Genomic DNA, 71,920 nt, shown 5'->3' on the forward strand with positions numbered 1-71,920 from the left:
TTCCATTGAATTGAAGAGGAATTAAGTTACTGATTTTGGAAGCTGGAAATTGTAGAAAATTGTTTTAAAAAAATGTATGTTTTTTTTTGGTTTTGGCTCCCGTATCCCTCAACAATTTTGTTAGTACAAAATACAGAAGTTAGTTTTGCTACTAACCCTTTTTGTCATGATAAATCAAGGGCTAAATATTTATTCAACCAAGTTGGTGAAAATTTTTTTCTGAAAATTCAGTTTTTTTTTCTGGAAATTTTTCGAACAATGAAATTAGTCTTTCTGACTCAATCGCTTCCTTCTCAATCGTTTCCTACTCAATAGTCTTTTTGATGGAATAAGCTCATGCCCAGATTAAGATTTTGATCGAAGAAAGTTTTGTTTTCGATCTATCCCAATTTCTATAAATTACGTCGTTTTTGCAGAAACAGTTCCACATTTTTTGGAGGTTCTTGACCAGAATTGTTTTTTTTTGGCGCGCTTCCCCCTCTAAATGATTTTATATTGGCACGGAAAGCAGCTACAGAATAATTTAAGGGTTGTTCGACGAGTCCAAAAATTCATAGCGAGAAAAAGTAACCTTTTGATTTTTCTGGTGAACGAAGAACAGTGTGTGAGAAAAGTCGAAAACTGAAAAACCGAAACAAAATTCACAAGCTTTTGAGGCGCTGTGTTAAGTTTGATTTACCAGTGTTTTGATTTTAATTATTTTATGACATTTAATTCAGCTTTTAAATACCGAAATTTATGTCAGTTTGATATTCTTTGTTGACTTGTAATTTCCGATAATTACGGTAAATTTGCATATGAAATGAAACGTTGTAAATCAACCAGCTACCCGAAACCGATCTTACCTCCAAACCGAAACGAGGCAGAAATAGATAGTCGCAAAATAGTACCTAAATCGTTATCCTTTGGGTCAAGGTGTTGAATTGCGAAAAAAAATGTCCGCCCCTGCTCTCCATAAAAAAAAACGATACTGGAAAATCCGGCTAGACTTTTTAGTTTTAATTTAAAAAAACAAAAAGCAAAATTCTTTTTCACAGTTGCTTGTTTCACTCAAAAAGGGTAACTTATTAAAATTGCGAGCAATTTCTTAGTTAAGAGTGGCAATATGAAACATCTTTGTGATGCTGAAATTGAAATTAGGGTCGATGAGTCAGTCAAATAAGTTACACCGTCATTCGTTCAGTTGTGCAGTGCTGATGATTCATTTCGTGTTTTGGATGTCCTCGAAATTTTGTATTCGGAAACAGTGTGTGTATTGTTTAAAGTTTTCACAAAATGTCGGGATCCATTGCTCGAGGTCATACTTGTATTGTGTTCTTTCGTTGGTCAAAATTTGGAGTCGCTGCAAAGTTTTCGAAGTCCAAGTCTGTTTGGCTGTATCTAAACTGTTCAAATCTGTCATTCATCTTGATTGGAGCCGGGCTAAAAATACTTTTTGCTGTCATAAAAGTTTGTGCCACTTTTCTGAATATTAAAATAGATAATACTAAAACGAAAACAATTGCGACAATGATATAACAGCTGGCCAAAATGGCATAAGCCACGAAGTAAACAATCAAGTCGCATCCTTCAATAAAAAGAGAAGGTAGAATTGTGAAATCATTTGTCTTATGTTTGAAAATTACTATTACGTTCCCGTATACAAACCAAGTGGCAAAAAATAGAATAATAATTTTATATATGCAGCTGGCGGCGCTCGGATAATCTTTTTGGAAATCAATTTTAAAGGAATCCAAAACTGTGAAAATGAAAGATAAAATCAGGAAAAATATCCCACCGACAAGAAGAAACTTGGGGACGGAATTTTCCAAAGGACACCTATGGTAAAATATAAGCCCCATAAAAATCATGAAGACACTAAGAAGAATAGCTAAGAAGCAGGTTATATGTTTCGACCATGAAGATTTAGTAAAGCACAATAATAGAACGTCAAAATTGTTCTCTGAGGATTTTTCTTGTATTTCGTCAAATTTGGTTTCTTTTTTGATTTCATTTTCAAGGGCTAAGCGAACAGCGCTTGGGTCTATCTGAAAGTTTTCATACATTACTTTGTTTTTCTGAAAATTAAGGGCATTTTGTGGGAAATTTTCAACATCAGAGAGCGATGAACTTGAATTGGGGCAATTCAGATTTTCAGTTTCGAAGCCCGAATTCTGAATTTTTTGAACCTCGAAAAAATCTTGAGGGTAAAGCGTAGGTGGGCCACTTTTTGATAGACTATAAGAATTTATAGCGTTGGTATCAGGCGTGCTGGGTGAATGATAGCTCATAACGGCAAAAGTAATCAGTTATTTTTCATTTTTCAAAAGTCTTCTAACAAATCTTTGAGGCGGACAGCAATTTAAAAAAAAAGAATTTTCAAAAAAAAAATAGTTTGAAGTAACAAATTGAAGCCCTGAGTGAAAATTCGGATTGCGTTCTTTCTCCTTTCTTGTAAACATTGACAGCTGAAGCGATGTTTTAGCTGCAGTGAACAAGCAAAAGAGTCAACAAAATTAATATTTAGTAAGTGTTTGAGAAAATTATCGACTTTTTGAATGGTTATTCATTTTGAGCGAGCAAGAGCTATTGCATAAAAACAAATAGTTTTTGAATTAATGACAAAAATGCAATGAATTTACTAGAAACACGGTAATTTTAAAGGCGCTTTTCAGAGCTTGTTTGCAAATTTAAGTAAAACGGAATGAAGATAGTTGCTGATCAAAAAATAAATTGATGAAAAAAAATCATGTGAAATCGACGGAACCTAAAAGAGTGTAACTTCGTGCTTTCTAGTAATGAACTCATTGCTATGGCACAATTCTGGTTTCCGAGATCCAGACAATTTTAACTGACATTTGGGTTTAAAATGCAATCAACCGGTTAATGAGTATGTTTCCGGTCTAGGCTAAGGCTATTTTGAGGCCTTCTGGATCAACAGCAAGCCTTACAAAACACATAACTCAAGCAGCGACAACTGTTATGTACGCGCATATTTGACATGGTATTTTGCTTCAACATTTAATTAAGCAACCATGACTTTGAGATAAGTAACTGTCTGCATCCAACTTAAAATAGGGATTTTAGCACTCCAATTTTCACCAATTAAGCTTCAACTTACCAAAAAAATCTGTTTAGAGAAAAATTGACTTCGAATTTTTGCGAGAGGAAATGATCTATTTCTGCTTTGCTAATCTTTTACACTAACTTCTGGGCAAATCAGATGACATTGAATTATCAAGTGAGGTCTAGGTCAACCTTAAATATTTAACCTCCGGTCTAGGTCCCGGGGCTGGCTGACTAAAAAAAAGTTATAACCGTAATTCGGCATTTATTCAAATTAGACCAAAAACTGTTATGTTCGGTCTAATATGAACACTTAAGACTACCCAAAATGCCATTTTTTGATCCCCAACCAGCTTCGTTGAATCATCCAGAGTTTAGAAACAAACTGCCAAACAGGTCCCCTTTTGGAACTTATTTTGAGATATCCATTTTTGGCTGACGGACCTTAAAACTTTTTTAAAGGCACCTTAGGCGCCGATCTATACTGTTTGAGGAAGGAGCGCGCGTCGAAAAAACGCAATTTTTTGGTCAAAATTTTCCAAAAATTGTCTAAAAACGCTTTTTTGGCCTGTTTTCTCAAAATTTTGCCTGCGGCGCAGAAACTTTGGTCAAAACAGGGACTTTTTAGTGTTGTGGGAGAGCTCGGAAAATCCATTTGGTCAGCCTAAAAAAAAACGTTTGCAAGGAAAGTAACTGTTGTGGCAACATCAGGCATCATTATCACGAAAGCGCTAAAAAGATGGAGTGAAAAATTTCTACTTGAAAAAAGATTACTGCCCTATTATAGCCAATTCGCTTGCTTAATTTGCTCGAAGATAGACTAAAAGGTGAAATTAAATTGAACTCATAGGCGTTCATTTAATGCATTAATATGTTTGAATGAGCTTCTGTTAAATTTTAGAGCATTTTGGAAATTTTCCTGAAAAAAACTCAAAAAAATCATCTCGACTTTATTACGTTCATCGACACTTAAAAAATCCTCACAGCAATATTAGTTTTTTTGAATGTAATCCGAAGTAAGTGTGCAAGTATGTTGCAAAGTAGCTCATATTTGAAAAAGGATTGCTCTAAATATAGTTCAAAAAATGCAAACATTTGATATGCGTCGAGTAGTGGACAGTTTAAAATTGCAGGAGGCTACTGGTGCATTGTTTTCAGTTTCAGATCCAGGCTTTTATGGGTATACTCTCCTAAATGAATGAAAAAAATGAAAAATTGAATAATGAACAAAGTTGGACTGGTTTTAATAAGAAATGCTAGACTTATATCCCGAGGTTTGAGTTAACAAAAAATATACACAAGATGCGCATTAAGCGTTAATTAAAAACGACTTCGGGTTCATTTTTTTGAAAAAAATTTTATGGAAAAACGGCAAAAACCTTAAGTTAAAAGCCAGTTGATGCCTAATTAAGTGAACTGCACTGAGTGTTTTGTACTGCTTAATTGGGCGAACTAATCAGCCAGCCGTATATTGCTATTCTGCAAATTTTGTATATATAGATCCAATTTTATTGTAAATTTTTATTACTATTTTAAATTTTTTTTGGTTAAAATTTCAAGCTACGTTGTATGTATTATCTACCGACCAATAGAGGAACTTAAATTATAGTGCATAAATCTCGTGCCAATGTAGCCAAAACTGAGCATAGAAGTTACACTGTGATTTTGTGTGCATTAAGTCATATTATCATACAGTCCCCAAAGCAATAAGTTGAATCGACTGACAGAAGTTTTAACTTCTGGGCTAACAAACATAATTTTTTTTATTATACCAACTAAAAACTGGAGAAAGAAAGTAACTCAAACGAAGATTCTTCAGGATTTTTTAAGTTTATCTAATGAAATTTTTAAAACAACAAGTTTGATCATATTTGAAACTACTCGGCCACATAAAAGTTAAAATAAATTAAATGAAAATTTTCTCGATGAAAACTTCAGATGGGAGAAATGTGGCTTTTCAACCAGCTTCTAACAATAAATCCGTAAAATGCTTAATTGGATTTTGATAATAGGGTTGTCTAGGGTCAGTTTTGAGCGTAGAAACTTCAAAAAAACTTACAAAAGTGAAGCATTATCGTCGAATCAAATGTTTTCAAAAGTAAAAACGTTTTAGATTTTATATCACCTTTTTGGACTATGAAACTTTTAAATGGGATGGATATTTGTATCAGTTAAAGCTTAAAAAAAGCTACCACTGGAAAAAAAAAGAAAAAAATTGTTTTGTGAAGTCCACTAGTTGCGTTACTTTTTTAAATCTCCAGTATATCCAAATTAATTATCGATTCAGTTTTTTCGATGTTCAAATAAGAATGGAGGACTTGGAAGTTCAGCGAGCGAGTCTGGAATTGCGTTATGAATACATGTCCAGGATGAGACTTGGGTCTCTGGAGGAACTGCAGGGGTTACGGAGGTCCGAATACGACCGGGGACCCCTGCCGGAGGGATGGTCTGAATCTGTGGACTATAAAGGGCGGACGGGATGAATTATCCCATCTCAATTTAATGGACAAAAGGACTTATTGTTAAGTTTGGATACAATGAAAAAAAATCAGGAAGCGCCCCCTCTAAAGTTTAGGCCACAAAGTCCATTTATAATGAAAAATGGCACACCGCACAATGAGGTTATATACTGGAGAAAAAAAAGTTTTTTTTTGCTCGGCTTAGAAAAATTAGCAAAAACTGCTATCAACTTTTCAATTAAAGCTTGGGAAAATGAGCTTATTTTAGTTGTTCTTTAAATTTCTCAATTTTTTTCTCACTTTATTTGATAAAAACTAGGTATATCACTATCTAGGGGCAAAATTTAACATAGTATTTACTAGTTTTTTTGTCTCTTCAAAAGTTTCCTCTCATTTTTTGTTTTTAATTTCTCTAGTTGCGTTTTTTTCTCCAGTATACTAAAATGTTTAGCCTTCATATCTAATCTTATAAAGTACTCGTTACGCCATGAAAGTTGTGATGATTCTGTGGGTGGGCGATGGACGCAAAATTAGTCCCGAGGTGATGTTAGTTTAGTTTTCAACTGTTAGTTCTTAAAAATTTAGCACCGTTAGCACCGTTCATTTTCAGTCCCTACCAAGTAATACCTTAGTAATTTAAAACCGCTACAATTTACGGACATAAGGTCATTTATTTGACTTTCAACAAAAATTAAAAAAAAAAGACTTCAAAGAGGACATTGGTAACCATCAAAGATTAAAGCGATAAAAATGTTTCCATCTAAAGCCAGACATATTTGCGCTGCTCAATGTGTTTAAATGATGAACAGAGATTACTGTGTCAATAATTCTAGAAATTAAAATGGTTCGAACCCAAAACGAGCCACTTTTCAATGAATTTCAACATCTTCCCGAGTAATAAAGTGTTCTCCAACTAAAATATTGACAAAACCGCCATTTTTTAAACGTCAAAAATTAAAAGAACAAAACTTATATAAAAATAATGTTGTCGAAAAGCTGAAAAGTTGAGTAAATTAGTGTCATGCTCGTATTTAAACCAATCTCTTTTTTCAGCGTTTCTGAATGTTTGTAGAGAAAAACAAAACTCAAAAGGTTCAGCACTATTGACATGGAAATGATATGGCAGTATTGCGTTTGGTACAATTTTTGTGAAGATACGCGCATTCTGCAAGAGGACGTTTTTTTTTCAAAAAATCTGGCAAAAACTGGAGCAAGAGTAATTTTTTTTTTTAAAAGAGAAGTGAAGTATACAAGATAGATCTAGACAACATATATACTGGTTTAGCACAAATTATTTAACGCTCTGAAAATCTTAGATCAGTTTGGTGGTTTTTGAGTAAAAGTGAACAATTTTGAAACGCATAATTTTTTCTTTTTTTCGTGATTTTTTGATATATAAAAGAGCCGAAGTAGAGACACAGCTTGTCCTTTTATAGTTTTTTTTTGTTCCAAGCATTTACTGTTGCATATTTTTGAGTTCTTTGAATGATCACATCATAGGATTTCGAATATTTTCTTCTTTCACAAAATCTACAAAAGGCAGATGTTAAAAGTATTTTTTTAGGTTAATTTATGGCCAGTTTTTTAAAATTAAATGTGTGAAAGGTGGAAAAATAAACCTGATGAATGTGCCCGGAGGTTTTTTTTCTGAAAGTTTGAATGTTCGGCCCAACGGATGTCCTCCTGTTTTTGTCGGCCTACCTTCCATGGCATGAGTTTTTCTCCAAATTATTATTTTTTCCGATAAAAGCAATTTTTATCACAATTGATAGTTGCTCTGTAATTTAAAGTTTACTAGCTCTGATTTTGTCTAATCACTTCATTGTTTTTGCTTAAATGGGTTCGGTGTATGCTCTATCGACTTATTTACCTCAATTTACGGAGCTTTTTCTTAAAAAATATTGTAATGCTTTTGTTTAATTCAAGAGGATTGGGAAGTAGAAACTTCTGAATGTCAAAGTTTTTTAACAGCATTTTTTATGAAAGTTGCTTGCAATGTTTTCCTGAAATTAAGCATAATTTGAAACAAATGAGTGAATTTTTTGTAGGCATAGTTTATTCAAGTTTTTTCAATTTTTTCAAACTCTGTGGCTTCGGTCTCAATATTTATCCACTAGCTCACAATGCTATGGTTGTGTTGCATCTCAAGTACTCCGAAACTCTGCTTTGCCCCTGTGTGTAAAATTGAATTGAAGAAATGATTTTTATTAAAAGTAGTTAATTTTTTGTCGATGTAAAACAAGACGTAACAATTGGATTGAGATGAGATTGATCCGATCATAGACAGGCCGTTCTTCGTAAATCACATGGATCATACCACCAGTTGGGAAGACCCAAGGATGTCGGGGGGCAAACCGCTCCCCCCTGGTTGGAGACTCAGAGTGTGTTCAATAGGGGCATACTTTGCCCATGAGAAGTCACAGGTCACGACCTTCTATGACCCCAGAACCGGAATATCTACAGGCAAAATTATATATAATTCAAGCTAACAAATTAGATATAATTGATACAATGATTAAGCTGCACTTACGCGTGGTAGGACCGTCTTGGGGTGCATAACTGTTCTATATCTATGCAGTAGCAGTGGGGTGCGGTAGTAAAATGATAGGTTAAAATTTTCACCTCTCAGTCGGAAGGTCGGTGGTTCGAGGCTCAGCTTGATTTTTATCGCGCTAAGTGTTAGAATAGTGTATGTCAGCTTGAATACTTTCAATCTTACCATTTGGCCATTGCAGTGACTGGCGACAAAGAGATGCCTCACTTGCGACATCTGAAGAACTTCAGCTGGAAACTGTACGAGTTCCAGTGCATGTGCTACCAGGTGAACTCATTGCCAGTTATATCAAAAGCAATCTACCTCAAAAAAGTTTTTATAAAGTATAGCTACTCGTTACAGCCTATCATATAAAAACAAAAGGATCTCTTTTACTAGTTCCCTCTTTTTGGGTAAGTGGGGGGGGGGTTGAGGATTGTTTAGGAATGGAGTCTATATTTAGTCTAATTGAGACTATAATGGCAAAGGGCACATTAAAAACTTCCATTTTTTTTGTCATGCATAAAGAGTTTTTTTTATGCCAGATGGGCTTAATTCAGTATCCGAAATTTTGGACTGTTTTGGACTGTTTAAACAGTTTTGGTTGGTCGAAAATTCTTCCCGTTCTTGAAACTGCCTTTTCTTCAGTGATTCAACATTCTCGCTACTCCTTTGGTAATACTTTACGACATATCTATTCTTTGCTGACCGACCCTATAAATGTTAAAAAGCTACAATATATATATACTAATTTTGAGTTGGGACCGCGCGATTAAAAACGAGATTTTTGGTCAAAGTGTTCCAAAAAGTGAACAACAAAGCGTTTTTTTGACTGTTTTTATTTCAAGATTTTGCCTGTAGCGAAGATAATTATTGCTAAATAGATATATTATAGTGTTTTGAAAGAACTCAGAAAATCAATTTTGCTGAGTAAAAAATGGTCAACAAATTATTTGAAAGACCCCCACCCCCTCGAGAAAATCCTAGATTTGCCCTGAGAATAGCCTCCGTAGTGTATTACTAGAACTGCGCAGTTGGCAAATTGGAGTTGAAGTTGGGAAGACAGAGTGTGTTTGATGACTCATTCGACCAGCTGATGAAGAAGGAGAGAAGTGAGCTGAGGAAGGGGCTGAAGGTGTTTTTTGAGGACGAGGAGGCGAGTAGACTATTATGAGTCATCTATCAAACACTATTCAATCATACAATAATTATGAAGCTTTTTCTGATTTCTATTTTATTAATTTTTCGAGCTTGGTAATTAAAAAGATATTAATTTTGAATAGACTTGGGCTTTCAGCATAACATGATCTCAAAAACCATCTGTTTACCACATCGCTTAAACAAAATTTGAACTTTCTCTTGTTTTTCTTTTTTTATGTTTTAACTGGGGGGGGGGGGTTATTTTTTGTTCCAAATTAGTAGTTTGTATGGCAGTTTGTATGGTTAATGTAATGACGATGAGGCAAGAGACTACGGCGGACTGTCACGTGAGTGGTTCCTCCTTCTGTCACGTGACCTACTCAACCCCCTGTACTGTCTATTCGAGTATGCCAACACACAGACATACCTGCTCAGAATTAGCCCCCTGTCCTACATGAACCCACTTCATTTGAGGTGTTTTAAGTTCGTCGGGAGGGTCGTTGGCTTGGCCCTGTTCAACTACAAATTCATAGACTGCAGTTTCACGATGCCGTTCTACAAAAGGGGTCTTTTCGGTCCACAACTGAATTCTTTTATTGGTTGGTTGTTACTAAGTTCTCAGGTTCTATGATATACAATCATATCCACTCAACGGATAAATATGTCTGATTTTAATTGAGGAAATCAGCATCATCATTCGCTGAAAGCCCTCGAACTCTCAATAAAATATACTTCTCGTTCTAAAAAAAATTCCACAAAAAAGTTTCTCAAACCAAGATTCCTAATTTATTAAGCTGTTAACCAGAACAACATGAAGCAGAAAAAAAGTAACAAATTTGATTAAACCATAATTGCTGCGATAAACTTAGCTAATAGCGATATCAAGAAAAGCCAAAAAGATTCTAATAGGATTCTCAAGCGACCTTTGACCCTGCATGACCTCGAGTCAGTTGACCCCGAATTCTACAATTCAGTTCTTTTCATCAGTGAGATGGATTTGGACGAGCTGGAAGACATGCACTTGCACTTTGTTCACTCTTTCTCAGAGTTCGGTCAAGTTCATGAAGTGGAATTGAAGGACGGGGGAGCAGGGCTCTTTTCCAGCTAACCAGCCGCTGTTTTGAGCTTTACACCCCCCCCCCCCATTCCTCCTCCCGGCATTAACCAAACATCTATTTAAAGGCAAAACCACCACTATTTTTGCAATGTTTGCGTATGAAGACTAAATAAACGTTCCATTATATTTTTTCCCAGTCTATAATCAAAAAATTAAACAACCTCAAGAAAACTCTGATTTTTTTAAGGTTTTTTGGACTGAGAGCTTACTTAGAAAGGGGTAATGTAGTTTTTATTGACAAAAAACCGTGATTTTTATAAGCAAGTCATAACTACTGAGAAGAAAAATAGGACGCTTCAAAATTATTATTAAAGCTGTGATAAATTGCCGTTTTGTGAGGGGTCGGAAGCTGGAAACTAGCCTTCACTTAGTAGAAATCGAGGTCACCGAAATTAACAAGGATGAATACATTCAGCTGTTGGTTGAAGCTAGAGTTAACAGAGGCGTGACGGCTCAGGCTGCTGCTTTCCTAACAGGTCGTGAAAATTTGGATGATTTTCACCCAAAAGTAGCCAAAATTATTGTCATTTATATTGGGAGCTCTGGCATTTGACAGTAGAATCCGCCCTAGAAAAAATCACCAGCTTACGTTTTTGTGAACTTTGTGACGGAATCAGATTTATAAGTCGAACTGCTTAAACCGTTAAATGACAAACTTTTCCCGTTCAATAATCATTATGTAGGTCCCCCTTCAAATGGCTGGACCAGAAGACAAAATTTAGTGATCTCAAGTCTTGGTCAAATCTAGCAAATTCAAGTGATCCAAAAATTTCTTTGATGGTTGGTTGCTCCCTGTGTTTTTCAAAAATATTAAAAACTCTTCTAAAAACTCAGTTTTAAGATTCTTGTAAAAACTCTTGTGTAATTTCTTTAGGCTGTTTTTTTTTCAAAATCATGGGCCAATTCTGTAATTTTCTACGTTTATTTGCCCTCAAGCAAAAATTTATATTATGCGCTAGAATTGAAATTTATGTCCAGGATTGTAACTTCAGGCCACTCCACTCTTTTCATCTCAGATAACAAAAAATATTCACATTAAAGGGTAAACAGCGATAAACACGTATTTTTAAATAATGGCCGGCAGTGACAAAAATGGATAAAAATCGATTATATACAGAAAAATCTACAGATTAACGTAAGTAATGAATCGCTCATTTCTACATACGATTCGAGCATAATATTTAGAAAAGCGATAGTGTAAAATTTCGAGCATAAAAATACGCTCGAACCGTTTAAGCCTTGTTCCAAAAATCTAGAATGGAGTGTAATGATTTGCAGGATTCGAGGAGGTTATTTCGTTGGGATGGCTGAAGTATTTCGACGAGCGGGAACTGGAGGTGATGCTGTGTGGGGTGCAGGAAATAGACTTAGAGGACTGGAGAGAGAACACGGAGTACAGGACATACGAGCCCACAGGCAAAACCTCGCTCAATAGCCACCTACATAATCTCTCTTTTCACAATTGTTTGTTCATAACATTTTTCTTTTTTCCTTTTTTTCTTTTTGACTTTTGATGGTTTTCTCTTTTTTCCCCAGATTTTGCTAAAACCGATCATAGGTCGGGTCTTAGTAGAGTGAAAGTTTTTGTAAGAATTTTGTAAGAACTATCGTAAGTAATTGTACAGATTGTGTAAGAATCAAATAAGGTATAATATTTGGTGCGAAATCTTGTCATACAAATTTTCATGTATTGTATGACAAGCATTTTTTCCATAGTCGCCATATATGAAATTGTATGATAAGCATTTTTTTATGGACGTCAATTCGGGTACTTTGGTTCTAAAAAATTGAATGAAAAGAAAAAACATTTATAAATATTGTGAATGATTTTTTTTGCTGATAAAGGATTTCAAAAAAAACTTCACGATTTACCAAAACGCAAAATTTTTGCTGCGGAAAAATTGTCCAAAACTGAGTGTATCAGTTTTTTGCTGATTGGTTCTATAAAATTGCATTTAAAATATTGATCTTGAATTATTTTCCTTCTAAATTTTCATTTTTTGTTTTCACCGCCACGTGAATATGAGGATTGCAAAATCTTAGAGGGATGCCAGTTAAATTAATTGTATGCGGTAAAAAACTCTCCTTGATTGCCTATAGATCTCTGTAGAGCTGACGGAGACTCTTCGTGACACACAATTTTGGTCACAATGTTGCTTGTGGCCACATAAATTATTTTTGCAGCCCTCAGAACCGATCGAAATTAATTTCGGTGAGATTGGGATGAATTTTATCTCTAATAATCTGAAATTTTTTGTTCACAAAAATGCATGCTATGTTGATTTCAATCAATTTGAAGTTCACTTCAGTTCCTAATGTGTTCACGCCTATTCGATTTGGAAAGATAAACATTAATGTTATATTGGTTTAAATCAAATCAAAGTCATTTTGTCAATGCGGGTTACTTAGAAAAATCTCATATCAGAGACTGCTAAAAAAATATATAAGGATTGCAGTAGAATTTAAAGCTCTAGTTTACTTAACATTTTTCTGCTCAGATTTTAAATTGGGTGGATACGGCAAAAAGTTTGAAAAAAAATTCTATAAAAAAACACAGAGTTTTTTTTTCTACCACTGATCCTTACTGAATTAATCTCATCCTTACTGAATATCGATACAGACAAAAATTGCCAGTTCAGATAATAGAGCTCAAAACACACAAATTTTACAACCTCTGTAAATTTTCTACAAGGTTGAGAGAAAAACAAAACAGAATATTCTTACAAAAAAATTGAAAGATTTTGATTCCTTCTGAACTGCTCTACGGAATGTAAAATGTTTTAAAAATCTTACCAGATTCTCCCCAAACATTGCAATCCGAACCGCAGTACAGAGTAACTCGAAATGAGTTAAGCTGCCTGTAAGATTCATAAGAGTTTTTGTTTTTTTATATTTTCATTTCTTGATTGTCCGATGCAAGAGTTTTGTGAAATTTAGATTTCGTTCTTATAAGATATAATTCTTTTATAAAACTTTAAATTGCTCCATAACTTGGTTTCAAGAGTTTGAAGATGGTAATCATAGGTACTTGACATAATTTTCCGCTCAAATACGTTTGAAAAGATCTCGTGACCATGACTTAAGTTAATGTTCTAATACGTTCGAATGCGGTTTTTGCAAGATAAATAAATGTTGCAACCCAAATGCAAGCTAGAGTATAAATGCATATAGAACTAAACAAGGAAGGATAGCCAAGCGGACTTTTCTAAAAGTACCAAAACTAAGTTAATCATTCTAGCGTAGGTTCGAGTCCACCACGGGGCAAGGTATTAACCTACTAAAAAAAGAGCTCTAATCCTATTTGACCATTTTTTTAACTGTTTTTTGGTTCTAATTCGGGGCTTTTTTCCAGTCCCCTTTTTAAAAAATGAAAACTTTAAATTGGCGAATTAAGAGTACTGATGTCATCCTTTATTTCATCAAACAATTCTTTTTTGTCTGCTTTTTTGGTTTTTCGCCACATAAATTCACAGAGATATGAATCTTATAAAGTTCTTTTAGTTTCCCAGCGCTTTTTGTTTCCAAGTTTTGCTATGTTCCACATCCCTTCGACTCGGTTTGTCTAAGGACTTGTTGTTGGACCCACAAAATGTTCAAAGTGTTTCACAATTTGATGCTCAAAACCACTTTTTTCTATATCATTGTAGGATTTCCACTCATCCGCATTAAGTTTGCTGCCTGCAACAATCCTACTTTTTATGATAAGCATTAGCAAATCTTTTGTCCGATTCTCTACCGCATACAAGAAACAATCTCCAGTTTTCCTGCAGATACCTCCAAACACCCATTGTTCTCTAATCGCTCTGCCCCAGAGTACTTTCTTTTTACAAAACAACTCTCATCAATTTCGATGGTTTTGCCTTTCCACCAAATTTTTTTGGATTCTCAAGTAAAAACTTGGCACAAACTTCTGGAACAAAACAACAAAATATTCCAATATGGCCAATTCCGAAGTCCTTTTCTCAAAATTTGATCGAAGTATATTTTTCGGACCAGCAGTAAAAGAAAAGTTTAACCTGTTGATAGCTGAGATGGGTGCCTTCTAGCCAAGTTCCTTCTTTCAATTGTTTTTGTTTTGTGCAAATTATACAGCTCGATAAAAATTTTTCTTCAAATTTTTTCAGGCATTTTTGGTAATTTCGATATAATATTACGCGTTTCCGGTGTAGGGTTTGAATGAATTTTTTTGTTAGTTCGCCAATTATGTATTGTTGGAATTGTATCAATTTAAAACTTGGTGCAAAAATTAATGACAAAAAAATCAGCAACTTAAAGGGGTGAACTGGAAAAGAGTCTAATTCGGTTCAGCCTTGATTAAGGCTGACAGTCAAAAAGAGCAATTTGTCTCAAGGACAATCACCGGTTGTTTTGGCTAGTTTGCGCCAATTTATCATACAACAATTTATACCGAAACAAGTTGATATTGTGATCTCAATTTTTCAAACCATTTGAGATGCTCATCTATTCTTGTTGTGAGTGTTTACCAAAAAAAATACACATATTAGTTTGTTTTATAGAATTGAGCGCAATAGTTTTAAACAATTTTTTTATAGAATTTATTTTTTTCAGATTGAGTGCAAAATAAAAACATATCAGCCAGGAAACAAATTATGATTGTTATTACTGTAAAAAGTTATTTATTATTTCCAAATATTTAAATTCAAATGGGGTTACAGAGTTTGGAAAATTTTGATGTTGCTGCGATTTCCGGCTTTCCGATAGAATGTTATCCGGCTCAAAAACTTGCTCCAGGTTTTTGTCTTTCTGCTTTCTGATCATTTCATCAAATTCATAGGCTGCACGACACCAAAATTTTCTTCTCAATCCTTGGATCAATTTACAGGAACTCTTCTATAGGCCGAAAAGATAATTGGCAAAAAAAGTATATAGGCCGAAAAGATAATTGGCAAAAAAAGTATATAGGCCGAAAAGATAATTGGCAAAAAAATTGGTGGTAAAAGTAGTTTTTAAGATTTGCGCGTTTTCCATGAAAACTTGATTTTTTTAATAGGCCGGAGTGGTATCTATTAATGGGCAAAAAGCTGAAAATTGGGAAGTTTTCAGTCATTTCATTTTAAGTTTTCAGCGGCGTTTTATTCATCTTTTTGACGGGTTGTTGTCCGCTGATTCCAACTCATCAATTGTTAGATATTCGGGCCCAACCTTCACCCGGATAATCACTAATGTTGGTTTGTTTGTATTGAATAAAAAGGTAGTGAAAAGAGAGATGGAAATTAAGCGCAGACAAACAGATCATCTGGTTTTGGGACTTCGTCTATGAGATGAACAATGACGAGCGAATTCGTCTTCTCCAGTTTGTCACAGGTGTGGCACATTCAAGAGAAAATGAAATTGTTCAGATAATTTCGATGCTAACTGCATTTTGAGATTGATCCAAACATATTTTTTTGTCCATAATTTATCAAAAACTGGGTCTAAGAATGACATATATTCTCAATTATCTGCAATATAAGCACAACTTTTCTGCCATATAGCCAGATCTTATAATGGCGATGGCCGAAAAAATATTTAGACCTGGTTATACCTTCCCTTGATTGCAAAAAAGGAAATTTGATATCAGGTTGAATGAGTCTTTGTAAGTGCTTGACGGAAGGGTATTGGGGAGAATATTTGCCACACGATACCATATACGGGAAATACAGGGAACTTTAACAAGATTCAAAAAATTCTAAATTTTGGTATTTATGGTTTCAATTTAGACTGAGCACATCAATTTCATAAAACACTATTCCCCTTTTTTTTTGCATGGTAATATAATTTTTTCAGCTTGAACTTGGTTCACGTTTTGTGTCTAGGAACTTGTCGTATTCCACTCGGGGGATTCAAAGACTTAATGGGAAACACATTTCCTCACAAGTTCTGCATTGAGAGGATGGGGGATAACCAGAACAGTCTGCCCAAATCACACACATGTTTCAATAGGTGAAAAATTTGATTTTCCCCTCCATTAGTTTTTCTTTCACCAATTTCGAGGAAATGGAACCAGTGTGGTTGTTAATAAATTTCAACAGTAGCTCATAAAATGTACTAAGCATAACTAATAAATAAATAAGCAAAAGTTAATAAAAATTAGGTGAGAGGGAAAGGAGGCAGATAATTCTATATGGGGATAAAGCTATGGTAATTTAAACATTCTCCCTCCCCCCCCCCCCCCCCCTAAACGCGATATAATGAGACGGATTGCCCAATTCATCCAAAATTTCTTGCAAATGTGTTTAAACAGGTTTAATAGATATAAATTGCTTTTTAACAGACTAGATTTGCCAGCTTACGAGAGCTATGAACTGCTGAAGATGAAGCTTCTCTTTGCGGTCGAAGAAACGGAAGGATTCGGAATGGAATGAAATTCATATACGTGAACAAAATGACAACAAATCCAATTCATGCTTTTATTTTGTTTTTTTTTTCTGCAAAAAATTACATAATAAATTAAACAAGACTGCTCGTATCAGGACGAAGCCCTGAATGTTCCGACTGCCTTTTAAGGCTTTTTGGAGCAGTAATAACATCAAAAAATTAAATGTAGTGAAATAAAATGAAAAAGTTTTTTTCTAAAATTTGAAATTTTTTATGAAAATCATCCCGCCACAGGCCATACAAAGTACAAAAAGATAGATTTAGCTCCTTGTAACAAATCAATCATGGCAAATAAGCTTCTTTCAACCAATTTGGAACGATTTTAAGACGGATTAAATCTCCGCTTACGCGTTATAGCGCGAAATATATCAATGGCAATCTTTAAACCCCCACAGCTTTACGAAAAATGATCACAGGTGAAATATCTTTTCAAATTTGAGCTCAAGACAACAATAGCTTTCGAATGATATAAAAAAATTCCGTCAAAAATGGCTAGTCAAAAAGTCGAAATTTGTCTGAAGAAAAAAAAACCCACCCCGAGCACAAATATTCCGTTACTTTCGTATCGAAAGTCGGAACAATAATCACGAGTCTTTAACAGTTTAAAAGCCAAATGTCATCACCTGCTTTTTTTCTGATCTTTTTTTCTGAGCATTAATAGTATTTATGTAGAAATGGAGATAAGGACTATAAAGGTTGTCCAAAACACTTTTTGTTTTGGCTCTTTTTCCTTTGGGGTAAGGAAAAAGAACCTTTGTTTTGTTTAACTCACCTTGTAAGACTATACTCTTTACATCAGAAAAATGATGCTGAAAATAGGAAGTCGGGAAAAACCCGGTCATCGATTAGGACCTGCATCGTCGCAAATAACAGTAGAACAGGTAGTGATAAACAAAGGCTAGCCGGTTTTTGTGTTAGTACCTCCGAAAACTCCGACTGCAATAATAAAATTAACAGCTTAAAACATTTTTTGAATTTTTGGCCAAAAAGAGGATAAAAGAAGCTTTGAAAACTATTTTTATACTGGAGTAGAACTTAATTTTGCCATATTTCAAAGCTGCTCGCTCGCTTCATTTGCTCAAAAACAGACTGACATTAAAAAAACTTTGACACAAAAAAACTTTTTGGATTTTTAATGCTAGAATCACGACTAAAAGCTTATCAATACGTATCACTCTACTTAAACAGATGACTGTATGTGGTAAATGATTTTGTATGAAAGAAAACTAAAACAAACCCGAAGAGAAAACTCCTCCCCAATTAAGTGGTTGAACCACTGAGCTATTCAACGGGAGTTCTCAATTTTTAGACGAAAAGCTGCCCAACAGGTTAATTTCACTGCAACGAGAGCTGGAATTTACTTAACACGAAAAAATATATATTATAAAAAACGACATACTTTGCTAGTTTGTCTTTTTGTTGATGAAAGTGTGGTAAAAACGATGAAAAAATTAGAGCCGTACTAATTTATTCAGTTCCAGCCATGCAACGCACTCAGAGATAAAAACCAACAAATTTTGTTATATGTTTCAGTTATCATTTTCAGTTAGTATAAATGTTTCGTATTAGGACACCATTTTTAGGCATTTTTTGGAAGGTCCACTATTTACTATAAAAATAGTATTGTTAGCGCCAAATGCGTCCTTTGAAAAATTTTAACCAGTCAGCAGAAAAATGATGCTGCAAAAATAGTGCCAAATGGGGGACCTTTGGGTGGTCAGGGGGTCGAATTCAGGAGGATTCGTTGTCGAGTCCATTAAATTCACTGCTGCACTGAGAAAAAAAAATGTTTACTGTTTCAATGTGTAGTGGACAAGCAACAGCTATTACATCAAGAACATTGTGAATAAATCGAGACGCGCAATGATAAGATGTTTACAATGTTCGAGATGAAATGTAAGCTCTTGCTTAATTGGTAGGGAAACACATGTAAAAAAAAGCGAACAAAACACACTCATTTGAAATTTTTTTAAACATAACACGCAACTTTTTCTTCTTTATTACTCCGACTTTCAATACGAAAGTAACGGAATATTTGTGCTCGGGGTGGGGTTTTTTCTTTACTCAAGTTTCGACTTTTTAACTAGCCATTTTTGACGGAATTTTTTTTTGTAACATTCGAAACCTATTGTTGTCCTGAGCTCAAATTTCACAAGATATTTTACCTGTGATCTTTTTTCGTAAAGTTACGGGGGTTTAAAGATTGCCATTTCAGCCAATTTGGGACAACTAACGCGAGATATAATTCGCGCTATTAACGCGTAAGCGGCGGAGAGTTAATGCGTCTTGAGACATCGTTCCAAATTGGTTGAAAGTTTTTCAAATATGGCTCGGAAACATATAGAACACGTGTGTTTTGTGTTTAAAAGATGTAGAAGTATGCACATGCAACATCGTGTTAACTCCGTATATCAAAGTTGAAGATTAACTTATTAAATTCAACAAAACTGCTCGTATCAGGGTGAAGTCTTGAATGTTCCGACTGAATTTTGATGTCTATGGAGCAGTAATAACATGAAAAAACTAATTGTAATAAAAATTGATTTTTTTTTTAATTTTAGATTTTTTGGCGAAAAAAAGCAAACTTGAACCCACACAACTTTACAAAAGTGATCCCAGGTGAAATATCGTTTCAAATTTAAGCTCAGGACATCAAAACCTCTCGAATGATATGAAAAATTCCGTCAAAATGGCTAGTTTAAAAGTCAAAATTTGTCTAACGAAATAAAACCCACCCCGAGCGCAAATATTCCGTTGACTTCGTTACGAAAGTCGGAGCATTAAGTTTTCAGCAGCTTATGAATACATCTTTAAACGTAGCACACGGCCAATATTAAAATTGACGATCTTGATGTACGTGAGTACAAAACATAACAAGACTGCTCGTATCAGGGCGAAGCCCTGAATGTTTCGACTGACTTTCAAGGTTTATGGAGCAGTAGTATCATAAGAAAATTAATTGTAATAAAATAAAAATATTTTTTTTCCTAACATTTGAATTTTTTTGACGAAATATTCCCACCACACGCCATATAAAGTACAAAAGAGTAGATTTGGCAAGTTTGTATCGAAAGTGGGTACAACAAGACTGCTCGTATATCAGGGCAGCGCCACGAATGCTCAGACTGAACCTATTTTTGGCTCTTTTTCGTTTCCCCCCACCTCACATAAGCATCGGTTTTATGGTGTAACGCGTAGTTTTACAAGGTTTATTATGAAGACCAAAAATGTTTGTCATGTCCTAATCAGTCCGTATGCCAAGTTTTGTAACAATCCGACAATTTGAACAGAAAAATGACTAAAAATTTTGCAGGTGGGGGAAAAGGAAAAAGAGCCCTGAGTTTGTATCATATAGTTTTTGAGAAAAGAAAATATTGAAAACCTACTTTTTGGACAATATCAAAGTGTAAAATTTTGAGTCATGCGAAATTAATACGACCAATTAGCTAGCCTCAACTCACTTGGAACTATTTTGTTGAGCGGGATAATTCACCACGCATAAATAATTCGCATTAGACTCTTAACATTATGAAGAATATCTTCAAAGTGTGCATAATTTAGTACAGAAAATGACCAATTTGGCAATGTTTAAACCCCCAAAGCTTTACAAAAAAAATACTTTCTAAATTTGAACTCAGGAAGTTGATATCTTCAATGGTGTATAAAAATGTTTGCTGAAAACTGTTAGTTCGATCGGCGAAAATTGACTAAACAAAAAAAACACCGAGCATAAATATTCCGTTTTCTTCGAAAATCGGAACAATGATCGTAATATTAGTATACAGGTAATAACACCAATAGTCTTAACCACACTGGCTTTTCAACAATCCAATACTAAAACTTTAAAATAATTAAAGATTTGATCAATTCACTGCTCTATATCCTAGAGCTGTTAACACTGCCCACGGATTGCATTTTGTGGTCTTAGAAAAGACATTGATTGACTTAACGCTAAAATTTGATTGTGAGTTCTTGGCTTAACACTGAAGTCTTTCCCTCCTCAAATTAGATTATTCAAATCTTCAAGAATTTTTTTACTACACTGTCATGCTATTTGCTGATACTTCAACGTCAGAGTCAGTGGCGTCTGCCCAGGAGAATTGGCCAGTCACATCTTTATATATCAGGTCCGCATAACTTTCAATGTTCCCGAGGCTTCCCCTACCAGTGATGCGTCGCGTTGAAATAACTCAAAATCCCATAATTCAAAATCGGAGTATTTATTACGTTTTATAGGTCTCGGAAAATTTTTCTCTGTTTAACCACCTTTTCCTCCATTAGCGTCCCTATGGGGACCGTTCACAAAATACGGGTTTGTTTGAGATGCGGGTGTCGGCAGCTTGTTTTTTTAGGCATCAAAATTATCCTAAAATATTTGATTTTATCGGCTAGTTCATAGTTAAGTTGTTATCCCAGGAGGTCTCCGGTCTTTTAATTGTCAAGTATTGTGCGCTGATTGGCATATTCAAGGCGTTTGTACCAATTGACTTGTGCTCGGGGCCATCAATTGCGTTTGTTGTGGGGAAGACTACTCTTCAGGCCACAAAACGTTTAGTTTCTCAATAATGTCGTTCTGTATAACCTTCAAGCTATAGGCGACTCCCTTTTCCGAACTTGATGTTGACGGGACAATCTCCTCCGCCCTGGGTTTCACTTCCAGGAGTCGGTGCGATTAGAAAGCGCTGTAAGGTTGTAACAGCCGGCTGATTCGCCACTGGGTTTTTGATTGCCTGGATTTCATCTGATGAGCTGTCCAATTGAGTCGGGTTACCTAATTTTCCCGAGGATTTAAAATGTAGAACCGTTGGCGTCGCATTTTTTGCATCTTCTGCCTTTGATTGCAACGCTAGTTCCCTGCGTGAGTCTGTTTTGTAATTTGTTACTGTTTCGTGGAGTCTTCTTGCGTTCGTTTTCTGGGTTTTTCTGTTAATTTAACATTCGAACATGACCTTATCGGTTTTTATGATTTAAAATTTACTTCTCTTGCATCTAGCGTTACTGTATAATCCGATTCTCTAACCACATTTTTAGTACATTAAAATGAGATTTCGATTTTAATCTGGCTTTTTTCTACAAAAAATTGTTTAACCTTTGGCTTGCGCTCCGACCACTGGTGCCTTCTGGGCCCCTTGCTGAGTTTTCCATGACGAAGCTTCTAATTTTACCTGCTGTCGTGTTTCATTACCTGGGAGTATGTATTCCTGATGAAAATTCGCACGCAGAGAACATCTACTTGCAGAGCTGATATTGGCTTTCGATCAAAATAGGCTTCGGACAATGTTCAGCCCACAAACGAACCAACCGTAGTTCTTATGCTGAATAAAGTCTCATTGATAGCCGTAGTTAGGGTGGTTTTAGCTTACGAATCAGCACAGTGTTTAAGTTTCATGATTTCTTTGGAAAAATTATTTTTCACCTAACGCGGGAGTCTTTCAACTAGTTTGAAAAGATCTTTATCAAATTTTTGTTTTGTGGTAAGCCTTTGCGTTCAGAGAAAGCAAAAAGAACAAGACATCTCTTTTTGGAGGTTTGTTCTTGACAGAAAATTAATAACTCATAGGATATAATAAGTATATAACTTTTGTGTGGCAAATTTTTTTTAACAAAAAGAGTAAGATTATTATCGACTTGATGAGTTTTTCTATTTGATCTATAATCAATTACAGTGGATTAGAAGAAATTATAAGGAAAATATCAACATCATAATCGATTACAAACACTTTAAACATGTCATAACAATACATATAATCAATTATGATTTTCAAAAAAGTGACATAAGGTTTCATTATAATCGATTACTTAAGCCTAAATTGTGATGTGGCTGGTTTTTCTCTAGACAGATTTCGATTTCTAAATATTTTAAGCATATGATATAAAAATACTTTTTGTGTCATAGTTTTTAACAAAGTATGATTTTTTTTAAAAATCATACTCGATTATAATTGATTTAGTAAGTTTTTCTATATGAACTATAATTAATTGCAGTACAGTTGATTAGAAGAAGTTATGATCTACAGGAAAATATCACGTTGAAAATCGATTATATATTCTTTAAACACCTAATTTGGTCATTATAATTAATTTCAATTGTCAAAAAAATGACATAATAATCCACTATTATCGATTACTTGCCTAAACTTGGGTGCGGGTGTGTTTTTTTTCTCTAGACAAATTTCGATTTTTTAACTAGCAATTTTTGACAAAATGTTTTTTATATATCATTCGAAAGGTACTGTTAACTTGAGCTCATATTTTTTGAAAAAATTTCAAAAATTTCATAATTCGGGACAATTAACGCACGATATATTTCTTGCTATTAAAGTGTAAGCGAAGATAAAAAAATCCGTCTTAGAAGTTTTTCCAAATTAGATAGAGGCTTGTTTTTTGGTCTATTTTATTTTTGGACATATGCAAAACATATTCATTTATACATTACATAGGGGGATGACTTAAAAAAACAACAAAAAAATCGTTTTTTGAATTTTTTTGTTCATTTTTTTGAAAGTTTCATCAATTGTTTGAATTGAAACTACTTCATAGAACATAAAACGCATTCAGGACATTCAAGGCGCTGCTTGATACGAGCATTTTTGTACTAATTACTGCCCCTGAAATATGTTAGGTTAAAAAAGGATTTGACGGGGCCAGAAATTAAAATGAGCAATTTAAATGGTAATAATTAAAATTGCGTTCAGCCTTTCAAACTAGTGACCAAATAACATAGTACTTAATTTGATCAATTAATCTTATCTATTCACCTTTGAACTTTCATTTGATCTTAGAAATATGCAGTTTATCAGGATCTGGAGATAGCAAAGCTTAACGCAAACTGATTATTGTAACTCTGAATTATTTTCATTGATTTCAGAATATATCAAAACTTGACATTATTGTTTTTCAGATTGCAATTCTTATATTTTATTAGTCGCTCTTTTTATTATTATTATCAAAAAAATTTTCTGATGGCCAATCAAGAGAAGATAAGTGGTTTTGTTTAGGTGTCTTTTTAATCCAAAATACTTCCCACCCATTTGAGGCTTACTATAGATTTATAACAGTTTTTTTTATAAAACTCATTCAAGCAAATCAAGCTCATTTTAAGTTGACCAACCCCCCCCCCCCCTCCTTCCTAACCCCCCTTGCTTCTCTCTTTCAAACCCACCGACTTAATTTGGCCTTCCTCATTTACTTTTTGGTCTAAAAAATTACTTTAAGCTAAGTGTAGAAGTTTGATTGTTTGTGTTTGAATGGTTGAGTTTCATAGAGCCAAATTACACGCTCCACGATGAACCAGGAGAGGGCGGGGGAAAGGGGAGGGGAAGAGACGTGGATAAAGTTGAAATGCTCGTTTTTTTTTTGTTTTTTCTTCTACTCTCCTGAACTTGACGTTGAATTGGCGTTAAAACATTTTAAAAATTGCGGATATACTTAAGACAATCAGATTTGTTCACCCTTCGAAACTCAACTTTGCCAATTAGAGTCCTACTAAATGATGAAATTTAACTTATATTAGTTACACATATTTTGATTGGTGGCTAAATTATGTCCATTTAAAATTTAATAACAAAGAATATTTAAAATTTACACAAAGAATACAGAAAATTTAATAACTTAACAATTTTTTCAGGGGTTATTGTGAATAAAAAAAAACATAATATAAACCGACCGAAGACAACTTTTTTTGTTCAATCAACACTCATTTACAAGTGCCTATTGTAATAATATTCTCCTCCATAAATGTTGACTGAGGAGCTTCATCAGCCTGAGCCTGAAGATGCGGCTGTCAATCTGCAGAAGATTATGAGGAGTGACGTCATCAAACTGTTTTACGTGTCCAAAAGTGATTGGGAGGGGGCGAAACAGGTGGCGCTTCACTTCTCAGCTCTCGTCATTTCCGGTTATTCGGTTTTCCTTAACCCCCCTTTTTCAAAGGGGGGGGGGGAGTTTGCTTTTAGTTACAAAAGAAGCATATGCTTTAAAAATGACTAACTATAGTTTTTTCTGCAATTATTTATCTTTCTCATTTTCCTGGTCTGGTTTCTGTGTTTTTTATTTATATTCAGCGCTTTTTTTTGAAAGGATTTTTTACTGAATACCTAACAATTACTGATTACCTAACAATTACTGAGTACCCAACATGCGTACCCACGTTTCTATAGTTCTTGCCAAATTGTTGTTAATATCTTTTTTAGCCACTGATTTTGAACGAAGTTAATTGACTTAAAATTGCTCTCTTTGGCATCTGAAAACAATTTTAAGTTCATTTGAGCACATACAAACAGTGATTTTTAGCACCTAGAAAATCTTATTTGTATGGGAGCTCCGTTTTTATACCAATTCAGTTGCACAAGGTTACCGATAAAACCAAGAATATATGGCATTCACAAAGGCATCAAAAAGACACGCTTCAGGACAAAAGGATATTTGCATATATCAAAGTTTAAAGCAGACCAATAAGCGGGTCTTTATTCCATTTGAAACTATTTCCAAGTCTGATTAGAAGCCGCCATAATTGGCTAAATTGGGAAAAACCGCCATAATTTTACAAAAAAATTACAGGTAAAATATTTTTTTTTAGGATTGAGCTCAGAGCAACAGTACTTCTGGAAGGATATTGATTTTTTTTTCAAACATCGCTATATAAAAAGTCGAAATTTGTCTCGAGAAAAAAAATCCACCCGAGCACAAACATTTTGTCACTTTTTTCGAAAGTCGGAACAATAAAACAGAGATTATGATGCATGTTTTATGTTATATTAGTCCGCCTGAACCCTTATCTTAAAACTCACGACAACCTTATGTTTTGTTTCAGGAACGTCAATGAGGTGAGTGAAAAGAACTAAACATGACTTGTTTAAAACTAGTGTCAAAAGTTATACAACTGCTGTTTTATTTTCATCATAAAATTTACATGCTTTCATTGCAAGAATTCGCATCAAGTTTGAAAATCATTAAAAAAGTTTTGTTTTTGAAACCAATTTAGAATTTTTTGAGGAATAAAAAGCCTCAGACAAGAAAAGTTTAAGAAGTCAGACTGTCCATACAACATTCAATAATCTGGAAGCAATTTTGAAAGTAATAAGCTGTTCTGACAAAACAAACATCGCTGAACTTTTTTTCGTTTAAAATGCGATAAAACTGTTCGTATATCAGGGCGCAGCAATAAATGTTCTGACTGCACTTTAAGGTTTCAAACGAGAACTTTATAGGTTTTTTGGCTTGAAAAATTGACGAAATAGTTGAAAATAGAGTATTTTTTAGTTTTTTTTAAATTTATCGGTTTGAGAGCTATGAGAACAAAACTAACTTGGTGACCTAATTTTGCAAAACTTGCAACTTAAATTTAAAAAAATTGGGTCGTTTTTTTTGTTAATCAAAAATTACGCTAAAACTACAACGTTAATTGATATGAACATCATGTCAAAAAATCTTTTAAGCAGCGAAACAAAACTTCAGAAGGATAAAATCTTCAAAAATATGTATAAGAGAAAATAGTTTTGCTTGATATTTTTAGAAGTTCATATTTACTAATAAAAACTTTTTGCTTGAAAATAAACTTTAAAAGTTTTGTCCTTACATCTGGAGATTTTAAATACATATCAAATGCGGCTTGAACCACTGAATTCAACTAAATTATTGTTTAACTTAGTGTTTTTAGCGGAATTCTTGATTACTAAGATAAACCATAAATACCTATTTTTGTGATTAAAATTATGTTGTAAAATTTTTGTGGTAAAACCATAATTTTTGCGGTAAAATTTCAAAATGCACTTTATTAATTCTGGTGATTTATAAGCATATTTTCTCCTCCTCATTTTTGTCGAATCTAAACGTTATTTGATAATAACGCATTTGAATTTCTGTATTTTCTTGTTTTGTCCGGATAGTTGTGCTTGAGATTAGCAAGCATTATTTAATCGGAATATAGACTTTTTTGGGTAACAAATTTTTATCAGATTACTAGAATTAGTTCTATTTTAGTTCAAAATGAATTTAAATTTTAATCCGTGTACGGCACTTAGACTGGAGGCGAAGAATACGCCTGGAAGAATATTCATTTCCAAAAATCTCGGCCTATAGTTTGTCTAGTTATGTTTTGTCGGTTTAATGGCTACGTTGTAGAATTGGTTTTTTAACGCAAATTTGATTTTAATTGATTTAAGTGTGTTTTGATTAATTCTGCATTTTTTATTTTACTTGCTTTGACTTCGTATTTTTTACTGTTTTTGTTTTTGTTTCGCTTAAAAACTATATTCGGCTTGAATGATTTCTGCTGATATTTTATGAGCTTTTGACCTAACTCGGAGTCTTTTCAGGGGCGCATGAACTTATTTCAGTTTTTTCGGCTCAGTTACCGCTTTTTTATTAAGTGTAAATTTTCATTAATTGCCGTGGATTGGGATTGTGTTTTCGGACGTGTTATGCAAAAATGAGAACATGATGCCAGACAACAATTTGATTTTTTTTTAAGTTTTTTTTTGTTCAGTTTTTTCAGTTTGTTTTGAGCTTGGTGGTTTTTATGTTGTATCGCAAAAATGTCTATTAAAATCAGCACTGTATTGAGCATTATATATCCCAAATTGTTCAAATTAGCATTTTTCATACCCCCTTAATTTTACGAAAACTGATCAAAGGTGAAATATCTATTCGAAGTTGAGCTCAGAAAAACAATATCTTTGAAATGGTTTAAAAAAATTGTCCAAAATATTTTAATTACTAAGTCGAAAATTGAACTACAGAGAACCACCCAAAACATAAATATTCCAAACTTTCTTCTTGGAAAATTGGAACAATAAAGAAATCGATAAACGTTTTTTTCCAAACCCTGTCAAACAAGCTAAAGATATTCTATCCACAATATTAAAGTAGAGTAAAAATTATCATCGACCAATTTTTTCCTACCAAATAGTAGCAAATTTCTTGAAATTTTTTAGGTTTTGAAAAGATGAAATCATGTTTTTAAGTCAAATCAGGTTTATTTATGAGTAAAAGTATCATTGATTTTTTTGTAAAATGACGGATTTCTTTAGAATTATGGCCGCTCTCAGAACGCATTGTTCGGTGACTCGTAAAAAAAGTTGCTTGTTGAAGTTTCCTAGAAAACTATTACTAAACCAGTTGTTAACAAGCAAACCAGCCTCAATCATTTTGAGCCCAAAAACTGTTGTCAGAAATAAATTCCGAAAAAACCGCTACTAGAGTATTCTGTCAAGTACACCTTATGCATTTCTATGTCTAGTTGGAGTGGTACTTCATGTTAAAGTCTTGCTGCAGTTGCCTTGGACTTTCTGGATCAGTCTAAGAGTCCAGGGCTAGTTTTCAAATAGTTGGATCAGTCTAAGAGTCCAGGGCTAGTTTTCAAATAGTTTTGCCAGAAACCAGGACTGGACTTTTTTTAAGTTGAAATTTCAAATTTAGAAAGGTATTCAAATTTGCTCGAAACAAGAATGGGAGCCTAGCAGGTGTCCAGGGCTGGTTTTCAAATAGATTTGCCAGAAACCAGGCCTGGACTTTTTTTAAGTTGAAATTTCAAATTTGCTCGAAACAAGAATGGGAGCCTAGCAGGTGTCCAGGGCTGGTTTTCAAACCTCTTGTTATCTTAGACTTTATGGCAGTGTTCTTGGATGGCCCCTGTCAGGAAGTCCATGATTGCTGAACAAAGTTCTCTACAGAGAACCATTATTTTAAACTTTTTTAAATGATTTTTGTATTGTTTTTTAGCTGAAATTTTTTTGCCCTGCCCTCAATTACAGATCACATTACGACTGACATTTTAAAGAGAGATATAAGAGGTCTAACAAAGTATAAAAAAATTCTTTCTAATTCAGTTTTTTAGTTTTCAGGTTGGGTTTTGATGTAAATGGTAAAAGCCTTGTTGACTTAGGTCTCAAAACTGTTTGCATTATCAGGATACTGAACGAACACTCCATTCTATGGACTATGGCTCTCCTCATTCATGGCTTTCTACTGTCCTTCTTGTTCATGGGGTTGCACGAGAACGTACATGGCACTGCGTTCCGGAGTACACAACTTTCTAGAATGTTCCAGAACTTGTTTGGCTTTCTGAGCTTTCGACCTCCGACTCACTACTACTATTACCACTGGGCTCATCACAGACACACGGGCGACAAAAACAAGGAAAACATCACCCCTTTAAAGTCAAACAAGGAAAAGCCAATAAATAAACAACAAAAGTCCCCGTTGACCCCCCCCCCCCCCCTCCCCTCACACACAAACAGCCATATATTACCGCTTCCTCGTTTCTTGATCACTACTTGATTTTTTAAAATTTTATGATTCTTTGTAACCCAAACGTGAAATGTTCCACTTCCGAATCCCTACAATCGAATATACCCAGACAAAAGCCCCAACACTTCTCAAGTGTAAAGAGAATATATTAAATATTAAATATATTAAATCGAGCACCAAAATGTCAATATGATTAAGATCATTTATCCACGAGGGATAGGACCAACATACGAGCTGTACAGCTCATCACGGCGAACCGCTGTTGTGCCCCTGCTTAAGAACTACATGCAATTTTTTTGATTATTTTTCTGGGCTGGGTAATGTTGCCTCACCCTCAAGCAATGATGACTCTTAAGGGTGATGTTAATGAAAGGATCCGGAATTGTTCAATTCATTGATTGACATGGATATAAACAACTCTTTCAAGTACTTTGTCTACCTATCTGGAATTCCTTTTTGGATCGACCGATTTGCAACTCTTTTCCGCCATTTTTTCGGAGTTTACTACAACGAGCCCAATGATATAGAATACTATTTCAAAAGTGATCTAAGCCAAAGTCGTTGCACAATGGAAGCAAGAAAGTATGTTCTGATTTATTCCGCTCTTGTTTTGATTGGCTGTCTAAAACCTCCAATTGGATCGTTGCTCTTTTACTATTGGCTGCTTCCCTCGTTTGTAGGACAACCTCATCTAAGGTAAAAAATGCAACGTTTCAAGGTAACTTTGCTTATTTTTGACGAGTATTAAAACAAGAAAAACTTGTTGATACTTAGGGGAAAGTTGTTTGATAAAATTTGTCCAGCCAAAAACTATTCTTTACCGAGTAATCAGTTTTTTTTTCTGTTGTGCGGGGCTGGCAAAAACAAAACAAAAATATTGGATCATTTTAAATTCTTAATTATTCTATAAGATTAAGTCTGATTTCCGCCAACATCTTCACTGCAATATACTTTGGTCGAAAACGACTCTCATCCAAAAGGACATTGTTTCCGAAATTACACAATCAAGTTCAATTTTGTGGGTCTCAATCAAAACATTGTTCTCCTAAGCATAAACTCATTATAGTGTCAACTGACATTATAAAGTTTTTTTTGCTACTTGAGAGTTTTTTTCAATGTACTCTGAAAGGAGCGTAATAACGATGTTGGCAGTGAAAATCATGAACATCAACTGAATTGTGTTGGTTTTTTATTTCACGTCCTTTTATGGGTCATCCTTAGGTAGTTTTAGGTTCAACTTAAGATCCGCCACTCCCACTGGGGTTTCATCAGTTAATCATGTTTGATTCCCAACAAGCAGCTCTGAGTAGTTTTGACTGAAATTGAATCGCGGAGTGCGATGGATTTTTATTTGGTACATATGTGGGTTGGATGTTCACTTGGTTCAATTTTACAATTTAAGTTGCATTGTAACTCAGAAAACATTCATTTTTTGTCATCCATGAGTCATGCCTCCATTTGTAGATTCTACCTGCTGGCGGAGCATCAGGGCTGTGCCGCAGACAGCTCCCGCATCTTCGACAACACCCGAAACATGTCCACTCTATGGCTCTATGTCCGCCTGGCATGGTGCATGCCATACCACGCCACACATCACGCATGGCCAGGAGTACCCTTCCATAGACTAAAAGAGGCCACTTCCCTCTATTTAGTCTCTCAAGGGGATGAAAAGGGTATAAAGAGTAAATGTACTCCAAGCGGGGATGATGGGTATGTGTTGTTCAACTACAACTTCATCGACACGCTGAAAACTGAACGTGAAAACAAAAACAAATACTAAGAATTATTTTCTCGGATATTTGCATATATAAGCATCCGAACTGACAAAAATGGTTTCGGATTGATTTAAATTAATCGATTAACAATGTACATTTTACGAACATAAATGGATTTAAAATCGTTTTAAATAGATCTTTTTGAAAAATTTGGATCAATTTAACTGTCTTAAAAATCAATTATATCGATTCGGATGGATTTTCCGACTCACTAAAATTCATCCAAAACTCACTTAAATCTATCCGAATCGCACTTAAATCCTTTTTAAATTGATTTAAAATCGATCCAAATTGATTAACAATGTACATTTTACGAACTTAAATGGATTTTAAATCGATTAAAATCGAACTTTCTTGAAAATTTTGGATCAGTTTAACTGTCTGAAAAATCAATTTTGTGAATCAAGAAAAAAGTCAATATGGAACTCAAAATATGCAAAGAAATCATAGAAATTTATCGATATTTTGGTCTTTTTATTTGGTCTTTTTTGCTACAATACGCTATGAATCACAGAGGAGCTATCAGTAGGCCTTAGCAGTCATGTCAAGGATAGTCCATTTGTATTATCTCCACACATTCCAGACAGTGTTATTTTTGCAGAGCGAAGCTATTTTTTGCGACTCAAGGCCGTTTTTTTTTGCGTCTAGAACTTTTACGTGGTACCACTATTGCAGCCAAGTTTGGTCAGGTTGTGGTAGACCTGAAGCTGGAGGTCAAGTGAGAGCTTGTCCTCACACACTATCATTGCCATGGCATGGGATCGGATACACAATCGGACGATTTCAAAGTGAACGCCTTACCACTGTGCTTAGTGCCTCCTCAAATGATTTTTCACGTCCATGAAAATATTTTTTTCACACAAAAAGCCATTTACTCAATTGTTTTCTGCAAAAAAATTATTTATTTATCTTGTCGCACTTTTTCTGCAGGACTATGACAAATCTTGTATGTTTATTGAGTTTCGGATTTCGAATGCTTCTGATATCGCCAAAACAATAAAATTGTCCTGAGGGATTTCCTCCCAACTTTTTAACGACATGAGTTCGGCATATAACAAATTTGATTTTTTAGTCTTTTTTGACCGTTATGGTGATTGGGTTGATGAATTGTTTGTCTGAACATTTATCTAGCTTTTTGATATGTTTTTGGTCAATTAGTTTATTTAGTTTCACTTCCACTCGTTCTTTTAGATGACTCGGTATTCTTCGGCCTTTTTGGGGGATCGGATTGATATCCTGAAGAAATTGAGTTCGCATCACGTGGTTTTTTGATTTTCCGATTCTCACGCGAAGTTCCTGAAAGTTATTTTTAAAACAGTTTTTTAGTTCTTCTTCTGACGCTTCTTCTTTCTCATGAAATTTTAGTATCTGCTTGTGTTTTGGTTTGTCTTGTACGAGTTTGATACCAATTTTTGTTAGGATATTTTGCCCGATGTTATTTGCCTTCTGATCGTCTACGATGATAAACGGAGCCAATTGGATTATCCAACCTCCGGATTCCACCGCAAAATTTAGTCGCCCTTTTGGAACGATGTATTTCCCATTACAACAGGCGAGGTTTTAGGCGGCATCCGCCGGTGATATGAGTTTAAATATTGCGGAGTGATCCTTTTGGCAAAGACTTTCTGCCGTTTTTTCGTTTAGAAACAACATAGGGCTTTCTGAAGCCAGGGTGGAGAAAAAATTTTCTGATTTTGTCTTTAGTTTTACTATATGTCAATTTAAATCTTCTTCTGGTATGTTTTTTGAGTTTTGGATTTCGCGGGCTTCTGATATTGCCAAAACGGTAAGTTGTCCTGAGGGATTTCCTCCAAACCATTTGCCGACATGAATTCGTCGTATGCCACTGGATCATTATCAACCCCTGTGGTGATAGAAATGTCTTCTTCGTTATCTTGTTGATGATTGCCAGTTTCCTGCATGTAGTTAACATTTGTTGATCTACATAGTTTAGCGAAGTGGCCTCGTTTGGCGCACTTTGTGCAGATTCTGTCTTTTGCTGGGCATTTTGTGCTTCATTCTGTCTGCCAAATTTGCAGCAGGTCTTGTTTTGACCTGTCTGTTACTTTTGTTGCCCACGTGGGTTATATGTTCTCCAAAGAAAATTGTTCCGACCTCGCGAATTTCCCCGGCCACTCTGGTTATTTTGACACGCGTTAGTTTGGTTGCCACGTGGTTGAAAATAACCAATCGGTTTTTGTTACAATGGTGTGTTTGCGGTTGTTGGAGCTCCAAATGGATTTGTTTTCATCGCCTAATATGTTCCATGCCTATCTCTTTCCTGATTGCATATTCATAAGCGTCTCGTGGTGATCTGGTATCTGGCAACAGTTCTTATGCAATCTTTTCATGAGAAATGTGCGCCGCGAACATATCACGAACCCATTTGTCTTCTGGATCCCCAAAATCAGCGCGTGATGCCAGTTCTACCAAATCCGCATGGAATTGCTCCAACGTCTCGTTTTTTCGTTGCTTCCGACAAATGAAATTGTACCTCTCAAAAGCTATGATTCGTGTGACTACGAATATGTGTTCTAGTATTCGCATTAACTTTTTTGTAGTTTTTGTTTGTATACCGAGGCTTGGTCTTTTTTGTTTCAGTTGTCTCTGCCCTTCTGCTCCTAGACACAGGAATATGTAGGTTCTTACGTTTGCGTTTGCGTCGTCCCATAGTACATTATTACACAGTCCGCCCTTGTCTCTGCTTTTGATTAACTTATTTTACCAAGTGACTCGTTTTTCTTGATTTCTGAAGTCTCTATTACGTTTCTGTGCCTCCGTTTTTCCAGTGATTTCAACCTCGTAGGTTGGTTCATTTGGTACTAGCGCAGGAGGTTTTGGTCTTAAAAAAACTCTTACCTCTATCCCATCGCTGGCAAATACGGCCATTTCCATTAGTACCGCCCATTTTGACAATTCCAATGGGAGTTCTACAGATTCCATCTGCCAGAATGATGGGACACTCAGCCGTTTTTTGTATCCTGCTGACTGCGCCATGTCATACCGTAATGTATGATTTCTTTAAAGAAACCGAACGGATTGGCTAGATCTATCTAAGTAACTTTAGTTGAGAGAAGTCGCTGAACATAAATCTGAATTCACATCAACTGAACGTTATAGCTAGGCCATATGGTTTTGTTTATCATCAGTCAAGGCCACCAGTCTGGTCTGTGATAAGTTATGTTTACATTATAAATAGATGAAAATACTTAGTACTGGTTCATGCCAATCCGGCCGGATGACAGGCATCAAAACTGTTCATGTATACATCTTTCATTTATTGCATAAGACTGCTACTTTTCAAAATTTCTCCGCTATGACTTCGTTGCTCACTCATATAAAAGGCAATTTCAGATTTTCATTGTTGATTCTCAAATTTACAAGAAGTTAATAATGCATTGCAAACTTAGAAAAAAGTCATGTTAAATATTTCATATGCTTTAGTTTATTTATAACAGATGCAGGTCAATCAATTTAACATTACTGGTGTAATATTTACAGTTCAATATGCTCATTCGATCATTTCGTTTCGAGCAAATGGTTCAAAATTATATTTTCAGCCGACAGAAGCGTTTACTTAGGAAATCGTCACATTTTTCCAGACGTGAGGCGACAATTAGTAGGAGACCAAAAAGCGACGATTTGAAGCAGAGCAATTCTTGATTATATTAGTATTAAAAAGAATATTCCAAATATATAAGTAAGTCAAAATAAAATAAATTATCAATGCACAGCAACCTAACAGCCATGCTTTAGCGTGTGTGGTATTTAATATGAAAAGTTTCGTGGAACTACTAAGCAAGGAATATTGATTCGCTCGCAGTTTAATTGTCTGGCAAAGGATCTTGAATTTTCCCTGTTCTACTTGTGACCAATTGTCGCCTTCAAAGAATTGTCGCCATGCCAATTTTTTAATGCCGGTTATGAAAATACTCCGGTTTCTGGTTCTTTTTTGGCTTAAAAATCTGTCGCACTGGCATATTCTTGCAAAACACATACCAAATATGTCTCGAGTAAATTTAGTTTCTCCGTATTTATTTGAATGCGCGCGCCCCCATTTCTCGATTTCAAAATCATCATTTTTGGAGTCGAAGGCCAATTTAATGAAAACAAAAAATCCTTAGAAAACTGATAGCAATGATTAGTATACTTTTTCCTTAAAACCGCCTCTATGCGTCAGTATTTTTAAGAGTTAATCAATAGTTTGCATTCCCTTTATCTTCTCCTGCATTTCATCATTGACGTTGGCTCTGGCGAATCTTCGTCCAGTCTCGTTGCCAAATATAGGGTCGGCTATCATTCTTCCCGTGAGGCATAAGTCCCTTAGAAACTTGTTAACGACCGAGAAAAACTGTGCGGGGTCCGTGGCTCGATCCTGCGCGAAAAGCTTCATAAGTCTATCATAAGACTGTGTAAGCTCCTCTACTTTTGCATCTAGGGACGTTATCATGCAATGACATTCGACGCTCAACACAGCTTCAGTCTTTTCGATGAAACTTCGGCTTTTTTCGTCAGTTTTAGCGCATCCTTCTTTCATGCGTTTAATGCAACCACGAGCATCGTTGAACATAATCGTCATTTTTCGGACTTCGGCAGTCAAGCTAGCGAACAAATCTTTTGACTTTCGTGTCTGTTTTTCGCTTTGAGGCGCCAACACCTCAACACCCGACAACTGGAGTTCCGACAACTTATGCAGAAGATCTGGGTCCTGTCTCCGGATAATAGCTACTAAGCTATGTAACAAGGTATAATCCGGTTTGACTGTACTCTTGGTTTGAGATAAATTGGGAAGGGTTTCGACCAGGGAAAACGCCAGAACACGATCTTTATGATTTTTCTCGTTGATGAAATTGATCAATTTTAGACAATGTTTTAAAACTCTTTTGAACTCGTCGTTGTTTTCCAAATCAAAGCAAAGTTTGATAACTTTTGTCAAATTCGTTTCGACTAGTTGGCCTTGTTCTTCTATTTCATTGATGGTTTTCAGAACTTCTAACTTCTCTTTATAGTGGGTGTCTTTACATAGATTGGACATTTGTCGAAAAGTTATCGGCGTCGTTTCATCGAGATTGTTTCCGTGTAAATTGAATACGTCGATATCGAGCTGCGTCGGCTGCAGGAAATTCAGTTCCGAAATAAGAGTAGCTTGATTTGTTTTGTCTTTGATGTTGAAAAATTCCATAAAGACGTCGCTTGTTGGTGAAAACTTGTGCTGTCTAAACAAAAGGGTACAGAAATTTTATCAAAATGTTGCCTATCTTTATACTTTCCAGCTTTATTTCCATGTTATCAAAAAAAAAAAATTCAGACTAAAATTACACAATAATTAAGCCATCGTTTTGCTCAAAACTTTGAAAACCAGAAGTTGTTTATTGCCTTGTAAGTAGCAAAAAAATTTACGACCACAGTTTTTTTTTTTTCAATTGAAGGAGACCAATTTTTGTTTTCAGAATTGAGAATTAAAATTTGCAATTACCGTCTGATTGTTTATTTTACGTACTGGCCCAGCGGCGGATCTAGGATTTTCTCGAAGGGGGGGGGTCAGATTTTTCGAACATTCTGTTGACCTTTTTTTTAAGTCGACCAATTTGGTTTTCGGAGCTCTCCCGAAGCACTAAAAAGTCCTGTTTTGCCCAAAATTTCTGCGCCGTAGGCAAAAATTGAAAAAAAAAACAGGCCAAAATCGAAAACCTGCCCCCCCCCCAAACCGCCCCTGCACTAGTCCCTTGATCATTCAATCAACAATAGAATTAGCAAAAAAAACTAAACTTCTTTTGTTTTCGTTGAAAGACGGTTTTTTCGTTGAAAGACGGTTTCTCATGAGAAACTACAGCTGTAATACGTAGTTTTTCCCTGTGATTGGAATTAACAGCAAAAATGTTATCAGATCGCTTGAATGCTAAAAAAAATAGAGGCGGCAAGCATTTGTTATACTCACTTGAAGAACATTTCAAGACGTTGTGCTCGTGGTCCGCCAATTGAGTAACCGCCAAACTTGTTCTCAATCTGCCGAGCTCTCGACTGCTGACTGTTGTCGCTTCCGTCCACTGCAGCCGCTGCGGCGGGCAAGACCGGTGCCTCTTTTTTCTTTTGGTTGCTTTTCAATGCAAACAACGTGACTATCTCGTCTTTTTCTGATTCGTCAATATCTCCGCCAATCACGTTGTTGTTGCATTCGGTATCCCATATTGCATTTTTTAACGCGATCGAATCTTTATGTATTGGCCTAACTTGTATTGTCTTTAGTTGCGGGGGTTTACTTTTGAGTCTCCCCCAGAACCCCCCAGGAGAGGGAGGAGGTGGGGGTGCACTGATCGGTGGTGGAGGAGCAACCGGCTTTTTAACTCCAGATGTCCGATTTGGAGTGCCCCTTTGGACTTCTTGTTGAGGGCATTCAGATTTCACTAAGTTTTCGGATGAGTTGGTAACTTGATTCCGTTCTGGTTTTGGCATTACACTGTGTCGTTGGCTTAAATCTCTTTCCAACTTGTGTTTGAAAAATTGTTTTTTGGCTTCAACAGACGCGTAGTCTGGAAGTTCATGATCCAAATCACTACATTTTGGGTCTTCGGAACTGAAAGTTATTTCCGGTATTCCAGATGTCCCTTCATTGCTCGTGTTTACCGCCAAAGTCCCGCTTCCATCTTCATTTGTACAGTTTGCTTCGAGTGTCACGTCAGGTTTCGAACTCTCAAGGTCAGCAACTGAAAAAGAAATTTTCTACCTTTTTTCGAAAAAAAATGAACCAAGTGAAAACACTTACTTGGATTGTGTAGTTTTTGTGTTAATTTTTCTCCGGAAAACGTCTTAGAATATGATCACAATCAAGTTATACTTTTTTTCGCAGCGTGACTATTGATTGCTTTTAAAGTTTAATTTACTAATTTAATTTCTTTTACTAAATGGAGGGCAACTTACGCTCTCATAACAGAAGTTTTTTGGCTCAAAATTTTCAGTGATTTTTAGTTTCGGTTTTTTTAAGTTTTAGAGATTTTCTTGCGGAATAAAAGTTTACCTAGTGGCTCAGTTTTCTCTACTTGGGTTAGTTTTATGAAAAAAACCTCAGTTGCTAAAAATATTAATTTTTGAAAAGTTTTAGCGTGCTATATCCCCCTCCTAAATAAAAACAAAAATTAAAAACTGTTTCAAAAATCAAGTCACTCATGTTTTTTTTTTGCTTTTCTCGAGTTCATTACATTTCCTGTTAAGTATATGTTCAGGTGTCTCCTTATTTCAACGTGCTTGATTAGTGTTTTTTGTCGAAAAAAAAATCATGAATCAAAGAAAGTGGAAACATTATCAAAAGAAATGGCAAACTAGGCTCATGATGTTTACCTGATAGAACTTGCAGGACTTCAACTACTTCTTGTGGCTTTTTTTCCCAGACTTTAGAATCAACGTTTGGATTTTCAGTAACCGCATCATTCGACGCTCGTAGATCTGAAACAAAAACTACTTATTTTTTTAATCTTTCAATTTTTTTCCTACCTTTTTTTAGATTTTTCGACAAACTCTCATTAGTTTTCTTTTTTGCAAAAAAAAAATAAAGATGCGAGATGTCAAACTTAATTAGCCAAACTAAATTTAACTAGCCAAATTAAAAGCCAAAAGTTAGATGTAGGCTTGATGATCCTTACTTTTTACCGTATAGTGAAAGTTAAAGACTAGTATGTAACTTGGTATTCACTTATAAATACGATAAGTAGACGAGCAAACAAATGACCTATATCGAAACTGTTCGAGTCTTGAAAAACTTAGTTCCTCCGCTGGCGAAAATCATACGACGGTACCAATATGGCTGACCGCCCAAAAGGAAACTAAGGAAGCTGACTTTTTGAAACTCATAAGACAAAAACTAGAGATGACTCGACCCGGACTTGCAAAAATTCTGAACCCTCGAAATCCCTGCCTTAAGTTATAACGGTTCCCGGAAGTGCAAATAACCCTATTAGAGATCGGTAAATTGCGGTTGGAACGGTACTAAAATTTATTATGTTATGAGGGAAGCCTAATTTTGGAAACCCATACCTCCTAGACCCTTACTTCGGGCGTTATGCCGTAAGCAAGTAATCCCCACCCCGACTGCCGGCATGGTTCTCTGCTCCCGTTGAGCGCAAGAGCCAAAAATTTGGGATATGATAGACAGTGACGGTATGATGAGCCAAACCCGGCGGTTTGACCGGAAGTTATTAGCATTTGGGAAAAACAGCCCTTAAACCGGAAATAGGTAATTTACGCAAAACAATGAGCGAGGGCTTTTTAGTTTTAGGGCAGCAGTAGACATTATACACAAACCCCGAAAAATGTTTCCTTGTGAGAAAAACCCCTCAGGTGATTCTTTCAGGTGTTGAAAACCTTTCCCAAAAAAAGTGATTACGGACCTTGGAAATGGGACTTACGAAGTACTAATGGAATATGGATGAAACTGGGCAGGCAGGACTCTCTTGGTATTCTGAACCCAAATATGGAAGATTTACCTCTGGTGACTCCGGGTGATCTTTAATTGACCTTCAGGCGTTTATGACCGACAAGGCGTAGAAATCCCCGGGATTAACACCAGAAACTTAGTTAGAGATAACTATAAAGAACTTGGATTATAGAACTAGTGTCGACAGAGGAAAAATTCAGTTGAAAACTAGCGAAAAGAGGACCATAGTATATGTCAAGACTTGTACGGAAGATCATAACTGTAACTATAACTAAAACTCAAATATAGAAACATGGCGAAAAAATTACGGGTAGTTTTTGTCTAGACAGAAAAGAAATAGCTACTTGTGAGGCAGTTGTGTTCTCGTATTATGAGACTTAATTGATCCGGAAAAAGGAACCTTAAAAGAAAAATGATCCGTAGAGACACTATTAATTTAGCAGATCGAACTGAGTATTTGTGTGGAATTAATGAGTGTAATTCGTTAATTAGGGTTCTCCAGAAAGAGAGGGAGAGAGATAGAGAGAGAGAGAGAGAGAGAGAATCGTTTAATTGAGTTGGCTGGAAGTTAAGTTGTAAATAGGCAATTGTGTTGATTCATCGCTGACCCTTTCCTTCGATTAGGTTATTAGAGTATTTTCTGCCCACTTTGAGCCTTCTTTATTAGAATTTATGTTTTTGAATATAATCGCAACTGGAAATTTCTGCGATTGTGAGATCGGATGAGATACAATTAAAAGCAGTGCAAAAGGAGCAAGTAACATAATACAGTACATCACAATTGACTCCAACTTAAACTACTCGGGATTGAGTATAGTAGTGAGTCACGGTCGCCATCTGAAATCACTACCCATGGAACCACTTTGCGGTCTCGTTAAGAGGGAGTGAGAGAGAGAGAGAGAAAAAGAGAAAAGAAATCAAGAGGAACAATCCCCTGAATCTACACTGAAATTTGTAATTTTAGTTGCTCAAATGAAAAACTAAGTATTGTGGTTCTTTGCGAAGGGTGACTCTCCACTTTTAGTTCAGAAAACTAAATTATTGTAAAATTTCCCGGAACTTTTCTTTGCAGCTCTAATCACGACATAAAGGGTTCTTTTGACAACCATTAAAATGGTATAGTAAGCTCGTGAAAAAATTAGGTCAAGTCGGCGTACAAAAATGGTTACAACGCTGAAAAGCTTATAAAATTGTTCAACAACGATGCCCCGATATTTCGGACAAAGGTATTTCAGCCACTTTGAAATTGAGACATTTCGGCCGAATGATTTAAGCCAATTAACTTTTCCAGAAATAGCTCATAATTTGCCGAATACAAAGGGCATTGGCAAATAGTATACGATTGATTGTGGCTAATCTAGTGTTTTCAGATGTCTCAAATTGAAATTGGTAGAAATGTCTCATTTTTAGACCGGCTGAAAAATCTGTAATTTGGCTTAAAAAATCAATATGATTTTGTTTGAAGTGTCTCTGCCCAAAATGTCTCAACACATCAAAAAGATAGGTTTGAAATGATGAAATTAAGAAAATGAATATTTTGATTAGAAAGACAGATCGACTTTTTTTTAAAAATGATTGGCTGTTATCACGAGCATTGAGTCAAAATGGAAATATGCACAAAACATAAATGAAATGACAAATCAAACCGCATTTTGGCTCATTTTCTTGAAACTTTTGCGGCAAAAACGTTAAAATAGAAAAAAAAATTAAAACGGCAAGAAAGGAAAAGCTTACCAAATTAATAAAACTGCTTCGTTTTGACCTGTCGTATGTTACTGTCTGGCCTTTATGAGCAGTATCGATAAAAATTTTCCTTTTAAACTTTCATAATTTAGGGGGGGGGTATAACCGAAAAGACTCTGTCCTGCCACCACTTGGCGGATTTGGTCATCAGTTTTTAAAGCTCGGATCTCTAATGCAGTTAGAGAGTTCAGTTTATTGAATCTTTTGATACCGCAAAGAATAACGTAACCCATGTGGTAACCACCCCTATAAAGAACTGGATCAATAGTTCAGCATATGCTATTTCCCCCTTCTGCAATAGTGGGATAGTTGAAGGAGATCCAGTTTGTAACAGCTGTAATAAATCCAGCATTTCAAAAAGAGCAAACCAATCAATTTACTTAGATTATTAAGTTGGTCAAGCGGCGAAGCATGAACCGAATCTGCATTACAAAAATCAAAATTGAAATGCAAAACATCCTTCCCAAATTTTTGCGAAACTGTTTGCTGCGAATCCTCTCAAATCTTCAAAGATAGGATGATTATGAGTTTGACATCTCAAAAATTGTTCATATGGGCCTACAAACCATCTAATTTTTTTTCCGTTTGTGTGTGCTGTTCTGTTTCCTCGGGAGAATCAACGGTAACGACTGGTGGTGGAATACAATCTTGTTCTGAAATATAAAGTGACACAGTTTTAGTTTTTGCCTGTTGTTCCGACTTTCAAACTAAGTGACGGAATATTTGTGCTCTGGGTGAATTTTTCTCCAGACAGGTATCGACTTTTTAACTAACAGCTTTTGTTGAATTTTTTACGTCTTATTCAAAGGCATTGTTGTCCTGAGCTCAAAATTAAAAAGATTTTTATCTGTGATTTTTTCGTAAAACTACGGGGGTTTAAAGATTGAGACACTTAACGCGCAATATGTTTCTTGCTATTAACGCGAAGTAAGCGGAAATTTAATTCGTCTTAGATATCTTTCAAAATTGGTTAAGGCAGGCTGTGTTTCATGAATGATACTTTACTAGGAGTGAAAACTATCAGTTTGTTCTTTACATCGCGTGTGGGGGGATCGTTTTTAAATAACTTCAAATTTTAAGTTTTTTCTTTTTTATTAATAGGCCAAACTCATTGTTTTGTGAACTGTGAGCGGATTCCGCAACAAAGACGCTCTTTTTGTTCTTCTTTTGCACCGTCATTTTCTGTCATCAATTGTTTATAAAAACAAACACTGCTCCATAGGGAACATTCAGGAGTTCACCCTAATACGAGCAGTCTAGTTAAGTTTTGGTTCAGAGCGCAACAAGACTGCTCGTGTATCAGAGCAAAGCCCTGAATGTTCCGACTGTCTTCTAATTCATTTCTAATAGTTTTTGGGAAAATAAAAATTTGAAAACCTTTAAATTTTGGACAAAATTAAGGTGTAAAATTTTGAGCCGTAAAAAATTTACGCGACCGATTAGCTATCCTCTAATCAATTTGGAACGATTTTGCTGTGCGGGATAATTCGCCACACATAAATAATTCGCGTTACGGTCACAGCATCGGTAATAAACTCCTCAAAGCGCGCATAATTTACTACAGAACATTGCCAGTTTGGCAATTTTCAAACGCCCAGATCTTTACAAAAAAACGCTTAGAGGTGAAATAGCTTTTTATATTTAAACTCAAGAAGTCAATATCTTCAATGTGGATAAACAAGTTTTGTTGAAAATCCTTACTTCGATCGGCGAAAACTGACCGAACAAAAATAAATATTCGAGTATAAACTTTCCGTTTTTTTTTCGAAAGTCGGAACAATAAAAAAGCATTGACCTGATTGAAATGCACTGACAAAGCTGTTTTCAATTAAACAATTTTTCGAGCTCCTTTTTGTACTTGTCCAGACTGCTTTTGTACTTTTGCTAAAAACCACTGTTACTCACGGACTTGAGAAAAAAAACTGTTGAAACTTTTTCAATATAATATTTTTTTCAGGCCTGTCAAATTTGTTTTCCGAGCTCTTCAAAAAGACCGCAAGGATCATCTTAGCCACAAGTGTTTGAGCCACAGGCAATGATCTAGAAAAACAGCCGAGTGCTTTTCAGGCATTTTTTGGAAGGTTTTGATAGAAAAGTTTTGGAGCGCGCTCTCCCTGAGAATTTAATTTCTTTAAAAACACCGCAGTAATCATTTTTGCCAAAAAAAAATTTTCGCCACAGGCAAATTTTTAGAAAAAACACAAGTGCTTTTTTGTGCACGTTTTGAAAAAATTGATCAAAAAATGTCAAACAACTGACCAAAAATGCATTTTTTTTGGCGCGCGTTTCTTTTCAAAAGTGCCTTTAGAAAAAATTTAGGATCAACCGGCCGAAAACGGATGTCGTAAGATAGGACCAAAAGGGTACCCTATGTTAGGCAATGCTGGGATTCCCTTCTTTATAAGGTTATATTAGAAAAATATGTTTCTTCATTTCACAAATGATAACCAACCGGAGCTTTTTTCATTTTTTAGTGATCATACCGACAGTTTTGGTTAATTGAGAAAAAAATTTTTGATTGGTTTTTTGTTTTATTGAAATTGCATACCGCTATGTTCTTAAGGTATGAACTGCTAATTGTTGAATCCGTATGGATAGATAATGTCGAGCTTGAGAGAGAGAAGTTAAAACAACAAGTTAATGTTAACGTTTATTTACGTTCTGAACCATAGTTCTCTTGGAACGCCCGTCTCGTCCTTGCTATCAAGGTCAATCGACCAGTACACATTAACGTTATATAATTTCAAAACATAAATGATACATAAATACATAATAAATTTTATATGGAGTTTTATCTATCCATGTTGGATGACATTCCCCCTCCTCGGGAAAAAAGATAAAGTTTTTAATTGAGTTTTTAAGTCCCTGTGGAACTGTTTGGTCTGGTTATTCATTTCTCTCCTCTTGTTTCCGCGGTGTTGTTATCGATGTTGTCATCTATTGTTCCGTGCTCTTCTTCATTATTCGGTTGTTTGTCTGCTTGTTCTTGCTTTTTCTCTATGTCCTTCGTGTTTACGCAAAATATGTCGCCATTTTCCATCGTTTCCTCTTTTGCTTCCGCTGGTGAAGTTAGATCTATCTCATTGTTTGTGGTGCTTGGCTTGTGTTTTGGCTAATAGCCTGTATAAATTGCACACAAGTCTTTTATTGTGGAGTTTTTTTCCGAAAACTCCATTTCCTGAATCAGAAATTTGAGGCTTGCCCAGTCTTGTTTCGATTTTTCTGGTGGTGAATCAATTTCAAATTGTTTTTTATCCCGGTTGCACTCTTGATCTGTATTGTGCTGATTGGGATGGGGTTACCTCGTGCTGTCGCTAATGTCGCCTCTCGGTTTCTTGTCGACTTTCTTGTTGCTGTTGCAGGTGGTGTATTCTTCTGATTTTGTCGTTTTGGTGATGGTGAGGTGGTCTCCTCCGATGTTGACGACGAATCATCTTCTTTTTCTGAGTTATTGTTTGGTATCTGTTCAATCTCCGTTTGGAGACTCATCTCTGGTGGTGTTTGTATTTTTCTTACTGGTTTTCCTCCAGTCCGCTTTCCTGTCGCTTTTCTTTTTGTGGGACTGGCTTGTGCTCTGGCTCTGTGCTGACTTCTCTTGGATTGTTAGTTTAATTGGTAGCCCCATTGTGGTGTCCTCCTTGAACATGGGATGTTGTGGAGCTTGTGGATCTTTAATGTCTAAAAAACGTAAGCATGTCCCTGTTCTCCGTGTGTGTTTATAAGCAACATAGTCACTTAAACGAGAAGGTGTGCATTGTCCGTATATTACCGGGTGAGGAACAAATGCTGTTCCGCTATTTCTTAGTAACCTCGGTTGTTTGCCAATAAATTGTACCCAAGCAGTGCATGGTGTGTAGGTTAGATATTTTTCATCTATGGTCTTATATTTTTGTTCAAATGTTTTTGGGTTTTTAACTTACTTTGCTAACCGGATAGTTTTTAGGGCCACTTGTTCTATGCGTTATTCGATATTTTGTCGTTTGTTTGTTGCACTCCCTTATGTCTTATGTTAAGTTTTTTCTCAACTAGTTCTATAGGTTTTGAATATGCAACTGTTTCTGGCTGTATTGGTGATTGCCTGTTTGTGAGCGTCCTTGGTAGTGATTGATGTGTGACTTTAGGCGCTGATCCCTTCTTTCGGTTTTGCACTTCATCCTCCGACCATCACTCGAGGTCATGCATAACTTCTGCTGGGAGAGGTGGCTTTGTAAAATTCTTTCGATCTAAACAGGAATGTTTTGCGCTCTCCCAGTTTAGGTTGTTAGGTGAGCTATTTGTGGCTATGTTCGACAGTGGGGTATTTGGTTTTCTACCCAAATGTGCCTCAAAAGGGGAAAATTTTGTGACACCCTGTGGTGTGAATCTTAGTGTTTTTATTATTCTGCGACATCCGAAGCTAGCTTCTATGGTGTATTTGATTGTCTATTTTCATTACTGCTAAGCTACGTTTAATCGTTTGAATCGTTCTTTCAACAACCCACCCCTATGGCTCTGTGATCATCTACGGGTGCGAAAAGTAGTTTTATTTTGTTTGTCTGACAGAAAATTTGGAATTTTCCGCCCTAAATGTTTGAGCTTGATCGCACCTTAATCTTCTTGGTACCCCGTTGTTAGAGATATATCTTTGCATGAACTTGATTGCAATATCTGCTGTTGTATTTGATACAACTTTTGCTGTCGGGAACTTTGACCACTTATCTATCGCAAGTAAAATGTATGCATCCCTATTCAATTCGTCCGGTAGGGGCCCCGCGAATTCTAATTGAACTTCCTCATTAGGTTCGACTACCGATTCCATTTGGAATGAAAGCTTCTTTCCTAAGATGGGTTTTAAATTTTTACCTTGCTCTGTGCAATATTTGCAAATTTAAGCCATTTGCACAATTGAACGGTGGATGTGCGGGAACCAGACATGGTGACTCAAGTCCAACATGGCTGCCGATGGCGGGTAAGTTAGATGGAGACTGTCAAGTACTGTCTGTCGCAGTTGGGAGGGAATGACGATTCTTTCATCGATGAGTAGGCAGTCCTCTCGGACATGTAGCCGGTTCCGAATGTTGAACCAATATTGTCCGTATGAGACTTTGATGGCGTCCCAGTCCCGCTTTTGCACAAAGTTGATCAGTGGACGCAGGCTTCGGTCCTTCTTGGTAGCTGCGGCGATGAACGGAACTCCCAGTATTCGCTGGAGTTTTCGACGGAATAGCGGCGTGTCCTCTTCCGTTTCGGTGGCTTTCTCCACTGTAGCCACTACGTTATCCATTATTTCGTTGTGGCTGGCCTCTAGCTGTGATGAAGTTGTCATCGTCGAGGGCTCAACGTTGGGTGTTGCTTCCTCTTGCAAATATACGCTGTGGTCCACGCGGCTGATCCATATTTCCTTTTCCACTAGAGTATCGTCTCCCGTATTGTTGTTTGTTTGTGTAGCTGTAGTCGACTTGGTTGTTTCGTTTCCAAGTTCTGTGTTGATCGTTATTTGTGTGGCTATGGTTGATCGGGCTGTGTCCGTTTGTGGTTTACCTGTTTATGAACTTTTTCTTTCCACTACAGTTGATTTTGAAGTCGAGCTGTCTCCAAAAGCGATTTTGAAAAATTTGAATAATTCCGTTTTGTGATCAGTTCTCTTACCTCAGTCACTAGCGCGATTGAAATTTATTGTGGCGATAATTCAGTTTTCTTCATCTGTTTTTCTTAGGTTGGTGGTCGCTTGTGCCACATCGGGTCGGAAAGGGTTTCTTCCCGATCGAATGTATTTCTCCAGTCAACCGAAAGTGTACGACCGCGTGGTTTGCTTGTTTTCAACTCTGCCGGAATGAATCCGCCTGAGAAAATTCTCGTGTCTTTTCTGCTCATTGTTTCAAAGTTGATCGCGTTGATCAATGTCTTGCTGCAGTTGAAATTTTTTGAATGCGAGAGATTTGACTGGTTTTGAACAGAATTTGAGTTGGACTGAATTCTGTTTTTGGGTAGCAATTGATCGCTGACGGAATGCTTGGAATGTTTACTTGTTAATTGAGCGTTTATTCTAGCATCTAATAACCCTTTTTTTTCCGCGCGCTTTTTGATCAGATCATATGGTGCTTTGTTTTGATTGGCCAGTTTATTTAGAATGACATTGTCAATCAGTTCTAGATTGTTTATGAATGTATTAATTGCCGCAGCTACGAATTCCTCATCGTACTCACTATTTAATATCAAAATTTAATATCAAAATGAAATGGTACAAATCTATCAATCCAGCGGGTTAGTCCGGTTTGACTTGTCTTTGATTGTTCACTTGCGTTTAAAGCGCTAATTAAAGCTTTGTGGTCGGTGATGACGGTAAAATGTTTGCCGTATAGATAGTATTTGAAGTGCTCACTTGCCCATACGACCCCTAATAGTTCTAGTTCGTTGACTGAATATTTTTCCTCGAGGGAGTTTAAAAATCGTGAAGCGTATGCTATAGCCACCCAACCTTCTGCTGAGTGCCAGTCTAATGCCGCTCCTAAACTTGTGTTAGATGCATCACAGACTAAGCGAGAATCTAAATGATGGTCGAAGTGTTTATTTTGTGTTACTTTTGCTACCATCTGTAAAATGTTTTTGAAAACTAAGTTAAGTTCAGGTAACCAATTGATAGGTGTGTTCTTTTCACTGTTTTTTAATAGCGGCTGCAGAGCTGCCGCTGCTTGTGCTAATTTTGGTATGTATCTTGTAAGATGGTGCATTGAACCCATGAAGCTTTTAATTTGTTTGAACGTTTTGGTAGACGATAATTTTTCAATTGCTTCAGTTTTCCAGTTTTCTTTAAAAGTAGTTTGGTTCCCTCACTGTTGATAGTGAAACCTAACCACTCAACTTGCTTGCATGCGAACTTACACTTGTCTAAAGAAATTGCAAGATTCTTCTCGTCAAGTTTCCTTAGCACCGTTTGGAGTTTTTAGAGATGTGTTTCTATTGTTTTTTTTTTGTTACGATTAGAATATCGTCCAGACATGCGTAAGTATTTTTGCAACTTCGGAAATTGCAATAATACTTACGCATAGTTACGTGAGCGTTAAATCCACTGCTTTTTGAAACTCTGCCGGCATAAACGTAAGGCCGTAAAATCCCGTTTGGATATGGTATGTACCTGTAGCATTTCCGCCAATGAGGCTGAAGTTGCATTGTTCTATTGTTGTTTTATCCAACGGGATTTGTGAATACGCGTATCGTAAATCGAGTGTAGTGAATAATGTCTGGGTTTGACTTGTCTGATTTTACCACTTGTGCGATCTTATCCAGAAGGAGGTTTATGTTTGGCATTTGGTATTTGGTTTTGTATATGTATTTGTTAATTTTTTTGGAATCGAGGGCCAGTTTAATCGTTTGATCCTTTTAAACTGTGATAACTATTGGGCTGATAAACTGTTTGTCTGAGCACTTATCGAGTTTGATAATGTGTTTTTGATCAATCAACTTGTTTAATTCCACTTTGACTCTTCTTCATAGATGTATTGGTATACGTCTACCCTTTTGTTGTACAGGTTCAAAATCTTTACTGAATTGTGTTTTCATTACGTGGTGTTTTGACTTTCCTATGCGTACGCATAATTGCTGAAAATTATCCATGACCCATTGTTTAAATTCGTGGTTTGATTAGTCGCTTCGGTGCACCGTGAGTACCCTGTGGGTTTGTTTGTGCTGAATCAGTTTATTGCCGATGCGTGGTAATAGATTCCGTCCTATTACATTTGCTTTGTGGTTGTCCACTATAATGAACGAAGCTGTTTGTATTTTCCATCCTCACCCGACTCAATCGTAACTATTAGCCTTCCTCTAGGATGGTTTGATTCACCGTTGTAATATGCTAAATTTCTGGCTGTATCCTCCAGTGGGATATTTTTGAACATTGCTGTTTGATCATTTTGTTGTATTCGTTGAGCGGTTTTTTCGTTTAGGAAAGACATCGGACTGCCCGAGTCAGCAATAGCAAATAGTTCTGTTGTATTCGTCTCCAATTTAACAATATGTCCATTTAAGACGTCTTCCGATAGTGTTATTCTGTTTTTTTTTCAAATGATTCCGATATTGCCATTGCGGAAAATTCGTCTATTTGATAGTTCTCATAACCATTGTTTGTGGTGAACTCAGCATATGCGATCAGGTCGGAATCCGTCTCCGTGCTCTCTATTTCTGTCTTCTCTTGCTGTTCCTCATTTGTATTTCCTAGATAATTTACCTTTGTAGACTGGCAAACTTTTGCAAAGTGTCCGCGTTTCGCGCATTTTGTTTTTTGCCGGACATGATTGTAGATGATTTGGACCATATTGATCTCCACACTTAAAACACTGTTTGGATTTTGTGTTTCGTTGTTGTTGATATTGCTGACCCCTTGTGTTTTGTGATCCACGTGGATACGGTCGGCCGCGAAAACCGCCCCGACCTCGCGGATTGTTCTGGTTGTTCTATTGGTTTTGTCTGCCACGTATATTAACATAATGTATCGGTTCTTGTTTTGGGATCACTGTTTGACCTCTGATCGGATTTTTTTTCATTGTACGACTGTGTTCTGTTCCTTTTTCACGTCGAATTGCGTATTCGTATGCCTCCTGTGGGGTACGTGTTTGTGCTAGCAATTCCTCTACAGTTTTTTCGTTGTTCATGTGGGCGGTAAACATAGCCCTTACCCACTCACTTTCTCGGTCGCCGCAATCGGCCCGTGAATCTAGTTCCACTAGGTCAGCATGAAATTGTTCTAAACACTGTTTTCTTTTGTTTTCGACAAATAAAATTATACCCCTCAAAAGCTATTATACGTGTCATGGCGAATATATCCTCCAAAATGGTCATGCATTTTTGCGTAGATACCATGTGTAGATGTAAATTAGGTAGTTTTTGTTGTATTTAGCGTTGTTCTTCAGCGCCGAGACACAAGAAAAGATAGCTGCGTACTTTTGCGTCCGCTTCATTCCACCTGGTTGAGTTACACAGGACTCCTTTCTCCCGCGATTTTATCACGTGGTTTTTCAAGCCCACTCATGTCATACCGCTATGTCCTTAAGGTTTGAACTGCTAATCCTTGAATCCGTATGGATAAATAATGTCGAGCGTGAGAGAGAGAAGTTAAAACAACCAGTTAATGTTAACGTTTATTTACGTTCTAAACCATAGTTCTCTTTAGACGCCGTTCTCGTCCTTGCTATCACGGTCATTCGACCAGTACACATTAATGTTATATAATATCAAAACATAAATGATATATAAATACATAATAAGTTTTATATGGAGTTTTATCTATCCATGCCGGATGACAGAAATATGCGATGATGATTAAGCTGATTACGATTGTCCAAATGATTTTAGAATAAAGAATAGGTACGAACCTTCATTTTCGTTGACAGTCACTTCAGTTGAAGATTGCAATCTTTTGTCTCGATGACCTTCTTCCTCGTCATCCGATTCTTCATTTTCATCGTCACTCGTGATCTGTCGGCAACTTTGAGCTATTGTGCTTCTGAGCTCAAGTCGTTCCTTCAAACTTAACGTTGATTGGCCAAGGTCCGCAGTACTCTCATTCATTTGGTCATAAGTACTTTCATTCATTTGGTCATAAATCTCTTCTTCGGGTTCGGTTATTTCGGTTAACTCTTCATTAAAATTGGACGGTTCGCTCATCGATGCTCCACTGTCCGGCGAGTCTGTATTCAAAACAACTGTACTGGTTCGGTTTTCGATCTGAGATCTTTTCGACGCTCTGGACATCCGTTCGCTGTTTCGTCCAAACTCTTTATCGTCTCGATTGTCAAGTAACGGTCGAAGCAAATCTCGAAGTTCTTTAACTTTACAACTCCGTTGGGTTTCTGATTCAATGTCGGCCAATAGACGTTCAATTTGCCGAAATGTTTGCGAATCGATCACATTATTTCTACTGACTCCCGAAAGCCGAATCGATAATTTCTTATTACCGTCCTCTACGCAGTTTCTGAGCTCATTTATCCATTCTGTTGTCAATTTTGGATTTTTGTTCGGCTCTCGAAACAAATACGTTTTTCCGTCGGGCGACACAATTTTGAACTGGTTTTGGGACCCTGGTACTTTTTTAACGTCAATTCCGGAAGTTTGAATATCAATCAACCCTGAAAATGATCCCTTGTCACCTTTGTTTCTGTACAGCAGAAGGCCGCTTTCAAGCTTAATATCTTTTAGCCGCCAACCCAACACACTTTTTTTCTCCAAAACTCCCGAAAACTTGACCGAGTTTGCTTTGAGCTTTGGGACATTTTTGTTCACGGCTGAAATTAATTTAAGCTGACTTGCTTTGCTTTCCATGATTAGTTCGTAACAGGTTAAATTTTCCGTTTTCAGCAGAATTTGATTTTCACCCAAAGGAAGAATTGATATTAGATCATCCAGGGCAATTTCGAAGATAATTATCGATTCTTTCCCGTATAAGGCTATAACGTTGTCATTCCTATTTAGCTGTAGAAGCTCCTTACGATCACTAACTTGGCCGTCTGTTACGTAATAAACGGCAAATTCTTCAATTGGGGAATCTATCGATGTAGAGACTTGCAATGAGTTTCGTTTCAGAAGTTTTTCAGCTTCTGCTCTAGATTTTCCGGTATTTTTGAAGTACGCTATCCTCTCTTCGTGTGAAGGTCGGCGGGTTTTGTACTCGTAGCCATTCACAATGCTAACCGGGCGGTTGTCGGTGGGTAGTCGCGCTCGGGTAGGTCCCGCAACATCGTTCTCGGGTATGTTTTGCAAATTGATCTGGCTACTTGCGGTGGTAATTGGTGAACTGTGATTGGTCGGCGATTGAGGTGGTTTCGTGCCAGCGGTCATGTCATTTATTTCACGTTCAATGTTTTTAATTTCCAACTCTAATCTTTGTTTTTCCTCGTCGTCACTTACGGTTGATTTTTGCTTAAAAAGTTGAGCAACCCTGTGGTTTCGATCCACCAGCCACTCGTTTGTGGCAGGATGGGCACTATGAGCCATGGTTATACTCTACCAATGATCGGTAAATGTGGTTCACAAATAATTTTCGGGTAATTTTTCTGATAGCTCAAATTGCCATGAGCCGTCCCATGTGTAGTTAAAATCGCGTTTTTGCTTAATACCAGTTTAATTTTGTTTAAACGTCTAGCGAATATTTGCGAATGGTATGTTTTGAATATATTTTTGGACAGTAAATATACTTAGTATACTATAGTTTGGTTAGATCGCTTTGCATATAATGTTAATCATGTTGCAAGTCGAATGATTGAGAACAGCTCGATTCTGCTTTAGAATCTTGTGACAACGAGAAATGCTTTGATTCGCATTTTGTTGAAAGTTGTTATTTTTTTCAGCTATTCTGAATAACGGTTTGTTACCAGAGTAATTTTTTTCAACTTCGAGTTCTTCAATTCGAGAATAAAATTATTTTAAAACGTTTTTTCAATTCAAGTTACCTTCATTTTCATGAATCGATTTTGCATTTACAAGAAACAAAAATTTTGGCGACCTAGGACTTTCCGAGCACTCCCAGAACACTATAGAGACCTTTTTTTTGACAAAATGATCTCCCTTTTTTGGAATTTTTTGACCAAATGTAGTATATGTTTGCGCCAAAAGTGCCTTTAGAAAAAATTTGGGGGGTCGCCAAAATGGGATGTCATAAAATAATACCAAGGGGGTCCCTTTTATTGGCGAGGGTTCGAAGTCCTGAGGGGCGAGGGGTACATGGAGCATCCGCCCTCGCACCAAGCCCAAACCCGCCACTGAATTTTCTGATTGTTTTTAGGCGCAACACATTGTTTTTTGAGTTAACTTAAACACCACGAAGACCTTGTTTATCCATATTATTTATTCCCGAGAGCACATTCTACATGAAAAACGCCAAAGTTGTTGTTTTTGGGCAGTTTGTGAACGTTGGTTTGAGAATCAAACTGTATGCCAAACATAAATTTTTTCCCACCATCGATTTGCTTAGATGTTTCTAAATCCTCTAAAAAGACAGGTTCCAGAAAAAGAATTAAACGCCTGTGTTGACTACAATATAGCAAAAATACTAGTCATACAGTTCCCATACTATAAAAACTGTATGAGTAGCATTTTTTTCAAAACAAAATAAATCAGCCCATAAACAAAGAGCAATGAAGCTCATAAAACTGGTAATTGGTCAAAAGGGTAATCTGTAAATCTGTAAACTTTCTAAACTGAACAAAAAATTGAAAAAAAAAAAAAACAAACTGACTAGCATTTCTAAAACCAAAAATCAACATGTATTGAACAACAAAAAGGTGTTAAATTAGTTATGAAGCTAATAAAACTAGTCAGTGGTCAAGAGGTAATCTCCAAACTTAATGAAATAGACAAAAAAATCAAAAAATGACTTTTTTATGAAAAAATGCCTGTCATGCTGTCAAACCAAAAAATTTTTCACCGTGAACTACAGAAAATTGTTAAATTAGTAATAAAAATTATGAAAAATTGATTAACAGTCAAATGGCAATCTCTAAACATTGTTGGAGTGGACAAAAAGTTTTCCAAAAAATTCATCTTTTTTTGAAGACAGGTTAGACATACTTTTCCTATTTACAATCATGCAATTCCATAGAATAGAAAAAATGCTAGTCAATAAAATTTTCATATTTTTTTAAGCGTGCGAAATGTAGGGGAAATTTTATGGGTTTTGTATGACCAGCATTTTTTGTCAACCAGTGCGTTTTACCATGAAGAAAAAAAACTGAGCATTCGTCATGAAACATTACAGAAAGTTTTCCATGAAAACTCTTTTTCAGTGGCAAGAAAAAACAAAGTACAATTTTTCCTTTGCTCCCTGTTCCAAATATAAAGTCAGTCATGAAAGAAGGTACTCAGTTTTCCTTTAAAAGTCAACAACAAAAATTTAAAAATCAAGCCATTCAAAACAAAATTTAGGAAAAATCTTCGGCAATGATAACGAGAAATAAATCCACTAAAAGAAACAGGTGAACGGTCACATTGCGTGTTTTTTTTCATAGTAACATTGATCTCTATGTCACACCTAACTGAAGTAGTCGGATTTTTTTGACAGTGCTGTTGTTAGAAAGTAACCTTACAAAAAGAAAAAGATTTGAAATGAGATAAAACGTTAAATATGTAATTTTCATTTTAGAAATGGAATAAGTTTTTCTGAGGCACCGCTGAGATGTTGTTTTTATCTTTTACCCAATTTCTCCTAATTCAATTGCAATGAAGCACGAGCAGTCAGATTAGATCCTTTCTCTTTGTTGGTCGTCTTGCTTGGGAAAAGGCTTTGCAGATCTGCTGGAATAGATTCGTCGTTGGTTATTTTGTTTTAATTAGGATCACGAAAAAAATTAACGGGAAAACTTTGCTCAGAATTTATTTTTACAGAATTGAAAAGAAAACGAAGAAAATAAATTAAAAAGGGAAAAAAATCAAAAAAAAAATGCTTTTTGAAAGATGTGACGCATTTGCAATTTTAATCAGCTATTTCTTCAACTACCTTATTTAGCATTGTCAAAAATTGTTTTTAATTGGATGATCAGCAAATTAATTTCTTGAGAAAAATTTGGTTAAACTTAATAGTCTCAAATTTTAGTTTTTTTGGTTTTTTTTTAAATAAATGTTTTCATTTAAAAAGATAAATATTGAAACCTGACCGTTCTAATGAAATGGAAGCAATGAGGAGTTTTTGAGCAAACTAACGTATCTTATAAGGTAGCCTTTAGAAAAATAATTTAGGTTTTAAAATTTTCCAAATCAAAATCTCAGATTACATAGGCCTCCTTTGGATGTACCTATAATCGATTTGTTTTCACTTTTCTTAAATGCGGGTAGTTCTTCTTCTCAACGAAGCATAAGTGAAAACCAACAATCCCTTGAAATTTTTCTAACAAAAACTTGGTGTTTTTCACACTCGTATAAATAAGACCCGTGATTAAATAACTAGAGTCACCAACATTTGATTATCAAATCTCAGAAACTGCTCTTTGTACTGTAAGTTCTACAGTGTCTATCAAAAAAAAAATAGATTTCCTCGAAGTCAAAATTGAAAAAAAAACACAGCTTTTGGATTATTTATCATAATTGTGCCAGTTACAAATTTCATGTGCAGAAGTTTACACGGCAAAAAATTTTGAGTGTGTAAGACAGAGTACAAGACTATACCGAAGAACCTGACAAATTGAAACAGAATCTAAAAAGTTCAGCAACTTTTCATTGGTTTAAAAGCACACTCAATTATTACAGACTATCGTATGTAAAAAAGATACCCAATTTCTCTCCACTAGAACTTTCAGTATATTTATCCGCATGAAATGAAATTCTACTTTTTACCAAAAATTTAAATCTGTAAATATGACCTATCACAAACTGCAAAACTGAAGTATCACAAACTGCAAATTAAGAACTTCCCAAAAAGCATGGTTCATTTTGGAAACATTTGGACACTAAAAGTTCATGCGAAAAGAAACTCCAAAAATTTATAGAGAAGAAAAGTTGTTTGAAGCTGAAACATAGTTTATTTTAATCAAAAACAGTAATGAAGAAACGTTTCAAATGAGCGTAACGACCATATTCTGTTCCTCAATTAATCTGCAGCAATTTCTAGCCCAGAATTGAAGACTATTGAAAAACTAAATAAACAAGACTGCTCGAATCAGGGCGAAGCCCTGAATGTTCCGACTGCTTTTTAAGGTTTATGGAGCAGTAATAACCTATAAAAACTAAATGTAATAAATGAAAAAAAAATTAAAAATTTTGTTTCTAAAACTTGAAATTATTTATGAAAATCATCCACCCAAACGCCATATAAAACACAAAAAGATAAATTTTACTCCTTGTAACAAATCAATTATAGCAAATAAGCTTCTTTCAACATTTTTGGAACGATTTCTCAGACGGATTAAATCTCCGCTTACGCGTTTAGAGCGCGAAATATATCGCGCGTTAATTGTCTCAAATTGGCCAAAAACGCCATCTTTAAAACCCCATAACTTTTTGAAAAATTCTCACAGGAAAAATATCTTTTCAAACTTAAGCTCAGGACAACAATACCTTTTGAATGATTTAAAAAACTCCGTCAGAAATGGCTAATTAAAAAGTCGAAATTTGTCTGAAGAAAAAAAACCCACCCCGAGCACAAATATTCCTTTACTTTCGTATCGAAAGTCGGAACAATTATGTTTGAATTCTTTCAAGACAATTTAATTGAGTATGCTCCGTTTTTCCAAACATTCTACTGAGGAAAAAAAATAGTCTGATTTCAACAATTTTTGGTTTCTACAACAAATCAATTTGACCCACCAAAAAGTTTCACCGAGTTTAAAACCAGTGAAGAACGAAGAAGAACGCAATGCCAAATTTTAACAAAACGTGAAACTAACTGCAAAAAGTATCTTAAGCAAGCATAACTTCCTACAAACAAACTTTGCTGTTAAAACTTCAAGTTAGATTCGAATACACAACATCAAGGTCTTTCAAGTTCTAACTTAAATTTTTCGGTTTTTATATAGATGCAGTAACCATTCTATTCTTTGCAAGCAGCGTTTTTGGTGATTTGTAAGCATTTGTGGTGCCTATGCTTAGGTTTTTGCATCAGAACTATGAAGTTAGCTGCAACAAATATCACAAAGAAGCCTAATTTTTTACAAGCTATTTTATAGTTTTAATATCAATTTTGATTCACACACAAAACATATAAGTCTTTTAGTTCCTATGTTAAAAGTTTCAAAAGAACTCAAAGTATAGTAGCCATTTCGATCTTTTCGAGTAGCGCTTGCTGTAATTTGTAAGCATTAGCGATGAGTATGCTTAGGTTTTTGTATAGAACTGTGAAATTAGCTGCAATAAATATCCCGAAAAAACTTAATTACATAACGAGACTGCTCGTATCAAGGCGAAGCCCTGAATGTTACGACTGCCCTTAAAGATCTATGGAGCAGTAATAACAAAAAAAATTAAGTGTAATAAAAATAAAATGATTTTTTTTTATAATTTGAGAAAATCATCACCCCACACGCCATATACAGTACAAAGTGATAAACTTTATTCGTAGTAACATATCAATTATGGCAAATAATTTTCCTTCCACTAGATTAGAACAATTTCTAAGACGGATTAAGTCTTTGCTTACGCGTTAGTATCTCGCGCGTTAATTGTCCCAAATTGACCAAAATAGCAATCTTTAAACCCCCATAAATTTTCGAAAAATGATCACAGGTGAAATATCTTTTCAAATTTAAGCTCAAGACAACAATACCTTTCGAATGATGTAAAAAAATTCCGTCAAAAAATCCGCTAGTTAAAAGTTCTGTCCGCCAAATTCTGTCCACTAGTTAAAAAGTCGAAATTTGTCTGAGGAAAAAACCCACCCCGAGCACAAATATTCCGTTACTTTCGTTACGAAAGTCGGAACAAAAACAATTTTCACAGTTGCAATATCAACTTGGATCCGATTACAAAGGCGGTCTTTCAGGTCCATTTTTGATAAATATCAAAACTAGTTTATGTGAACAGTAACCATACTGTCATTTTCGAGCAGAGTTTACGGTGATCTGTAGGTATTAAGGCCACATTTTGTCTATACTATAGAATGAGTAGCGACAATGCCTACAAAACAGTCGTTTCAGATGTTTTGAAGAGAAAAATGAAGGAAATAAAATCCTCAGCTCTTTCATGTTCTTCTCAAAGAATAAATGACAAGCCTGTAGCCGATTGCTTTTAATTTTTACTTTTTATCTTAATTTTTGAAGATTTTTGTTAAGTATTTCCGCTTTTAAAAACTCTCTATGATCATGAAAGTGTAAGCGCGAAAACGAATTAAGCGCTCTCGTATCAATGGAAATTTGTTTGAGGCAAATTAAGGCTAATTGATCATATTCAATTGCAATAAGACTCAAATTTAAACAACTCACTCTAATTTTTAGTGTTAAAGAGGAAAAAAAACGAAAAATAAATTAATGGTTTATCCATTTTTAAGAAAAACTAGTTAAAAGGCATTTACAAAATTAAAGGTTTTGCCCAAATAGGAACAGTTTTATTGGAACCATAAAATGTAACAACTGAATATGTTAGCAGTCTAAATACAACAGAACACTGTCAGGCAACAAATGAAATCATTTTGAGCTCACGACCTTGAAAAATCCTTGCGTCTTTAAAATTCCTTCAAAACTGGTGAGAGAAATGCAGTTTGCTGCATAAAAACCATTCAAATGGATCGGCAGCAAAGTTTTACTTTAAACTAGCTGAAGTTGGTCGCTATTCAATTTTGAGCTGAATTGAGTTGCCACCTGCTCTACGCTTTGTTAGGAAACTAGAAGTTTTGTATCCATAAAAATATCCGAATTTGTCTAAGCTGGCAAGTTTTGCACCCGCAGAAAATTATACAAAATCGTCACAAACACAAGCTTTTTTCCAAATGAGTTTTGATAAGTGCTTCAAAAAAATTCTGTTAACAAGTTTTTTGCAGGTAAAAAAACAATAGGCAATTTCGAGTTCTGTCTCGAATTTTTTCAAGGTAGCTTGAAAAAATGTCTCTATTTTTTTTCCTTTAAATTCACTTAATTTTTTTTCAAATTTGTTTGAAGTTTATATATCAACCGTTTTTTGCTGGAGAAAATTATCTCACTCAGCTTAGATAGTCCGTCTTTTTATTTGTACTTTTGAAAAAAAACAATATTTTAAATGTTTAAATAAAGCTTTGTAAAAAATTGTAGGTTATTCCAAAAACATTTTTAAAACTGGGAACGAACAACAGAATCTCGAATCAACCGTACAATTTCCCCAAGTCGATTTAACGAAAGTAACGGAATATTTGTGCTCGGGGTGGGTTTTTTTTCGGTCAAATTTCGACTTTTTAACTAGCCATTTTCAACTAAATTTTTGAAAATCATTCAAAAATTTTGTTGTCCTGAGCATAATTTCGAAAAGACGTTTCAAGTGTGATCATTTTTAATAAATTTATGGGGGTCAAAATATTGCCATTTTGGCCAATATGGAACAATTAACGCGCGATATTATTCGCGCTATTAACGCGTAAGCGGAGATTTACTCCGTCGTAGAAATCGTTCCAAATTGGTTCAAAGAAGCTTATATGGCATAACTGATTTGTTTTCAGGAGCGAACTTTATCATTTGTGCTTATTATGACATGTGGGGGATGTTTTCACAAAAAATCTCAAAGTTTTTGCCAAAAAATAATTTAATTTTATTTCATTATATTTAAGTTTTCCATGTAATAACTGCTCCATAGACCTTTAAAGTCAGTTACAACATTCAGGGTTTTGCTCTGATACGAGCACTATTGTTCAGTTTATATAGCGTATTCAATTTGCTTTAGTAATACGTTTAATTTTGAACGAATCTATGCTACACTCAAATATATAACCTTGAGTATAGCCTAGATTCGTTCAAAGTTAAGCGTATTAATAAAGTTAATTCAATTGAAACATTAATTTGTGTAATTGTTCCGACTTTTCTAACAAAAGTAACGGAATAATTGCGCTCGTGTTGGTTTTTTTCTTCAGACAAAATTTGACTTTTTAGCTGGCCATTTTCGACTAGATTTTTGAAAATCATTCAAAAATTTTGTTGTCCTGAGCATAACTTCGAAGACATGTTTCACGTGTGATTATTTTTTAAAATTTTATGGGGGTCAAAATATTGCCATTTTGGCCAATATGGAACAATTAACGCGCGATATTATTCGCGCTATTAACGCGTAAGCGGAGGTTTACTCCGTCGTAGAAATCGTTCTAATTTGGTTCAAAGAAGCTTATATGCCATAACTGATTTGTTATTAGGAGCAAACTTTATCACTTTGTGCTTATTATGACGTGTGGGGGATGTTTTCACAAAAAATCTCAAAGTTTTTCTAAAAACTAATTTAATTTTATTTCATTATATTGAAGTTTTCCATGTTATTACTGCTCCATAGACTTTTAAAGTCAGTTAGAACATTCATGGTTTTGCCCTGATACGAGCACTATTGTTCAGTTTATATAGCGTATTCAATTTGCTTTAGTTATACGTTTATATTTGAACGAATCTATGCTATACTCAGTGCTATAACCTTGAGTATAGCCTAGATTCGTTCAAAGTTAAGCGTATAACTAAATTAAATTCAATTGAAACATTAATTTGTGTAATTGTTCCGACTTTTCTAACAAAAGTAACGGAATATTTGCGCTCGTGTTGGTTTTTTTTCTTCAGACAAATTTCGATTTTTTAACTGGCCGTTTTTGAGGAAATGTTTTCACATCATTCAAAAAGTTTTATTGTATTGGGCTTAGGTCTGAAACAAAAATTCACCTGTAATCATTTTTTGTAAAATAATGGGGGTTTTTAATTGCTATTTTGACCAACTTGTGACAATTGACGCGCGATATGTTTCGCGCTAATAACGCGTAAGCGAAGATTTAACCCGCCTTAGAAATTGTTCTGATATGGTTGAAGGAAGATTATTTGCCATAAATGATATTTCACTACGAGCAAAATGTATCACCTTGTACTGTATATGGCGTGTGGGGGGATAATTTTCACAAAATAAATTTCAAATTATAAAAAAAAATTTCGGTTTATTTTTATTACACTCAATTTTTTCATGTTATTGCTGCTCCATATACCTTTTAAGGTAGTTGAAACATTCAGGGCTTCGCCCTGATTCAAGCAGACTTGTTAGTTTTATACAAATGCAACCGTGCATAAAAAAGTAAGAACCAATTTGGTTCGCGCGTTTGTATGAAATGCCTATTTTTAATAGAACTATTTTCTAGAATCAATACATGCTTCGGGAGGGCATTTTACGGTAGGTCACCTAATAGGAGAGACTGTACGGGTGATCCAGAATCTCTTTGAGAGGCAAAAATTTTTTCACCAGGCGCCAAGCTAAATGTTTTCCAAACGTTTTTTTTTTTTCATATGTGAAGATAATTTTTGTTTTTGTACTAAAACAGCAACCGCTGATCAGTGGCGTGCGCAGGTTTTTTTAAGGGACAGATAAAGTTTTTTTAGGCCGATCAAATTCTATCCACTGACTCAACTGACTGATTCTTCCTCTTGGTTCACAAAAACAAAAAAACATAATATTCAAAACTTGAAACTAAAACTGAATCATATTTTCCGTATGAATTAATTCAAAATTATTTATTGTGAATATACTAATCATTTCAGTTTTGTAATGACCATTGATTTTTTATCAAAACTTTGTAACAACAATTGAATAAATAATGATCAGCAAACCAACTGGCAAAAAACATAATGGCTGATGAAACAGAACAACAACTAAAATCTATCACATGAATTATAACAATAGCTAGAATTTTGAAATTCGAATAAGAATAGTTTTTTGATTTTGTTTTCCCTCAAATAGTTTTGTACTCTTCTACGATTCCTCACCAAATATAATGATGAGTTTTACAGTGTGATTTCTAAATTTACCGGTAACTATTTGAAAATGTGTAGCAACTTTGCTGGCCAATTTTCATAACAATTGGACCACGTGAACAAAAGCTAAAATTAAAAATTCAAAGTATGTGTGCTTGGGCTGGGGTAGGGGGAGAGATTTTGGTAGAAGAGCCGTTTTTCTTTTTGCTTATCCATTATTGCAGTTGCATCATTTTTTGGAACTCAATATTTACTCATTGCCTCATGATGACAAAATTTGCACCACTTACGGCCCTGAAAATTGCATACAAGCTATTTTTCCATGCAAGACAATTCATTGTTCAAACTCTTTCACTTGTTCACTCTGACATGTTTTAGTATATGAAATATTACACCAATATTCTTTATCGGAAATCGGAAACCGTATTTTAGCAAAAATGAAAAGGGGGCTGAAGAAGAGTCCAATAAAATCTACACGTGATAAGTTAACTCAAAAGGGGGTAGTTAAAACTGAATGGAATTTTGCTTCAGGCGACGTCCAGTATCACTTTGGCCCCTCCTGTAGCACATGTGTATCCCCCTCCCAAATGGGTAGTCATCATCATCGAGTGGTCCCTTCTACGTCTCCCACACCTATAAAAAATTTCACCCATAATAATATTTAAAAAACTAAGAAAAATTATAATGATAATAGTAATAACAATCACAATCCTCTAACTTTATAAATTAGTTTTTTTGATGAAAGGTAGAAATTTTGTCGATACATACCACGTCCGCATCTTTATGACATGATTCGTGAAAGTTTAATTTTATTGTCCTCAAAATAATTTCGAACCGCTATAATTACGTACATTGAAAACCCGTACATTGGAATTTCATTGAAAACCCCCATCAAATTGTTTGTTTTGGTTTTTTTTTGTTTAAAATACATACATGATAACCAGGCGCGGATCTAAGAATTTCTTGAGGAGGGGCGGTGGCCGAAAAAAATGAAAAATTTGTCGACATTTTTCTAGGTCGGCCAAACTGTCTTTCTGAGGTCTCGCAAATAAAGACCGTAATTTGACCAAATTTTGCGCGTCGCAGGGGGTTTTTGAAAAAAGCCAAAAAGGAGTTTTTCAGCGCGCGCTCCCTCTCAAAATTAGTATAGATTGGCACCAAAGGCGCCTTTAGAAAAACTTTAAGCTGAGACAGCCAAAAGTGGATATCTCAAAACAGTACAAAGGTGGGACCCTTTTGGTCGGCAGATGGTCAAATCCCTGAGGGAGAAAGAGCGTCCCCCCCGCCCCCTCCCTAAATCCGCTACTGATTATAACCACTACCTGGAAATTTTTACAGGCATTGACTTTCCATTTTGATTTTTCTCTGTTATTCCGATTTAGAAACGCATTCAAAATGTTTTTTGGCAATTTTTTGAATAAGGACGTTTCTTATAAGAAAACTGTAAGTTAGCGGAAATTTCCTACAAATCTTATAGGAAGTTCTGAGACAGGGAGCTTTTGTAGGATGTTCTTTGTAGGATGTTCAACCCGGGTAGTCAGAATCATAAGCATAACAAACATAATAATTACAAAAATAATCATTATCATCATAATAATAACAAAAATAATCATAACCAAAATAATTATAATCATAATGACAATATTCATAATATTAATGAAAATAAAAACAATCATAGTAATCATAATGATCATAAGAACCATAATAATCATAATCATAATAATAATTATTATAACAGTTATAATCATACTAATGATCACAATAGTCAGGATAATAATCATAATAAATATAAGGATCATAACAACTATTATAATCATAATCATAATAATAATAAAAATAACAATTATAATCTTAAAAATAATCACAATAGTCATGATAATAACAATCATAATAATCATAATAATCAAATATGAAAAAATCCCATATATGCCCCTGTCTAAAATGTCTGAACACGAATCAAACATGTAATTTTAATAAAAAACCTTATAATAACAATTTAGCGAAAAATGGTTAAGCACCCACTGGACTTAACAAAAAACTGTTTTTGAAGTAAACCAGATAAGCTAAAATTTGAAGTAAACCAGATAAGCCAGGCTGCGAGCCAAAAATGGTATCTGGTTTTTAGCCAAAAATTCACAAATCATGGATGTTAGATCTTATTTTTTTCCAAAAAATTTCAGGGCTGCGCACAAACAAAACTGCTGAAAAAACACAATCGTTTTTTGTAGCAGTATCAAATTTAAGTCAACCAATTATGTTTAAATTCATTGCTTAAGGTCTTTTAGTATTAACTCGGGTAATTTTTATAAACTGTTTTGAGCTAAAAAAATGCTATAAACGTTTTTTTTTTCAAACATACATTAGTGTAAAATGATCAGAATTGTGTCAATTTTTTCCAAAAAATATGATAAGAGATTTTTTGGACCATAATAAAAATTTATCAATTGTTACACTATCAACTTAAAATTGTTTTTAGAACAGTATCTATTATTTTCTGTTCACTTCCAATTTCAAAATCTGTTAATGTCAAAACTTAGCTTACTTATTGGTATCGAGCAGTTTTGAATTTGGAAACAAACGCAAAGTTATAGATACTAGAGCAAAACAATTTTAAATTACTAGTAATACAATTGATAGATTTTACTAAGTACCAAAAATAAATATTTTTCCCCTTTAATGTTTCCTGAAAGTGTTTAAAATTAAAATTCAGAAATTAAATTTCTGACCCTTTCTTATAACAATTGATGTTTGAAAAAAATTTTTGTTGTAGTTTTTCGTGTTTTCATATCTTTTTGCCCAACCGAGCAGCGTAGATTTATCAAAACCCATTCCAAACCGTAACAAACGGTTCCAAACTGAATGCGTTTTTCCAATTGTAACAATTCACAAACCATTCTTTTAAAATTTAATTCAAAGACCTTTTTTTCTCATGAAAACATTCAATCTCCGTGTTAATATGATTCGGAAAACGCAAGTTTTGTACCAGTGTTCAAGTGATTAAGTTTTTGTTTCTGATAAAATGTGACAGCTTTCTGCAACATATCTATTTTCAAAATTTTTGGTATTTAAAAACATTATCACTTTTGTTACAGTTAATCACAAATAGCAGCCGTGGATTTAGGGGGGGGGGGGAAATGGGGGGGGGGGGGAGCTTCCTCATTTTGTGATGATTAATTTTAGCTGACTGACCCTATATTTTTCTAAGGTGCCTTTGGCGCCAAATCATATTAATTTGAGAGGGGAGCGCGCGCCAAAAAAACGCAAATCTTTTGGTCAAAATTTTCCAAAAAAGTGCCTAAAAACGCCTTTGTTTGCCTGTTTTTTTTTCAAAAATTTGGTCCACCGAAATAAAAGGTAAAGAAAATTTTAAATATTTTTGAAGTCCATCCTCCCTCTCGCGAAATTCCTAGATCTACCCCTGGTTTAGTGATTTCTTACTTCGGTTTGATTTTTACTGTGTTAATAGCTACATTATACTCCATTATAACTAACTTTTTTGTGAAGTAAAATTTTGATAGAAAAGGTATTATAATCTATTATAAAAAACTATAATAGATTATAAGATTTTTATTAGACCTTTTCGGTAAATTATAATCAAATATATTTGATTTTAATTGATTTAAATGCCATCAAAAATGTTATAATTATAATGGATTATAAATCGTTTAAGCAAATAAAATTGGCGCATAAAATCAATTATAGTTTTGCTAAAGGTACAATTATATTTTTAATATAATCGATTATTTTCTCTTTTTACTGAGTGCGGGAAAGGTTGAAAAATTGACGAACTAATGAAAAGGACATTTTTTCTTCATTTAATCTCTCGCATGCCAATTTGAAATACAAAGAGATGTATTTAGCGTCTGTCCTAATAATAATAATACCAAATAGTTTGCTCAATGTAACTTGGAATCGCATTAATTGGCTGCTTCGGTGTGTTACAAGAACGCAATCTATTGCATCTTAATTATCTCATATTGGCCAAATTAGCGATTTTCAATCCCAATAATTTTACAAAACATAATCACATAATCACAGGTAAGTTTTCTTGCCTTTAAGATCCGGATAACAATATTTTTCAGATGATAAAGAAAGTTTTTGTCGTAACTGCCTAATTAAGAAGCCGAAAATTGACTAAATAAAAAACAGGCCCACGCATAAAAACTCCGTTTTCTTCAAAAGTCAGAACAATTAATTGTTTCTCAACCATGGTCATATGGTAGTGCGGAATTGTCAACTAAATTCAGTTTAAATAGAAAGGAATTGCCGTTAAAAGATCCATAAAAATACATAAAAGGGCTAACTTTCCGCTCAATCTGCTATTTTTTCAGAGATAGCGTTCACTTGAAAGTTCATATCCATTCAGTTCAAAATCAGTTCTGAAATATCGGACAAAATTTGCGGAAAAGCTTCGTTTTTTGTTTCAAAGCGACAAGATCTTTTAACTTCTCGTTAAATATATATGTTAAACTTCATAATCAGAGACTATAGCACAAGGTTTTCAAGACACGGTTGGTTTTTATTGTTCAATATTATCCGATACAAGGGCGGATAAAGGATTTTCTCGAGGGGGGGCTAATTTTTTTAAAAAAATTTCGAAATTTTTGTCGACGACTTTTTTTTAGGTCGAACAAATTGATTTTCCGAACTCTCCAAAAGCAGTAAAATTACCCAGTTTTGCCCAAAATTTTTGCGCCGCAGGCAAACTTTTGAAAAAGGCGTTTTAGGCATTGTTTGAAAGTTTTGACCACAATTTACACAATTTTTTGCATCACACGATACTTTTTCGGATAAATTTACGCGATAAGTTTTTAGAGTGTGTGATACCAACTTTGCAAATTACCAGAAAATCAGACTTAAGATGAAACTAAGATATAATTAAAAGTATGTTGCGCCAAGGAAATTACCTTGGACGGAACTAATGAAATTAAGACCCATTACTATTATGGTATGAGGGACACCGCCCACCGTTTTTTACCTGAAAAGGAGAGATTTGACCAGCGCTTCTCGGTAGACTGTCTGGGTCGCCGCATACACAAATGGGTTCACACTGCAGTTCACAGTCAACTGCACACGGGCAAAGTCCTGAAGTTCAAAGGTCAAATGTCAAAAACATTAATAACACAGTGTCACCTTTACATTTTGGGATTCTTTGCCACAATTTTTTTGCAACAGACGCTTGTAAGGACAATCGGTTTAACCAGGGTTTGTGTCCATGATGCAAGACAACTTGTTCATTTTTCGTGTCAAAAATGTACTATTTTGGAGTACAGCTTTTTTATTTTTCTATATTTTTTTTATCCCTCGCCAGTTCGTATTGCCTAATTGAATCTAATCAAAATTAATCTCTCCCACTTTTGGCAAACTGACTTTTCTGCACGTTAGACATTCACCCTCCGAAGAAGTCGTTGCTCAGAGGTCGAAAATATAGAAAAATTGGCGCTTACTTGTAGCAGTTTGAGAAACCCTGAAAACTCCATTTCGTCAGGATAGACGAGGAACATAATAGCCAAGAAGTTACTAAACAGGGAGGTCAAAAAAGCGAAACCGACAATCAGCAAATAGCCGATTATGATGCGTTTTTGGATGGGGTTGAAGGATCGGTTGACCGACTCATTTGCGGCTTGACTTCTACCGAGCGACAAGTTTTGTCGGTACGCTTTCCAGTAAATGATTGAATACAAAACAGCTTCGACTACAAACCAGGTCGAAAAACTGACCAAATTTGAAAAGTTGTAAATCATTTCGTTTTCGACATAAAATGCGGGGCAAGTGAACAAAACTCCGAAAGCTGCGTGACAAGTGCCAAAAACTAGCCAGCTTGACAGAACAGTTTTGATCCAGTGTTTCCGGAAGTAATGATAATGAAGGGGTCGCATTATGTAGACAAACCTGTCGACGGAAACCACAGTTAAAGCTATCATACCCATAAATGTCAGGGTATTGCCGGCAACCGAGAAAAAACACGAGTTGATTAATTTACCATAACTTGGTACTTCCGAAGGTATAAAAACTGTCAGGTCCATTATGAGCGAAAGGGCGTCTATGACAGCTAGATTGGCCACAAGATAATTGCGAACTTTTTGAAGTTTTTTATAAGAATAAATACAAAATATTACAAGACAGTTTGCGACTAGACCAATTATTGCTATAAAGTAACGAAATAGAAACAAAAAAGAAACTTCAAACGAGTCGTTGGACTCGGAAGTCTTTTCATAACTGAGAAGACTGGAAGTCGAAATATTTTCCATTTTTGCTGGTGAAATAAGAATATATACAAATTGATACACAACGCACGCTAAACTTTCATGGAAAATAATCGATTTTAATGGAGTATATCAGCAAAGAGCTTACCATATATAATCGATTTTCATGACACATTTAACAAGAATGGATTTTCAGGGAATGGATTTTCAGTCGAAATAATTTATGGTAAAAACAAATTTAGTAAACTACGTCTGCTCCTAACGATCGGTTCATCTGCTTTTTTTTTGTAAAATCGTGCACTTCCCGGATTTCCGATTGATTAAATCTGAAATAAAAAGATGGATCAGTTGAACAAATCATACCATAAAACGTCTATTTTTTGCTTAATTCTTAGTATTTATTAAAAATGAAGTCTTTGAGAAAAATTTAAAATTTTTTGTATTATAATCATTCCTGATATAAAGCTAAAGTTATTTTGCCCCCCCCCCCCATAACTTCAAAAAAATTTCTCACTTTGGTACAATTTTTAGCTGTCCAGGGGGCTATTTTCATGATGAAGGGAGCGAATGATGGAAAAATTTCAACCAATCAGAATCAGGAGAAGTTCTTATTCGCTGATACCCGTGCTGGCAACAAATGGATTGCAATTTTTTTTCTATAAATAAACTAGAAGAGACCTTAAAAAAATTAATAAGAAGCGATTTATAATCGATTTAGTTTAATAGAAAAATTTAGCTTTCAAATGAATTTCAATCGATTCTAAATCAATTTAAATCTTTTTTTTTTGTCAACGTGTTTTGCTTCCTTTTTTATTACGGAGTTGAGTAACAACAAAATTGAGATATATAGATTATGTTCAGATTTTGTAGACTATCAAAAAAATAAAAAAAAATAGTGGAAATAAAATGTTAACAAATGCTTTTCATTTAAATTTTTGTTTTAATTTTTGGCCTGAAAATAAGCTCTGAGGATAACTAATATCTAATTTTTCTGCACAAAAAATGATTTTTTTTTATTTTACAGTTTAATTTTATGCTAACTGTCTAACAATATTGAGCATAAAACGTTGATAATAAAAATGACATTTGAAAATTTGTTTGCATAGTTTTTTTTCCCATTGCCTCGGGAACCCTTAGTTTTGCAAAAATTTGAAAGAGAATCCCTTAAACGTTGAAGTTTGCGGTACAAAACTATCCTCGAGTGACTCTTACTCTTTGTAACTCTCCTTCTAATTTTCTTGAGTAGAACAATAATATTGATTTTTGTTTCTACTGTAAAAATCCATTCAATTCATTCTAAATCGATTTACGTATCTAAATGAGCTATCGTAAATCGATTTCTATACAGTATTTTATCAGTAGAAAAAAGGTTTTAAATCGATTTCAATCTGAAGTTTGCCAGTGCTGGCAGGCTTTTGCAGTGAAACGAAGGAAAAATTAGCAGAAAAAGAAATAAAGCATGCACAGTTAGTGCAGATTTAATAAATTTTTTCCATTTTTGCTGGTGAAATAAGAATATATACAAATTGATAAACCACGCACGCTAAACTTTCATGGAAAATAATCGATTTTAATGGAGTATATCAGCAAAGAGTTTACCATATATAATCGATTTTCATGACACATTTAACAAGAATGGATTTTCAGGGAATGGATTTTCAGTCGAAATAATTTATGGTAAAAACAAATTTAGTGAACTACGTCTGCTCCTAACGATCGGTTCATCTGCTTTTTTTTTGTAAAATCGTGCACTTCCCGGATTTCCGATTGATTAAATCTGAAATAAAAAGATGGATCAGTTGAACAAATCATACCATAAAACGTCTATTTTTTGCTTAATTCTTAGTATTTATTAAAAATGAAGTCTTTGAGAAAAATTTAAAATTTTTTGTATTATAATCATTCCTGATATAAAGCTAAAGTTATTTTGCCCCCCCCCCATAACTTCTAAAAATGTCTCACTTTGGTACAATTTTTAGCTGTCCAGGGGGCTATTTTCATGATGAAGGGACCGAATGATGGAAAAATTTCAACCAATCAGAATCAGGAGAAGTTCTTATTCGCTGATACCCGTGCTGGCAACAAATGGATTGCAATTTGTTTTCTATAAATAATCTAGAAGAGACCTTAAAAAAATTAATATGAAGCGATTTATAATCGATTTAGTTTAATAGAAAAATTTAGCTTACAAATGAATTTCAATCGATTCTAAATCAATTTAAATCTTTTTTTTTGTCAACGTGTTTTGCTTCCTTTTTTATTACGGAGTTGAGTAACAACAAAATTGAGATATATAGATTATGTTCAGATTTTGTAGACTATCAAAAAAATAAAAAAAAATAGTGGAAATAAAATGTTAACAAATGCTTTTCATTTAAATTTTTGTTTTAATTTTTGGCCTGAAAATAAGCTCTGAGGATAACTAATATCTAATTTTTCTGCACAAAAAATGATTTTTTTTTATTTGACAGTTTAATTTTATGCTAACTGTCTAACAATATTGAGCATAAAACGTTGATAATAAAAATGACATTTGAAAATTTGTTTGCATAGTTTTTTTTCCCATTGCCTCGGGAACCCTTAGTTTTGCAAAAATTTGAAAGAGAATCCCTTAAACGTTGAAGTTTGCGGTACAAAACTATCCTCGAGTGACTCTTACTCTTTGTAACTCTCCTTCTAATTTTCTTGAGTAGAATAATAATATTGATTTTTGTTTCTACTGTAAAAATCCATTCAATTCATTCTAAATCGATTTACGTATCTAAATGAGCTATCGTAAATCGATTTCTATACAGTATTTTATCAGTAGAAAAAAGGTTTTAAATCGATTTCAATCTGAAGTTTGCCAGTGCTGGCAGGCTTTTGCAGTGAAACGAAGGAAAAATTAGCAGAAAAAGAAATAAAGCATGCACAGTTAGTGCAGATTTAATAAATTTGTCGCCCTGTTTTCAATTTTTTTTATATCCGTATGTGAGAAAATTTAGTTTTTTGTCCAATGGTTCTTTGACCTTGCAATGCTTGTAAATTTTTGTATTTGCAACCTGCTAAATTTTTAATTGGTGTGCATTAAGTTGTATGGCCTAAATTTATTTGCTAACTTTTAAAATTTTCGCAATTTCTCTGAGATTTTCGACAAGATACTTTGGTAAGTTTTAGCGCTGCTCAACAATGGTGCTATCTTCAAAAATGATCCAGAGTTTTTCTGCACAAAACGTGTATTTAGTTCATTATAGGCACTCTTTTCGAAGCTGAATCGGAGAACTAAGCCCCCCATCCATGTTGCAAAAGTGAGGAGGCTCGAAATTCGTTAGTGGACACAAAATTCCTGAATGACTTAACCATTGAACTGGTCCATCATAAAGGTGGAAAGGGGTGGACACTAGGGAACATAGGAGGGGCGAGGGTATAGTTATAATGAACAACTAAATCAAAATAAGACCGCGAAACTGATGAAAATTTCTGTAGAATATTGAATGAACAATTATTCAGCTGGAAATTTATTTAAGAAATGAGAAACTTTTTTGGCGTCTTTTCTCATTTACTTGAACTTGGTATCACTTATGAGGTTAATGAATACCTGAAGTTTAGATAAAAAAGTCTAATAATGCCACGATAATTGGGAACTAGTGCTTTAACTAGATCCGGATTCCTTTTTTCATTTTACCTTCATTTTTGACACATATCAAAATTGTCAAAAGGCTTCCTGATTTTATAAAAATTGTGGGTTGGCCTGGTCAAATTCACCTCTAAGACTCTTTTTTTTGAATTTACCAAAATAGGGGCAATTAGAAGGTTCCGTTCTTTGACACAGGTATCTGCCCGGTTTGGGTTAATTAAAAATTTCAAGAACTTAAATGGATGCTAAGTTCAGCTGACTGAGTAATGGAGGTTTTTATCAAATCAGTTCGTGATCAAATTTTTGACTAAAATAGGGTAAAATTTAGCTGAACAAATGTACGTAATTATCAAATCTGTGAATAAATAAGCATACTTCTAAATCTTTTTCAGCCACAGCGTTTCTTTTTTGCTAGATTTAACTGCAATAAAACAACATCAATGTCAGTTTTTCATTCTGCATTTTTGCCAATTCTTTCATTCTAAGTTTACTATCTGATTAACATGGTAGTAAGAAATCAAAAAATATGATGCAATTAAGTAGAAATTATTGCCTGTTAACCATTGAAGATGATGAGAAAAAAATGGATATTTATTTTTTAATGGGAACATAGTTCAAAAAATTTCAAAAACCGAATCTTGGCAAACGAAAGATTAGCATCAGTGTCATTATTTATATTGATTTGAAAAAAAACTTCGCAAATCCAGAAAACATTGCGTAGACGATAGAGTTTTCTAAATTCGTCTAAAATTGGTTTAGGTTTAACATGATATAAACGAAGTATAACAATGTTAAAACACACTGCCATAATAATAACAACCTTTTTTATAGGTGTTTCATGAATAATATTAAGATAACGTCATAATAATGTAATTTTCAAGTACCGGAG

At 34.9% G+C, this 71,920-nt stretch overlaps 4 protein-coding genes across 4 annotated transcripts; 2 read left to right on the forward strand and 2 right to left on the reverse strand.

Annotated features, from left to right (window-relative positions):
- The first annotated feature begins 7,843 nt into the window (after window positions 1–7,843).
- Window positions 7,844–16,659, forward strand: LOC134854867 (NEDD4-like E3 ubiquitin-protein ligase WWP1). Its single transcript, XM_063871226.1, has 10 exons — window positions 7,844–7,967; window positions 8,240–8,325; window positions 9,062–9,193; window positions 9,500–9,743; window positions 10,077–10,275; window positions 10,676–10,770; window positions 11,573–11,710; window positions 15,539–15,619; window positions 16,111–16,237; window positions 16,569–16,659. Exons 1-10 carry the CDS (start codon window positions 7,844–7,846, stop codon window positions 16,657–16,659), a joined length of 1,317 nt encoding a protein of 438 aa, XP_063727296.1.
- A 7,326-nt stretch (window positions 16,660–23,985) lies between these two features.
- Window positions 23,986–29,141, forward strand: LOC134854868 (uncharacterized). The gene is made up of 4 exons (XM_063871227.1): window positions 23,986–24,569; window positions 25,485–25,497; window positions 28,582–28,830; window positions 29,120–29,141. The coding sequence occupies exons 1-4, from the start codon at window positions 24,410–24,412 to the stop codon at window positions 29,139–29,141; spliced, it is 444 nt and encodes a 147-aa protein (XP_063727297.1). The 5' UTR covers window positions 23,986–24,409.
- A 4,820-nt stretch (window positions 29,142–33,961) lies between these two features.
- On the reverse strand, window positions 33,962–52,040 carry LOC134854870 (formin-J-like). Its single transcript, XM_063871228.1, has 4 exons — window positions 50,215–52,040; window positions 38,032–38,136; window positions 36,635–37,400; window positions 33,962–35,912 (listed from the first exon to the last, which is right to left on the reverse strand). The coding sequence occupies exons 1-4, from the start codon at window positions 51,830–51,832 to the stop codon at window positions 34,889–34,891; spliced, it is 3,513 nt and encodes a 1,170-aa protein (XP_063727298.1). The 5' UTR covers window positions 51,833–52,040; the 3' UTR covers window positions 33,962–34,888.
- A 9,324-nt stretch (window positions 52,041–61,364) lies between these two features.
- Window positions 61,365–67,759, reverse strand: LOC134854530 (rhodopsin-like). The gene is made up of 3 exons (XM_063870828.1): window positions 66,657–67,759; window positions 66,188–66,294; window positions 61,365–61,842 (listed from the first exon to the last, which is right to left on the reverse strand). Exons 1-3 carry the CDS (start codon window positions 67,458–67,460, stop codon window positions 61,737–61,739), a joined length of 1,017 nt encoding a protein of 338 aa, XP_063726898.1. The 5' UTR covers window positions 67,461–67,759; the 3' UTR covers window positions 61,365–61,736.
- Between the last annotated feature and the right edge of the window lie 4,161 nt (window positions 67,760–71,920).

Source organism: Symsagittifera roscoffensis, chromosome 9, assembly GCF_963678635.1.
Source record: "Symsagittifera roscoffensis chromosome 9, txSymRosc1.1, whole genome shotgun sequence".
Lineage (NCBI taxonomy): Eukaryota > Metazoa > Xenacoelomorpha > Acoela > Convolutidae > Symsagittifera > Symsagittifera roscoffensis.

Coding starts and splice junctions, on each gene's coding strand:
- LOC134854867 (XM_063871226.1), top strand. CDS start 7,844: ATGTCGGGGGGCAAACCGCTCCCCCCTGGTTGGAGACTCAGAGTGTGT. Junction 7,968..8,239: donor CAGAACCGGAATATCTACAG/GCAAAATTATAT, acceptor TGGCCATTGCAG/TGACTGGCGACAAAGAGATG. Junction 10,771..11,572: donor GGCTGCTGCTTTCCTAACAG/GTCGTGAAAATT, acceptor AATGATTTGCAG/GATTCGAGGAGGTTATTTCG.
- LOC134854868 (XM_063871227.1), top strand. CDS start 24,410: ATGTTGACTGAGGAGCTTCATCAGCCTGAGCCTGAAGATGCGGCTGTC. Junction 28,831..29,119: donor GAAAACATCACCCCTTTAAA/GTCAAACAAGGA, acceptor AATATGATTAAG/ATCATTTATCCACGAGGGAT.
- LOC134854870 (XM_063871228.1), bottom strand. CDS start 51,832: ATGGCTCATAGTGCCCATCCTGCCACAAACGAGTGGCTGGTGGATCGA. Junction 38,137..50,214: donor GACTGTCAACGAAAATGAAG/GTTCGTACCTAT, acceptor TTTTTGTTTCAG/ATCTACGAGCGTCGAATGAT. Junction 37,401..38,031: donor AGTCCTGCAAGTTCTATCAG/GTAAACATCATG, acceptor TTTCTTTTTCAG/TTGCTGACCTTGAGAGTTCG.
- LOC134854530 (XM_063870828.1), bottom strand. CDS start 67,460: ATGGAAAATATTTCGACTTCCAGTCTTCTCAGTTATGAAAAGACTTCC. Junction 66,295..66,656: donor GGTTTCTCAAACTGCTACAA/GTAAGCGCCAAT, acceptor TTTGAACTTCAG/GACTTTGCCCGTGTGCAGTT. Junction 61,843..66,187: donor GTCAAATCTCTCCTTTTCAG/GTAAAAAACGGT, acceptor AATTTTTTATAG/GTGTGGGAGACGTAGAAGGG.